We start from the raw sequence: 71,893 nt of genomic DNA on the forward strand, positions 1-71,893 counted from the left end.
CCACGGCGGACACATTTCATCAGTGTCTCCTCCTTTTGGTCTCTCTCTCTACAGCTTGCATCATTTTCTCACTATATAAAATGATTATTCACTTTAACCATCTGCTTTAGTCCATCTGTAAGAAGCATGGATGCCCAGAACATGCATCTCATTCACATGTGGGTGTGAAAATCCACATTCAATGCCGGTTATCCTCCAGAGAAAATCCACGTCTTCCTATACTGGCGCCTGTGGCTCATGGGTAGAGCTGGTTCGATCCCTGGTCTCCCCAGAATTTGCATGTCAAAGTGTCCTTGAGCGAGACGCTAAACTACACCCCCAGTTGCTCCACGGGCACTTCACAGCAGAACCACTGCTCCTTAATCGCTATGAATGGGTTAAATGCAGAGACCACGTTTCATGTATCTAATATGACGAACGTAATAAAGTTGAAGTTGGAACTATCTGCTTCATGCTCTATCTTTTCTTTTCTTTTATCACTGCATTCTTATGGTATTTCACATCTATTCTTACACATTATCACCACAATTCATCGAATACATTTGGAATTCGTGGAAACTTGGGGATTTCGACCACTGTGCTTTGGATTGAAAGTTAAGTTAATCTTGTGTCCCCATCTGCCTGGGGATTACTTTGTCAGGTGGGTTTCTCCCCTCGCTGCTGTTATAGCAAAACAGGCCAAGAGTAAGTTCTTGTGTCCCAAAAAGCACAGCGCTTTGCGTCTGCTACGCAACATCACATTAAGTAGAGCAGCACAATTGATTGTGACTCTCTGCGTTATAGCTTTTGCACAAGTTTTCATATTGACCTTTTGTCAATATTGCGTTACGGTTGTGTAAGGATGGTAGATTGTGAAATGGAGTTACTTCAGTCGTCTTAGTGTCATCATGTAGCTACTCACGCAGTGTATATTTAGAATTTGAAATAAGAAAAATGGCATCTGGTGCATTTATTGCACATCATCTTAATGGTAACATATGGTCTAGAGACCACATATTGCAACAGGTTTAAATTAAAGATGAAATGAAACATTTAGATTTCAAACGTTTTAGATCACATTTCCTAATAAAATATGCTCTAACTTCGGTTTCAGTGGGTCTCTCTCTCAAATCCCCCTCACACCAAGTACTCAAGTTTCTCAAGACCCTACATCGGGTCTATTTCTACTTTGTTCAAAACCAATTCGACAGCTGATGTTTTTTATGCTCGACCGATTTACGTTCATGGCCAAATTAGTTGACCCGATTTGAAATGTATCCTTGCAATATACTTTCAACTCACATGACAACCCTCTGATTGCCGGGTAAATGAGAATTCTGAGGGCTAAAAATTAGGTCAAGAGCCAGAAAAGACTGGGAAACCGTTCAAGTGTTCATATGGTGTCTTGAAACAAGCATCTTCTGGGAACTTATGATGTTTATGTGACACTAAAGCGCACTGTAAACACCACAGTTCTTTACACAGTACAGAGCACTTAGTGTGTACTCTAAGTACCCCTCTGTGTTTCATAATGGATAACTTCAGTTTTTTGTCATGAACTAAATGTGCGTGTTTTGGATTCCACATGTCCTTTCCTGAAAACCAGAGCCACCGACTGTTTTACTTGACTGCTCCAGAAGTTGGAATCCCGACCATGAATCTGTGAACTCCCTGAGTAAACTGGTGGAGCATGAGGCTACAAATCCATGGCAAGCTTTCGCAAGCAGCACAGCCTCAGCCCCAACTGTTACTTCTGTGCATCTTCGGTCCATATGCCTCATCTCCATCTGCCAGAGTCACAGTTAGTAATCAGTCCATAGGGTATTGGATCAAAATATCATATCCGGTCAGAGTGTTGCTGACTGACTGACAGGAAGCTGCTGTTTTCTGCCTGATACATTTTCTTTTAAGGAGCAGATTCAGCAACTCTCACAATGTGAGCAAACAAAATAAAGGGTTTTCTCCGGAACGCGGTGAGGGAAATAAGTGTACACACCAAATACGCTCTGTCGTTTTATTGAAGCTAATGTCTGAGATAGTACACTCCATTAAAAGCCAGTTGGGTAATACAGAATCCTTCACAGCTTGACCTCATTCCCAACGCAGAGCCGTCACAAAAGCAACATGAGTCAGAAAAGTCAATCGGTGTTCATTTGTCTCCATTAGAGCTGAACAATGATATAAATGGAGTTTCCATGGAGCAGAGACATAAGTCAACCCATAATAGAGTGGTTTCTGTTCTCTACATTTATATTGAATTGTAGTGGTGAAATTAACCCTTAGTTGATTGGACCCCTGAACCCTACATGTGTGGCGAACACGGCTACATCTCACACATTGCACCTCTTAATAACTGTCTATATAATTTAAAATAAAGGAGGGAAGTTAAATGTAAGGCCTATTGTCGCCCCATGAGGTTGATCCTGGGCAGATATAGTGTTCAGAGGATTTCGAGAGCTTTTTTTTTGCCACATTACGAGAAGGGTGGTGATACTGAAACAGAATCGTGACGTTGCTGTTGGGCTCACAATGAGCAGGCACTCGCTATAAATCAAGTTCTGGAAATCCATTTTTAAGCCAATATTGTTGAATGTATAAAAATACTTTGAGCACAGACAACTTTTGGGAGACTGAGCTTGACACTTGAAAATACTCAGCTGTGAGGCAACTGTTGGTATTTGATTTGGCTTTCCTGGAATATTCAGCACTGTAGCTTTCTAATGAGCTCAGCGGCGTGTTGAAGCTAACAACGTGTCACCACGGCTATTGCTCATGCTCGCTGTTGCAAACACTCAGCGTGTTTGGCCAATTATAAAAAGTGTTTTCTTTGTAAAAATGAAAAGCATTCTGGGTTTTTGTCTTCTACTGCATGCCTCTCTAAGAACAAACGACAAATAACACACGCACACACACACACACACACACACACACACACGCACACACACACACACACACACACACACGCACGCGCACACACGCACGTGCACACAATGCAATCATGATTTGAACAAAAATCGCTGCAAATTTGTTTAGTATGTTGATTGCTAGTGATGCAAGGTGTAAAAAGCGTAATTATTGTTCTAATGATGAAAATGTGGTGGTGCTGCACCTTTGTTCCTGTCAGTATCACCCTCCATCATGAAATACCAGCCTCCATCTGCACCTCTCACTTGACATTTAGACCAACAGCAAACTGGAGGATGTATACGTGTTTCTGCTTCTGTTGTTGAAGGAACTGATCTGATAAAATAAAAATAAAAAAGCTCAGTCTTCAGCAGGGCATTGGAAACTCCCAGAGTGCAGCTCTTTGCAAGACACGCTGTCAGTCCTGGCACAACAATAGGCTACGTTTACTGGTGCGCGGGCGCAACAACATGTGGACGGGAGTGCCCGACCTGACTATGAATGCACTGGGACGGTATGTAGACATTATTGGATGAAAGAGTAATGATGCTCTGTTGAAATTCAACGGATAAATTAAAAGTAGAAGTAATCAATGTCTTAGAGAAAGCAACTCCTGTGAGCTTTGAAGCTTTTTTTTTTCTCCTGTAATTGCGAGTTGTCTCATTCCCTTTCTGGGTAATAGGCACTGTGGAAATGAATACAGGTCCTATTGAGGTGAGACTGGAGCAGAAAGTCACTCAGGCAGAGATAATCCTTCAGCAGCGTGAATGAAGAAATACACTCTCACTCTCAGTTTGGGCACACACAGATAATCACAGCTGAGTACATCCCCAGACATCTTACAGTGAGGAGTGATCACCGTTTTCATTTCCTGTCCGTTTCCGGGTTCTTAAACAGCCAACAATAAAGTGGTGTTATGGCAATATTTAATGTAGAAAATGTATCAACCAGTATTCACCTGTGTGGACATGCTGCTTTTTGGCACGTCCTCGGATGCCTTTGCCTGTTCTCCCATGAAGAGGAAGCGCCGTGTCTTTTTCATTTGAGGAGGTTAATCAGGAAACATGTCGTTCTCACACATTGGAAGCAGTGTGGCAGTAATTGAGTGACAGTCAAATAATCCTCTCTCATTGTGGCAAGATGCTACATGATCATGAATTGTGACTCAACCACCCCTGCATTCAGTGTATTCTGAGAGCTGGACACTTCCCGTAGCTTGAGCAGTGATACTCATCATGCACGAGTAGACAGAGAAAAGAGTGAGTGAAAGACATGGAAAGAGACATGAAAGCAAACACCACAACAAAAAGAGTCCCTGGCTACGATCTTCTGACTGAAAAAATGGTGATATTATAAAAAAAATTAATACTAATTGACAAGAGGGCAGACACATGCTTCAGCAAACCATTTTAACTGGACCTCAATCTGAAACATTATGCGTTTCATCTCATCAACGTCTTGTCCACAACCTGAAAAGGCAACTTTATCCCCAGTGAACCAATTTCCTCGAGCACCATTGCACATATTTTCTTGTCTTAATAAAATACACTTGACCCTTTTATTGTATTATATTTGTATTGTTTCATTTTATTGTGTTATTCTTTGTATTCTTCGCAGTCCAATTCCTTGTATGTGTAACGTACTTGGCCAATAAACAATTCTGATTCAACGCGCGACGTGTTAGTCACATCTTCAGGTATCCTTTCACACCCCCGGCTGTTTTAACAGGAGGTTCTGACTCACTTGGCAAGGCACTTCCTTCATCTCCAGCTGCTCACTCAGAACTCCAGTGGATACTTTCCCTTAAAAGAGCAATATCAGCAAGATCATTTAAACCGGCAAGCAAGATTAACAGCAGAGGTCTCCAATAATATCGTAATCGTTCGATAGTTGAAATATACCAACGATATTTACAACATCGGTGATTTCCCACTGACATATATCCGACTTCAATGACTTCATGAACCCCCTGCAGGACGATCAGTTGACGGGTGTCAAGCGGGGCCCGGTTTCAAATTGGCTGCCGACAGAATACAAAGTGACATGGTCTCTGTAGGGAAGGTGTGATTTGTCAGAGTTGCTGTCAACATCTCATGGGTGCATCAGCTCATGGATGGGATGCACACATGATAGATTGATTCAGTGAAGAAGAGAATAATCATCCGTGTTATCGCTTTTCTTATCATTTCCCCACGTTCAGCATCACTTAGTGGGAAGCCAGACCGGTTCTGATTCGCTATTTACAGCCTTGTGCGGTCTGTTGTTCCTTCTGAGCCTCATTTCTAAAGAAGCAGTTCTGAAGTCTGTACACAACGAGACAATGCTTTTCTTTAGTTGAAGCAATGCAATATTCATTTAATTAATATAATAATTATTATTGTATTAATTGCTTTAGTAAGTAGTTATGTGATTGGTGCATAATATACAGAGAGGGGTATTGAGCAACACTACAAAAGGTTCACCTCTCAATCCTTCCAATCGGACAATGGAAAACAAAAGCTGGACAGTTTTTTGTTCTTTTCTTTATGAACACAAAACAGAACATGCGATTCTTTCAGCAACACAAGAGCAGCAAGCGAAACATTTCTCTTTCATTGAATACAATTGTAAAAGCCACGCTGCTAAAAGTGCTCTGTTCTGATCTGCTTTCAAATTTAACTTGAAATAATCCTGTGATTAAACTATAATAAAGCGAAAATAAAGATCACCTTGACATTTAACGTGAGCTTTCAGACAAATTTAATTTGAATAAAACCTACAAGTAGATCCTATCTGGGGTCAATGACAGAACCGTGTTATTAAAATGCTTTGTGGCATTATAAAGAATTCTGCTGAAGTGCAAAGCATTATTTTCCTTAAGAGTGTGCATCAGAGAGAAAGCTTCAAATAAACAAAGCAAACAAATTACCTGCCAGACCCTGCGTCTGCTTCTCTCACCAGGCATTATCTGTGCCTCCAATATTTAATAGCATATGATCTAAATGAAGATGGATAGTGAAAATAATTTTGGTGCAATGTTTACAGGCCAAGGTACAAGATAAGCAGAGATCTCTTTTGAGCGTCACCCTGCTGGGAAGATTCCTTTTGATCCTGTCTGTCAACATGAGGGACACGCATGTCAGATATGTGAAGAACAAACCTAATTCAGATTTTTGTCAAGCATTAATTCGATCGATCATAATTGAACTTTAAAGGAAGAATTTGGGAAATATACTTGGATGGAGCGACAAAACTCCTGGAAGACGCCCGGCTAAGAGACGCTCCGCCACATAACTCAATGTAAAACTACAAGTTGTTGTTTTTAACTTTACTTTTTCTACTGACTAAACACATACGTTTTCTTTTGGGAGATTTTTAGAAGTGCTGGGGAGCGGATTACTACTTTTGGACAGAAGTCAGGTCAGGAGGCCGTAGATTAACAAAGCATCTCTCTCTCTCTCGCTCTCTCTCTCTCTCTCTCTCTCTCTCTCTCTCTCTCTCTCTCTCTCTCTCTCTCTCTATCTCTATCTCTTTCTCTCTCTCTCTCTCTCTCTCTCTCTCTCTCTCTCTCTCTCTCTCTCTCTCTCTCTCTCTCTCTCCCACATTGCAGCCTTGGTATGCATACTGTCTGCATATTTTTCTTGTGTCGATTAAATTTGACCTGAGGTAAAGTTTCACTGAAGAGAGTGAGTGCAGTCGCTGAAAGCGATGATCAGGTAAGAACACAAAAGCCAGTAAGTCCTTTGCATTGTCAGTGTATTGAATAATAAAAGAAGATGAATTCTTCCTCATTCAATGACAAGCTCCAATGACCAACTTCATGTATCTCCTACAGAGAGAGACTGTGCCGAAAAGCCAACTGAAGTTTGGCTAAGACCTCAAGGACATGGTGCTGGTGGGAATACAAACCACTCGAGCCAACGGCCATATTTAGAAACAAAGAATGCCAGGTGGCGCTAAATGGCCTTAAGGCTTGACAAAAAATATTTTTTCCCTGCAGAAAATAAACCCTCCCATCTCTCAAGAACTATCGCCTCCAATCAATGTCGTGTCGTGTGTTACTGTGCCCGTTATAAAAGATCAATGTTGGAAGACGGCCTCGTTTCTCCATTCAGCGACTGCGCGAGTGTATCATTGCCGTTCATCACATCAGGCGGGTATTATCTGTATTTACTTCTGTTTTTTAGCTCGCACGTGAGAGTAACTGCTTTTCAAAGAGAGACTCATCGCCTCTGAACTGAACTAGATGCGTATTTTTGGTTGTGATCTTTTGTGGGTATGTGTTTGCAAGTGTGTGGTCTTTTTTTTTTTGTGGCATCAGCAGCCTCTATTATCCTATTTGTGAGCCCACCAGTCAGATGCGGCACTTTCCATCGCTGCCTTCGCGCTGTTTGACTGGACTGAGGGAGCACTGAGCGGAAGCCAGAGCCACTGCAATCTGTGCTAATGTGTCGACTGGCATGGACCTTTAGGGTCTGACCGGTAAGTGCCTTTGGAGGCTTGACACACATGTCCATTTTTGTGGCTGAAGTTTGTGCTGACACACATGTACTGACTAATTATATTCAAAAACTCCCTGAAACACAAGGATGCATGAAACAGCTTTTGGACCATCAAAGGACACTTATTAAACGTGCCAGTGAAAGCAAGACATAGGAAAGCAGACACTTGCATGGGTTCTGCAGCTCCATAAGGCAGAGTGACACAGGCTTCATTAAAGCCTCCCACACAGTTAGTAGTTAGTGAAAACAAAAAATGAAAAACTGCTATTCACATGATATTTGAAGTAGTCGGGCTGCACTTAAGGAACTGAATGCACAGTATCTGTTCAGACGAACACTGGACAGTGCGCCAACATGTGTGATGAATGCAAAGTGATTCTTGGCATTGTCACTGAACAAAATGCTCAAAATAGCTTTTCTTACCTTGCCCTGACACTGTGATGTTGGCTCAGTTTGGAGCTTTTTACAGCACAGTATTACATAAAAAGAGTCTCAAGCCATAATAGCAACATCTATTGGATGTATTGACATGACATTTGGACAAAGCAGTCAAGGTCCTGACTTGCGATAACGCACTAGTTTCATCTAGTGCCATCATCAGGTCAGAATTTTCATTTACCCAATACGGATTATGCCTAAAGAACTCCTTAACTGACTGCATTACATTCAGCTTCAGCTGTACTTTGTGTTTAGTTGTTTTAGTGACCACAGCCGAAACTAAGTTGGTAAACATGGCAATAATTATACCAGCTTCACTATAGCATCAAGGGTGCCGCAATATTGTGGTATTGATGGTAACCCGGATATTCAATATCACGATGATAATTTAGCACAGTCCACTGCTCCTGACATCATTTGATTACCACAGTTTGGATTTTACTTTCACTCCACCTCTCTACACTTGTGTTTGGAGTGCTATGCATTAGCCAAAAAGGAGACAAAACGTCTGATAGATTGAATCAATATAACTATTGCAATTATATTGATATCACTTGTGGTTGTGTCACGATCATCTGGTGTTGTGTCAGCCCTTGTTGGCATGTTACTACACAGACTGCCAGTGGCTGCAGACTCTTGGTCTTTTCACAATGTTTGAAGGAAGGCACAAGACATATTGAGGGTGATTAAAGATTACTTTACTGTTCTTTATTTTATGTCTCACCTATAAGAACATTCATGCTGTCACGGCTATGACTGATAACTAAGTAAACTATACGAATAGAATAAACAAAAGATGCTGTTTCACCCAAATAAATGACATCTTCTTTTTCTTCATCCAGCTGCGATACTGTAGAAAATCTGGCATGCCTGCACAGTATAGTGTGATCGAAAGGCAATTGCCCTACATGCACTATAAAGTGTTTAATGTTCGATTTGTGTTGAGACTGAGCCAGAGGGCTGGGCATTCAGCTTGTTGGTAATTTCTTGAAGCTGTAGTTTGTGGTGTTGCTGTCTGGTGTTCCTAAAAATAAAGGTGCTGTTAGAATGAGAATATTCTTGTTTCAATATTTCATATCAGAGCTTCAGGTCTTGAAACAAATAGTAAGCGTTACAATAAAACGTGTGAATTAGTTTTGAACATCAAAACAACATTATTATTTATTGGTGTGTGGATCTGCCTTCACTTCTTCCCTGCCAATTACATGAAAGAAACATGATACTTTCATTAAAAATGTAAACAAAAAACATTTCTAACTTTTCTGTGCTTTTCTGTGTACAGTCATGAGTGTGTGTGTGCATGCATATCTTAATATTCACTCACGCTCTGTGATCGAAAAGACACATTTTAAGTCCAATACCCTAAAACATTAATGATTCCCAAGAAACCCAGGTTGTTCTGCATTAAAAGCTTCAACAAAAGAAACACAGCGCAGAGCTTTGCATCTCTTGTTGCTCAGTCTGACGAGGCATGTTTCATCACAACAGAGGGCTGTGAATCATTAGGTATGATTATGTCCTGATGGCATTAAGAAGCCGTGCCACCCTTCTGTCTCTCTCATACGTGCTCTGAGTACCCTTCCAGCGTCAGTTTGTCAGGGACGGCGTGTCAATAAGCGCTCATTACATGCATCGTCACAGGATATTAGGCTGAGGTTGACCTCAGTAACGACTCACTTGATTACTCACTAATGATACAGAGTCACGTGTCTGCCGGGTAAAAAGTGCTGTGTTGGTTTGAGCCGTGCAACACCCCTTCTCTCCTGCACACTTTCTCACTCTTTATACAAAGTCAGCTGCTTTTACTGTGGAACACTGACATAGATGGGTTTACATTGGCGTTAATTCAAGCCCGGGGGCTCGATGGGCTCCTGCACGCGCCGATATCGGGCGCTGAGCGCCACTGACAAGGCATCGGTGTTCGACGAGTGCTAAGTGAGAACAGGTTGGTCTCTCTTCATGACTAATAGCTGACAGTGGAGAACGCAGTACACTCTCACGTCCATACAAGTGTGACCCGAGGTTGTCCTTCACTACTGTTCCCACTCTCTGGGTGGAACATTTGGTTGAAATGATTTGTGTTGCTCTTGATTTGCAATTGTGTAGGTGGGGAAATAGCTGATTTTTGTGTGAAAATAATGGGCCGCAGTAAGCAGAAGAATGATATCTAAATACTTTCTTAGCAAGTGATCTTTCATCCTCAAAAGCTCCAACTTATTGCTCTTGTGGGGGAATGGCAGCTGAAGTCATTGAAGCCGCATAGTGGGAGTGTAAGAGTGCGTCTACAAACAGAAAGGAGGATTGAAACAAATAAGTTTAGAGAATGGGTGTCCCTCGGGCTTTTCTTCTTCTTTTTAAATCAGCCTGTGGATCAGATTTGACACAAGGCACACTCTCGCAGACACACTCCAATGATTCAAATACGCCCTAATCACCACCAGAGCTGTGTTGTGACACACGAGAGGCCGACATCTCTGCAGGGGTGTCATCCCAACTAAAGAATATTTTACTGATCGGATACTATGCATCTCCCCGACTCCAACTCTGCATCACACACCTACAAACCCAGAGGAAGGAAAGATAAATCAACACTCTGATGAAAGCGATATCAAACAAGAACAGAGCGTCCTCACTTTGTGCGCTCGGCGTTTCTTAGAGGTTATGTAAAATCCACATCTGTGAGAAGTCTGACATTGAGAATTAGCGGTTATAACTCACTGGGACAAGTTTCTGAGTACAACATGCGAATGTTCTCTTTGCAAGTTTGTTCTTCAGTTTTCCAACAATATATAAGTCCAGGGAGTAAGGGTCATTTTCGCATTAGTTCCAGGATCCAATAATTTAGCATTTTAATGATTATGTATATAGCATCTGATATATGAGAACATTACATGCTTTGATGGGTTTCTTCAACACATTCATTACACCCTCTCTCCTGTCATCAGACCGTCCGTTTAAACGATGAATAGATAAGAACGTGTTCTACTCACAGACAGGAAGGCTGGTCATTGAGGATTTTTGCTATCTCTGGTGACAGCGAGTATTTTGTGATTCCAGTTTAATAACCAAAAATGTTCTCAATAATCTATATTACACTAAAAACTTTTCCATTTTGAGACAATTCCTCTGTTTTAAAGCTTTGCAACAAGACAAACTCATAGTGTGGCCACAAAAACTGCACTAAATAAAACATCAGATTATCAGCGAGAACTGATGTAACCCTCCCGTTATTCTGGGCCGTGTAAATTATATTTGAGCAAAAATGAACAGCAGACAACACACCACAGTCTTTCAGAATACCTGCAGAGTTTGTGTGGCAAATCCGCTGGCCCTGTTACATAACTTGCGTGATGGCATAGACGAGTGAGCAAAATAGGATTCACAGTAGTAGGAGTAGACAAGCAATCAATCCTGTATTTTTATTTTGCTTTTGCAAGCTTAAAATAATTGGCCGCCTTGTGTCCGCTGCTCGCTTCCATATCACAATAGTTCAAGGAAGCACATGAATACTGAAATGGTCTCATGACTTAATTGCAATGTGTAATTGTTAATAATTAAGACAGCATTACACTGGTTCATTATGGAGTTCAAGGCAGCGACAAGCACACATGCATGACTAAACTGTGATCATAGTTCCTTCATTAATTTGGCTGTTTCATCTTCAAGAGTGACAAGATAAGAAAAAAAACAATCATCGCTAATTTGCAAAGAAGAGGGCGACAGTCGTTCTCTATTAACGCCTCCTAATTATGTCTCTTTCTATTACAACATGGAACCTCGGTGTGAATACGAAGCTCCAGCATGTCACAGCAAAGAGTCGCAGTAAAGATGGGAAGAGGATTTCAGACAGTTTGGAGATATAAGGTGAAGACTTTTGGTGCCTTGCAGTGAAGGGCAGAACTGGAGCTTTTAAGGTGACAGGAACAGCAGTAAGACTTGATATGAACACGATGATGGATCAAGATCTCTCCCCAAAGTGACTGGCAGAGAGTTAACTAACTGTCCAAAACGTTTCTCTTTCCATTTCATGAGCTCATGAAGCATGATATTAATGTTTACTTTTGACAACCACATGATGGAGACCTCAGAAGAGAGAGCGCAGACACAAGCTAGTTATGTTTTACGTCACATTTTGTTACAATTATTATTTTTTTGCATTTTATGATGAGTTAAAAAGACATTTATTAAACAGGTTGACTTACCATCTGATTTTTTGGAATCTTATCCAGCAGGGAGGGAATGCATGAGTACATCCTTGTGAAGAAGTTATATCCAGAAATCCTGACAGTGCATAAATCTTTGATACAGTTTTTTACTGAGCTTTTTCCTACAGACGAATGTCTGTGTGTGTCAGTTAATATACTGAAGAGGTAACTTTACAAAGGTATGTACATTTTAAGGCTTCTTTCAATGTGTCTCCATTTAATTTTCATACTGATTGTTTTTTTTAGAAACACAAAGGTCCTATAATATCTGCCCGGTGTCTAAACAAAAAGAAGCTGAATATTGTTTTAGGATTATATTACTATGACATATTATTATTAATAGTTATCTTAATGATGAAACATAGTTTAGTCCCCCTTTAATCATATCTGTGCTTCATGAACATAGTATAGCAACACATGGGAAGACTGAGCTACTATTTAATTTTGAAGTGTGTACAGATAACGTATATATTGTATACTAAGATTATATTTAACACACAATAGAGTGCCGTTGTTAGAGCTTATATCCATTAACTATTGTGTGTGTTTTGAGGGATAGAACAATATATTTGCAGCTACATAAAAGATTTTTAAAAAAAACAATTAAGTACATCTCACACATAGCTCTTCCCACAGGATCATTCGGGTTCCATTGTCTGTGATCTTATTAAAACAATGGTTGATATAATTTACTTTATGTGGGGCTGTCATCATTTTATAGCAAACAAAGGAAATTTCACTCATGATTGTGCTGTGACTTCCCAGAGTTACTCAAGCACAATCCTCCAAGGGAACATAAGGGCTCTTACCGCCCACTGCTCCACGAGGAGCCCGAGAGCAACTCTAGATTTATTTTAGGAAGGAAGACTCCATGTTTTTTTTTTGTTGGACGCTGGTGTCCTGCTGGAATGATTTGGTGAGGCTGCGTGCATTTGTTTTGAGAGACAGCTCTTGTCACGTAGTCCACTTTCGGACGTCTCTAACTATGTCTCGAATGTTGAACATTCACATTTTATAGACTATTATTAAGACTTATCTGTCAGGAACTGTAACATTGGTGCGAGAGTCACCCCTTATCATATGTGAGATTTAACTCTGTCAATACTTGATTCAATTTAGATTTTCTTTTATCATTTGGCAGCAGATTTTTTTTGTTCTTCGTGACTAAGAGCTTCACTGAAGTGTTATTGTAGGCAGCAGTCATCCCATCACTGCTTCATCACTGGAGCCAAGACAAGTGACTGCAGTGCAGAACGTGTGGGGCTTAATAAACAATTTATTTTTATTTTTCAGCCTTAAGATGTTACTTTTTTAAACAGATTTAACAGGGAGAATATTCACAAGATGAGAAAATCCCACATTTCCCATTAAGGTTCTTGTTTCACGTTTCAAAGAATGTCAAGACGATGACGTATTTCACCAAGGATAAACAGAGGTTTGCTCTCCCTTTGACACACTATGACTCGTTAATGTCTGATGGATTAGTTTTGGCCAACTCTTAGTGCACATCAGCTCACACATCACACCCAACTTCTCATATATTATACCTCCACAGCCCGCTAAAACCAATCCACAGCACATCCTCTCAGTCAGTCGAGGGAATTTGGACATCAGTCTGTGATTTCTTACATGAAACAAAGTGACTGCACATTTACATAATACCCGGCTAAATAAACAGCAGAGAGCTGCGGCGCGAGAGGGAGGTGAGTTGAGAGATTGATGGAAAATGCAACACAACACCTCCAACTCAAACACTAAAACCATCATATTTTATAACTAGTCCCTAATTACGAGCATCATCCAAAAAACCCAGTACAACCCAACTAGCATCAACCGGCTCTTTTTTACATTGAAGCATTGTTTAATGCCTTTATACTTGTTTCTAACTTTTTTATGAACCTTTCTGTTGCCTCTGCATGAAACCTGCACAGATTTCACACTTTCTCTCTCTCTCTCTGTGAAATAAGTGGATGTGTTACTGTGATACTGTGATCTAACTTGTTAAAGTGGGCAAGGTGCACATTTAAGACACTGTGTACTTTTGCTATAAATTAACACAGCCTCTTCGGGCATTTCATACCCTTATGTTCAACACAAAAATAAAAACCAACCTACATTACACTTGACCCACTCCACATTTGCATCAAACAAGGACATTCAGGGGTTTGTCAATAGATCTTGTCTGACTGAGTTGAACACTTGGTAGAGGTTTGGAGTGTGTAATTCCTCTCTCAATGGTAACACATTTAGGAGAAAGTGGCTTGAATTATACTCAGAAATGTTTCAGGATGATCCTTAGGTATATTCATAACCCTCATAAAAAGACACTGTATTGCTTAAAACCTATAACAATGTTCACACTCAAGACTTATAATTGTCATATGTAATTACAATACATGTAAAGAGGCATTAGTTTTACATAAATTAAATAATACACTTGGAAAAGGATTATTAAGTGTGTTTTCAAATAATTTGTTTTAAAAAAATACTAACATGTGTGTGACGACAGGTATTAAACTGTCCAACATAACCTCCTAATTGACATATATTGTTAGCCAATGTTTACCTCATTGGATCCCATATTGGGCTTCATGTGGTGAGATTAGAAAAGGGTCACAAGGAACCACTGACACTATGACATGTTGGTGTATCTTATGAAGTAAGACTCAACATGTCATTGACTTCCTCGAGAAAACGTTTGTCTCCTTATTAGCCTTTGTTGCTGGAGGGCTGTTATTACTCTTATCTTGTCTTCCCACCTCCTCCTCATTGACGCACCTCCCAGAGCTCCCTGTCTATGGCCAAGCAGCGCGCTCCCGTCTGCGCGCGCTCCTCGCAGTCGACACATTACACGGGTGTCGGCGTGAACGTCGCTGAGCTGTGAATGGACATTAACAGGGAATGTAATGCTGCTCGCCAACTGCCTGGTTTCTTCAGTCATTTAATCTCTGCAACGAAAGCCGGGTAAGTTAATATTTTTGCAGGTCACACATTTTTTTTTTTTTGCCCGACGGGATGCCATGCAGTTTCTGAATTCAATGGACCGAAATTGGGAAGTAGTTTCGAGACATGTGATATTTTACACATCAGGTGTAATTGATCTGATTTGAATTGATATGACATAAACGTTGTCTCTGTACATTTAAGAATATGAACAGAGCACCCACTTTGCCTCCACCTGAGCATAACTATTTCAATGCATGCAATTAAATACAGACAGGCTGCATGATCCCAGACTTTAGTCAAATGCATCAATGCATCTGTATCTTTATAGAAAACGTATTAACGTGTCCAATCTGATCTCTGATTTTCTTGACTGTGCATGATATTCAGAGAGGAGAAATTAGACAATTAGATCTGATATGGCTGTTGGTTAGACTGATTTGCATAGACTGGCAATAGCCAGGATTTTTTTTTTACCAGACCTGGCTCACATGAGGGAGTAACGATTGGGAGATTCCTCTTCAGGAGGCTTGAACTGAAAGCAAAAGCTCTCCAGCACAGTGGCTGCATGTGTGTTTGTGTATGTCCAGTATATGGTGGATCTGCTAGATATGAACTTCGACTTTGACTTTATTAAAAGAAAGCAAACACAGGACCTGCTGGAATCCACCTGGGAATCTCTTTTGCTGCAATTAAATGTTTCTTTGCAGCAGGTCACTTGGGGAGCTCTCAGGGACTGACCGTGGAAGATCAAACCCCCAACGTTATAAGAAGTTTGATTAAGAAGGATGGTGTAATCAGATAAAACGACACATGGAGAGCAGGGCGGTCTTGCAAGGGTGTGCGTGTGTTGCAGCATTTCTGCAAGATACAGCCGGACTGGGTTGGTGTGATGAAAAAACAGTGAGGGAATCACAGGAGTGAGTGACTTGCAGGCTTTTTCCTCGCCCATTGCCAGGACAGATGGAATTGCAGGTCCGTGACAGGATGCAAACTGTTTTTATATAATAGTTGACAACACCACGCTTCCCCTGCACCATTAGAACAGTTACTTCGCAACAGAATGGACACACCATCCTGAATTGCACAATGATGTTGGATGTAATTATGGACATAGCGACCAGGAGACTGGGCTGGCCCTTCATTGTCCAAACTACAAATGTATCTACAATCAAGCCAACACCCTATTATTTAATGACTTTACATATTGAAGATGATACACCATGCTCGTTTTGGCCAAGGAGACACACTTACTTAATTACAGTGAGGAAGTTATCTTGGAATGAAAATAATGGACACTAGTGGTGGGTAGCTGAGGCATACCAAGGACACATTGTGACTCCTGGTGATGTAAGTCCATGAAGGAACAAAGATTTAGCTCATCCTGAGATGACAGTATTGGTTGCTGATACACATTCATCCACTATAATTAAGACGCATGTGGAGACAAGAGTAATTATGTACCGGTAACTATCACCAATGCACCTTGTTTGCCTTCCTCTTTTTTGTATTAAAGTTTCCTTGTATTCTTTCCTTGTTTGTGCTCCTACCTGCTTCTGCAAGAACCCTATTCCCATGAGAAGATTACAAAACCTTCATATCTGATAAACTGACAGTTTAGATGTCAGTCAATTTTAATCAAACAATATTAGTGGTCATTTTAGAAAGCACATTTTGCAAGCTTACATCTTATGGTACTCCTGCAGTAGTTTTACAGCTTTAAAGGTGTGAAGTTTCCAATTCAAAACATATCTATGTTTGAGGGATTGCCTCCACACAGCTCTCAACATGGCAATCGCTAAGCCAGGGGTAGGTAGCTAACAGCATTAGCAGTGTAAAGAAATGCAACAGCACAGACAGTGTTTACCTGGTCGGGAACCGGAGGGTTGGCGTCATGCTTCTGTGACATGCCGTGGGTCAAGCACAGAGACTCACATGAACTGTTTGCTGCGATATTAATGCTTTAAATTAAGAATTTAGCACCTTTAATGCTAATGAAAATAATAATACTATGAGAAAAGACAAAGGCGTCTCAGCACTGTATTTCAATATGAAATCACAATTTGTACATGATTGAACCCAAAAGTGAGAGAGGAAAAATGGGAATTTGAGAAGTTCTTCGGGGTGATATTTGTGAACTTCATACAGCATGTTATTTTTCAATAAATTCTCAAGGAAAAAGAAAGAGACGACAAAAAAAAAACTAGGCCTATACTGAAGCTCTTGTTAACTGTGTTGTGGCATTGTACTATGAATAATTCACAAACTTTGACCAGTGAATTATGACCTCTTACAGTCAGCTGGCAAACAAAATACCGTAGCGAGCCAATTTGAAAGTGTAGAGGAGAATGGTGCTTTAAAGATATTAAACAAGTGTTTCCCCTCTATTTATTTTGTGCAGGAGTGGTGCGCTTGGGTACATTTTCTTTTGTTTATAGCCTGGTGGATCTGAGTGGGGAACAGAAAGTTAATTGATCTGAAATAACACTAAAAGGTTTATAATACATGGAGTTTACATGCATAGCTGGGAGGCTACTTGGACAACCTATTAAGCTCCAGATTTTTAGTTAGACCCACAGTTTCTGTTTGTATACAACTGTGAGATTTTTGCACTACCGATTATATCCAAGAATGCAACCAAGCTCAAGACCAAGGTCTTATTCTCTTTGACTGGATGAGGGTTTGATTACTGGCGTTCACTCTTAAATTCAAATTTGTCCTTTACCGTGACAGAGCTGTCTTTACCTCATCACGTAATTTCATTAGGACAAAAGCAGTTTGTGTGGCTGAAATGCACTGATGGTCCTGTCACCTCAATTGAATTGATGAGACAAGGACTTTTTTTTTTTTTATCTTCCTTGCCTTGTGGAGCTTTTAAGTAAGCTCTTGGTGTCTGTGTGTCCCTGGCTAACAAAGCCCAGACAGATATCTGATATATGGCTTTTCACTGTCATGTCACAGAGGCGAGCGCCTCAATCAAACTCTGTCTGGGCACATCTTACCTTTTCATGTCAGACGATGAAAATAGAGGTCTCTTTTTCCCCAATGCTCGCACTGCTGATTGTGAAAGGAACTGCGTAAATGCTTCTCAGCTACCTTTAAAGGCCCAAGCCTTCAGGAATCAATGTTTAATTACTTGTCACCAATCCATGACAAACGAGAATTCAAATTAAAGGTTCTCATGCAAGTTAGTTGCCAGCAGTATGCTAATCCTAGTCAGCTCTCTTTGTGGATGATTGAAGATATTTGTCTTCAAAACCGAGACGCGCGAACATAGCGACACTAGGGATTCTTGTTTGTGTATCTGTGTGTTGGTGAGGCAGCACGCACAGCAACAGAATGAGGGACAGATGGAGACAGCACCTTTATGCCTGCTGTTTGCAGAAATTAATCCTGGGATTATACAGTAACTGACTTTGTAAAGGTGAACAACCACCTAACTTCGACCGACCTGGAGGGGCTACATCTAATAGAGTGGCTCCTGTCTGAGAGATGGTCTCTCCTCGTGGCCAGTAAAAAGGAATTTACTCCTAATGGAACAATACTAAAAGCCTAAAAGACCAAGTTGCGATGCCTAAAGGCTGAAATGTCCATTCGAGTTCACAAAACAATAATGTTGGATGGAATGACTAACATACTATTTGTCCACCAGCCATAGCAGTGGTGGGGCTAGATATACTAATTACTATATACTAAAGTTGTCTTGAGGGTGGAAAAGAGGGAAGACCATTTGGTTATTGCCATCCATCCATCCCTTCTATACTTGCTTATACAGTTTAGGACCACTGCATGTTGATCGACTTGCTAGCGCTTGCAGAAATGGCTGATGTTGTCTTTCTTGTTGGGAGCTCTCTCCAGTGCATCATTGGGATTTTTCTCTTAAAAGACAAGGACATCCATCCTTGAAATATGAATTAAAAGATCTTGTGACATTTAAGGTATAATAAGTATGGATTTGTCAGTTGCGGTTTGTAAACCAAACATTCAAAGCTGGCTCCTCCTCTCCGTCTCAGTGAAAGGGTTACGGTGCTACCCCAGATATCTACTTTTGTCGTGGAACAAATTTATGTCCGTGTGTTGGTGAGCCTTGTATGCTTGCTTTGTTTTTGCTTGTGATCTGGTTCGGCCTCTGCAGATCCAGATTATCAGGATTGTCTGTGTATCATATCCACAGACTATAAGATCAAGTCTTAATCCATTGATTTGCATGTCAAACATGTCAAAGATGCTGGAAAGAACAAACAGTGAAGTGTATGCCTTCCACATTTCTATCCAGGAATTGCTTTCCCATCTGTCATGTTTGGATATATTTATAAAAATAAATGTATCACCACAGCAACCAAACACAAAGCAGAAAGTGGCTTGTGGATGCACTTTTCTGTGGAATTTGAATAATAGACAGTGACCAACCAACATCACCATCCTTAAAGCTGCTATGGCAAAAAACGACATTTCTCAAAGTAGACTGTAAATCATTTATTCTGCCATCACATGATTTTACGTTAAAAAAAATAGTTTTAAAATAGGATCCACACAAAGAACTCATCTCACAGTATTTGGCATTATCACAAACTTGACATCTGTGAAAGCTGGTGGTTGAAACCCCCCCCCCCCCCCCCTTCTTTTGTATTCATTATTAAACACAACTCTGCATGTGCTCATTTCCCCCTCTCAGATCATAGCTGATGCTTGATGAAAAGGTAGCTTTTTCCTTCTTGGTGTGACTTTGATTACTTTTATGTTTGTGCTGATCTTTGAGCAAGCGGCGTCATTTCCAAGACCACAAAACATTGGACGCTTATAGCCTGAATGTGTGGGATAAGCCACAGATAAGCTAATATGTTTTGGTATTGCTTGATGAATTTGGGATCCAGACAGCACATATGGGCCAACAGGCTTGAATGCAAATTTCCCAGTGGCTCTCTGCAGTTTGGGTTATGAATGACTTCCAATTATTGACTTCCTCTGCTTGTAGTCCTATTCCAGCTTTCCGCTGGGGACTGGCACACACGTTATCAATTCACCAGTTCCTCATCGATCATGGAGGGAAAAAGCATTGAATTGATTCTGAGAGCTTTATAAATGAGAAGTACTTGATCTTATGTGAGGAAAGCAATGTGCCCAATTTTAGTGCCTAAACTGTGTACAAGTGTTTTAAAAAAAAAAAGGCAGCACTTGTCCATTACTCATCCCATGATGACTTGCAGTGACCTTAACAACTGATCCCAGATACTTTTAAAACTTTGTGTGTGGGAGGGTTGTAAATGCATGCAGGATAATGCGTGTAACACTGTTTGTGTGTGTGTATCTTGTGTACATGTAATTGTGTTAACTGTGCATTCTCTGTTTACCAAATCATTCTATTTCTACTAAATGATTTGCTGCATAACTATGAAAAAAAAGCACAAGTAGGGTGAATTAATTGAATTAGTTTTGAATGAATCGAACCTCAAATGACACACGTGTGCAGTACATCCTCAGAAGTCAACTCATTGGCTTCGGATCAAATCCTTTAATGCTCTGTGAGGTATGACTGTATAAATCTACTCGAAACCAGAATGTCACACAAAGACATTCCAAGGTGCTGCAGCCACTTCTTAATCAAGAAAGGAAAACTACTAACAGTTTGGTTTAAGTTAGTGGATAAACTAGACTTGATAGCATTAGATTTGGGAAGCATTTCTAGTGAATACATTTTAGCGAGCTTGCTGCCTCACATGACATCCTTAAAGGACTATAGGATATTTTATTTCTTACCACAAAGGGTTCAGTCGAACACAGTTGGGTTTGCAATAATCTTTTAATAACTGACTTAATGTTTGTCTTACCAGACTGATCTAATATCACTGCCACTAGTATCTTAGATTCAAATGTAATTTGTTAAAATTATGACTGTTGAGTGTGTATAGTATACTTTTGTTGTAAACTTTCCAAGTTCTGACAGTTTACCGAGGTTTCAAATATTGAAGCGCACAAGCAACTGTCATCAACACATAATGTTATTCACACAAACAACAGAGTGAGGTGAATAAATGAGAAAAGCTTTGCATGAGTCCTACATCTCCACATTATCGTTACCAAAACATTAGCTGATAAAATCCAGTGAAAACATCTTGCATGCTTCTGCTATCATGTTGTTTACTGGTAAACGCCTACAAAACCTATTACTCAGGCTGTTACCTGACACAATATCTCTTCTACTTTTAGCAATACAATATTTAAAGTTTTAAGTGCATGAAGACAAATCTGTTACTTGTCTTTTGTTTTTGTGAAAACTGCAGTCAATTGTCAATACACACTGCTAGTTTTCAACAATTATGGACACATATGTACATCATGAATCTGTGTGTGTGTGTGTGTTTGTGTGTGTGTGTGTGTGTGTGTGTGTGTGTGTAATGTAGCGTAGTGAATGTGCCCCCATGCCACACCATAGCTTTTTATTCATGTTCGGAGCATTTTTAAAGTATATTATCAGCCGCAAGTGGTGAGCTGCGTGAAGGCTAATAGACGTGCTAAAAAACGTTCGTTTTGAAAGCCCTTCATCTCAACACTTGATAACATAATTCAATTGGTAATTTGTAATATATTCAACCCCTGCAGCTATGTTACTCTCAAGCAAATCTAAATTATGAAGCTGCATGCTGCTGCACTCGAAGCCTTTTCTCTCACTTTGCAAGTTTTAATCACACGTCAGTTTCCAACAATTGAACGCACACAGCTCAAGTCAGCAGCATATTGGAAGAAAATTCAGTCATGTCGTTTACCTTTTCCGAGGGTTTTAGAATGTATTTTGGTGAACATGTTACTAATACGTGCTTTGAAGTGAAAATACCTGCACACCAAGTTCTCCTTATCCACCTTGAACGACCACACAGACTGTGCCAAGCAGCTGCTTGTTTTTCTTTTATCATCCAATTCCTATCCTGCATTAGTACATTTCCCAACATCACTTTAATTGAAACGTTTATTACCAGAACGAGAGTGTGCCAGAACAGTATAACCTTGATCTGCACCAAAGAACCGTAAGGAGACTTACTAAATATACGAGTCTGTTTCAGCAAACTCTGATGCAGTGCGGTCCGTGAACAGCAGCCATATTAATACAACAAAGTCATGCTGTTGATGCAATGCAGTTTATGCATTCAAGGACAACCTTGCTTCTAAGGCGTCAGATTTTGCAGCTAAACAGCAATCTTTTCAATCAAAGAAACAAAGTCCCACTCTCCTCTTTGTAGTCACTTGATGGTGTTTGATGTTGTTATGATGCAGAATAAGATGGCAGTACTGAGATAAAAGAGGACGTCCCATTAAAAGACAATTCAATTGCATTTCCACATGAATTATGTTTCTTTCGTACATTAACCTCCCATCAGTTTAGCCATTTGCTTGATTGCCTCCACCCAGTCATTTTACTCTAAGGCCCTCATTACGGGGAAACTTTTGTGGAAATATGTGAATATTGGCCGAGGATATTAGTCCCTGCTGGGAAGAGGAACTTTGCATGAGGTGTATTTCTTATCTTAGTATTTAGGTTTGTTATTTTTACATAATTCAAAGCACATTTTTAAATGGAGCAACATGATTGCTCCATTTAATGCATGTAATTATGTGACAGATCTTGTGTGAAGAATCCTCACACATGATTGAGTTAACATACATATTCATGTGATTGACAGTTGCTGTATAAACTCAGATCATTTTTATACTTTTGTTTATGAGCAATAATACAAGGTTCATACTAATATTTGGATTAATAAACTAACTTAAAGCTTCTTTAATGAGTATATTAACATGAAGTTGTTACCGTTAATTTACTATTGCAACTTGTATGAAAAGGTCAGGTGGTAGTCCCTTTACTGCTGTTAGATTTTGTGCTTTCTTACACTTGAAAGATTTTACAACACACATTCAAACTTAACATAATTGTACCTGTTAGTCAATTTAAAACCACGAAGTAAGTTTGAACACGAAGTAAGTTTGAACTGAGTTCGGTTCTCTTCTTGGTAATCAGTTTTTTTGGTTCTATTTATTCTGTTTTAATTGTAATATTAAATTCATGGGGGAAAAAATGTGACGATTCCTTGAGCTTCAAACTAAGGTTGAATTAATTAATTAATCAAATGACTGAGTCTTTGTTTCCCTCATTCTCTCTCTCTCTCTCTCTCACATGTCTGTCCAGTGATTTCTGTGATGCAGATGTGCGCAGTGTGGAATAAAATACCTTGACAGATGTTATTTTACCTCAAGATCTGATAAATTGAAACTTAACACTGTGTGACTTTCTACTATTCTACTATGCGTAAGCTACATGAATGACAGTTAAATTATTATAATACTATTTAGCAGACTACAGACTTCCTTTCTCGAGAAACCATGACCTTTATAATACAGATGTGACAGCGACATAAATCAATAGTGATACAGACAGGAGCATTTTTGACAAAACACAATTGCTTCCGTTTTTACATTCCAGGAAATGTGACAGAAAAGTGAAGGCTGACTGGTAAAGCACCAGATTTTCAAATCGGAGATGACACCTGTGTCCCACCTGTGGTTCCAGTCAGTCATATTTGGGAAATACATTGGTTTTGTTGCAATGCCAACATATCAGCCCAAACAACTTTATAGCTTACTGTACATGTGCTGCTGTTTATCATGCATTGATTGTTCTCAGTGTGAAGAAGCCATGCAATTAATTAAGAGAGGCAAACAATTCGGCTGCACATATTTTCTTAAGGAGTTTTCTAATTCTGCTTCTTCTCCAGAGGAATTTTAAATAATAAATCCTTGAACATGAGAAGTGACCCTAACAGCTCTAATGTTTGGGGATCAAGCCATTAGTAACATAACTATAACTACAATAAATACTCAATATCATGTGGATCTTTGACCCTGATTTGGTGAGAGATAACAATTTCTTGGCAGCTACTAAACAGATTGCTTTGAAGTAAATATCATAGATGCTATACTATTTACAGGCTGTTGATAGTTACACAACTAATTATATTGTTATTTTCAGGAAAAAATAGTATATAATGTCCACCATTTTATTTACCATATTTAATTCAGATGCGTGTCCTTTTGTGAAATGTCTGTGCCGTAAAATCTGTAAAGACTCACGTCATAGGAGAGGAGAGAGGATGTATGTTTTTGAGAGAAATCATAATTAGTTTTAATTATGTGATGAATGTGAACCTATCTGTATCACACTAGCCTCTTCTGGGTTCACTCCAAGCTGCATACTTTCTGGTAATATTTATATTTCTGCTTCAACACAGGATGCTGTAAGAAACCTGTCCTGGGTTGGCTACAATTAAAAAGATGCCAAATCATACTGTTCCATGCTGTATGCATAAGCAGAGTAAAGTCATTATAAATATACCAATACATCTTTTAATTCCAACTATTGATATATCAAAGTATGTGTTCATTCAAATATATCATTGTTGAATTGGAGTTTATCCTCAATTCATTATAGAAACTTATATTTTTAAGTATATTTTCCTTTCAACATTGAATTGGAAAACTCACAACAACTAGCAGTTAGAGCAGGTGCTAAGTCCTTACAAAATTGAAATGAAATAGCCTGAAATAGGTTTGAAATAGACCCCGCAGGTCTCCATTATAGGTGGGTTGCAGCCGAAGTCTCTCTACGAGGAGGCACTGATGACACGCAGCAGCCCGGCGCCTTGAATGAGGTCACACAGAGTTGATTCATGGCGGGACTGACCACTACAAACACACACAACACTGCACTAGCAATGTAGAAGCTCAGCGACATAGAGAGTCAGTAATACTTGACCATTATACAGTATATATTGCTGTTTCCGACAAAGTCAAACATGCGAAAGAAATACTTTCGGGGCTTTAATCAAGGTAAATGGTTTCATGGCAGTGGGCTTTGCAATTAAAGAGCGCAGATCAAACATACCAGCAGCTGTGCTGACTTCAAAGAGACTCAATTGGCTGAAAGGGAATGGCCTTTAAAAAACAGTTGATGACAGACACCAGTAACAATTAGCCATTGATTTTAAACTCAGTACACAGACGGGTTTTTGCACGCATTGCTAGTCGAACTAAACCTGTTTTGTTGATGTGGCTTCATAGACGTGCGCTGGTTGTAGATGTTCTCTAATTCACTGCTCACTCGAAAAAGGCCTTAGCGGATTATTTATCCTATAATTGCAGAAAATATCTAATCAGAATGTTTTCTTTCACATTATCTAATTGCTGTGGGCATAGCACATGCTGAGGTCTGTGTGCCTGCCTCACAATGATAAGCTGTTATTGGGGAAGTTACTTTGTAAAGGTATTAGTATGAAGATTGAAAGAGATTCCTGTCTTCATACTTTTCAGTGTGATTCACTGCTCATTGTGGTACTCAGTAGCGTAGTGATTGAAGCACAAGACAAGGCTCAATTCTGCCATCGTGTTTTGCGTCGACGTGGAAGTGCTTTGACAGCGTGTTTCAACTTCAAAGGAGAAATTCATGTGACATACACTGAAAATATTAATTAACAACACATCTCCACTTCACAGCAGTCAAGCTCCTCCGTGCATGTAATTTGTATTGTCTCTCCCTCTATACATGAAAACCCATAATGTGACAGCAGCAAAGCACTGCGACAAGACTGCACAGTACACAAGCTGTATTATACGTCACCAGTCTCCCAGATAGCCATAATGCAGGCCTGTCGATCATTCATGTTGTAGTGGTTTGTTTTAATGGCTGCTTTGTGCACTATGTGGCTTTAAATGAGAACTTTCACGCTAATGTCAATGTTTATCAGCATCAGCTCACAAGTACACCATAGTGAAGTTCAAGTGCGTTACATTCCAGGGAGCTTCCATCTTAAAAGGTCATTCATGTCTGAGACTGAGTGGTGGTGCAGAACAGATGTACAAACCCACAGACGTTAGACAACAAGAACCAATAGATCCTTTCCCTCCCTTCCCTACGAATGTGACCTGTGACCTCACGTCTAGTTTGGCCAATCATGGTCCAATATGTAACCTCCAGTGCACATACACTGATGATGCTTATTATTTTAGAAATCTTTACAGTTAAATGCCATACATTTTACACACGGCACAACACAAAATGCAATGGATCCGTTTAAACCAGGATTTGATTTGATGCGATGATGTGCGTTAAAACTATATCATTGACGATATCACTGAACGCGACGGTAAATAGATGGATATAAAAACATTCCCATGTGCACCGTACATGTCATTAATAGCAATTCACACAACACAGGCAATAACACAGGCAACACAATCCTCTTTATGGGACCTTTGTTATCATCTCCATCAGTATATACTGTGCACAACATTACAAGACATGTAGTTGAGTATGATGAAAACAAAAATAAAATATGCACCACCTCTGTCCCCTCAGGATCTGGTGAGCACCTTAACCAGTTCCATTAAATTCAACGACTTCTATCTCCATGAGCTATCAGCTTGTGGAGTGAAACACCAGCTGTGACATGCATGGGGGGATCCACTCAGGCTTAAAACGAGAACACAGTTCAATGAGTGAGAACAGTGACTGCATGCTGCAAAGTGGACATGGCAGCAGTTTGGCCCATTCAGGGTAATTGGAATGAAGGACATCGACCCTTTTGTGCACGATTAGGGAAAACGCCGTTTATTGTCTTTCAGTCACTTGTCGTTATAATCCCAAATAGTGGTCACTGTTGTTGTTTTTTTCATCTTTACCTTCACTGATGTATGACATTTCTTTCCACTTTCATTTGAAAATAAAAAAAATGTATTTAATCTTGCGAAAGGGATCTCCCAATAGTAATACTTCTTGCCAACTTCATCATCTAGCAGATAAAGCAGATGAAAAAAGATGAAGAGACAGACCAGCAAATGAATGAGAGCTGTTGTGCCGTCTTGTGGTGCTGCAGTTAGTCATCTATTTGCATCTCTCCAGAGCTGTCAGTCAGCTTTTCACAACTCTCCTCCTTCACAACAACACTTGGCAGCTCGATGTCCTGCCTGGGCCAAACTGTGTGTTTCAGAGATTGTCCTCCTCGTGACGAATGCAGCTTCCCTGTTCAATGTCAGAGGGTTGACATTCGTTTTGGGGACTACAAACCTTTTGCAATTAGAGTGGAGATGGTTTTTGTGTGCGTGTGCAGTGAGTTTGTATCTGTGTTTGTTCACGGGATGTCTTCAGGGTGCTGAGCTGGTGTGTTTGAGCTGGGAGTGAGAGAAACTGAGAATGGATTAAACTAATCTCGATATCTTCATCTCTGAATGTGGAAGGAATATTTGCAACATGCTTCTGCTTTGTCAGCCTCCTTGTTATCTGCACAACCTGTGAATCTGTGACTTGCAGAATGCAGAAGCGTCATCAGATTATATCTGTCGCTTGGTATCACGGCTACATAATAAACAACTTTTTTTTTTTGAAGGATTCGTAAACATGCAAACAGTTATTTGATAAATCTGGCTGATATCGCAGATCACGGAGCTTAAAGTTACTGAACAGTATCAGGGTGTGCTGGTTTTTATCTCTTAATGGAGAAATTAATAGAGAAAATAATGTACTGTAGCAACTCCAGAAAACCAAACATGTGAAAGTTACTCTATAATTATAATACAATGTGGCCATCAGTCAGTGCATTAAGCTGTTTTCCCTTTTTTGCTGAATTCAAGCAAGGCCACTGGGTTTTGTTCCGAATGAAGCAGAGAGCAGCCTCACTCGGGCTCACTGGAGCTTATCTTCAGATGGCCTTGAACAGAAAGCCTGTGTTTTTAACAAAAGCAGATGATTTTCATTGTGCGCGTAATGACAGGCTGACACTGTTAATGCATGCTGTCAATCATCGCACATGCTCAGACACACGCTCTTAAGAACACGCCCACTTCACCCATACTGTATATCTAAATATATGTTTGTGCACAAACTATTTTCAGATCTACAGCTGAGAACATATCAGCGCAGGGGCAGAGTGCAGCAGTAATTATCATCTACCTGAGCAAAGTAGGCTGTTTTCTTCCAAATTCTTTCAAGGGCAAATGGGAAGGACAGTATAATTGCATCATGACAGAGAAGAGGACAATTTTCTTTTCTTTAAAGACTCAAATCACAGATATAAAGAAGCTGATATGCCACAGCCAAGCAATGTGCTTTAGAATAGCTGTGAAACTATCTGCATTTTTTATTTACTTTGCAGCCGTAATGAACTGTGACTGACTTTTCACAGCAAAGAGCTTTTTTAAAGACATTTTCTTCCTGACCCTGAACATCTTTTTGAAAACATTTGCTAACAAGCCAGAGCTTCTATAGCTATAACTATAGCTCTGGCACTGTTAAGGGTGAGCTGGAGAAGCAAACAAACTGTGTGTGCAGGAGCAATACTAATTAAACATAATTTATGGATAAAGAAATCAAACTTATAAACACGGTGCTATCTGGCTCTTTCATAATCTAAAGGTTAATTGTGTCTGTATGCTTTATAATCTCAACTGAGCCATCACAGAGTGATATGAGGTATTCTTGTTTCTGAAAATATTGGAAGTGTCTGTATGTTACGAGTTACTTTTGAACTGCAATGATTATACTTGTGTCCTCATATTGTATTGTATTGTATATATTGTTGTTTTATTTGTGCTTGTTGCTATACGGACTCATGAGTCTGAAATAAAACAAATATATAATTGAGCTTTTTATGCAATAAAACCACCACACTAAGCAAAGAGCACCAATGTGACTCAATGTGTGTGGCTGGATGGCAGTGCCCACACCTTGAATACAGTCGTGAAATAATACCCATCATATGCCTCTGCACTGCCACAGCACTTTCCTTCACATTCAATATTTAAATGATGCCACAATTTTACCTGCATCTGATGCTACTTCATACCTTTTGAAAAGGGGTGATATATTGTACAAGTATGGTGTATCTATAATGGTCCAACAATATATCTTTAGCTCTTTCAAAAACCTTTTTACCAAGAAAGAGCTTTGAAAGTTTTCATGCTGAATTATAGTAGCTGGCACTTTGCCACCTGCTCAGGTTAAGTGAACTGAAATCTCTTATCTCATTCCCTTGTCATGAACCTTTGCCACACCGCTCACCCACCCTCCCCCTGGTGGACCCACTCTGGGAATCGAACCGTCTCCGCAGAGAACTGGGAGTCGGAGTTCGGCTGCCTTTGCTCCACCGCCACACAAAGTAAAAGTACTGTACCACTTGTTGTTTCTATAGCAACAGTTCCCACTCATGTCTTCGGGATACCGTGCAATGCAGAGAAGGAGCGCTGCAACGACAGTCATACCTGAGGATAATGATTTAATCATAGTGGCTGTTGGTAAATTAACGGTCAACAAATATATACATATAATTATAATTACAGAGACAGATATGTTTGGATTGAAACAGGCAACACGGCATATTTCTGTCTGATGTTGTATGCCTTTATTTGTCAGTACGATAATTCCAAGAAAAGTTGAATCTTTTTGAATTTGAAAGGCCCCCGAAACAACTTTAATTGTTATAGTTATGTATCTGACTACTCTGTTGTCTTTAATTATCTTTTTGTATCTGTTGTCTTTAATGTCTTCTTTATATTTATCTTGTTTATTGCATATAATATATGTACGATGAGAGATATGTGAAACCGGGCAAAAATTCCATGGGTGTGTACACACACATGGCCAATAAAGCTAAAGCTGATTCTGATGAAACTCAGGATGATCATATTAATAAGAAAGCTCTGCAGTAGTAGTCACATTGGTGAATACTCAACAGAGACCCAATGATCCGGAAAAGCTGTTCTCAATTCAAACAAACATGCACAAATTAGTTTCTAAGAACCCATTCACTGCCTCTGCTGTGTAGGTGTGTACGAGTCCTTGGCTGTTTCTTTACTTTGTCGTTGTACCGTCTTCAAAAGCTCTCTTTTGTTCCCTCTCTCTAGCAGGTGTGGATGAGTGACAGAGGTGATGTGATGGCAGAGCCAGCAGGCAGGACAGAAGCGAGCAGACGGTCTGCTGCACACTGAACCAACTGGATGCAACACGTTAGAGCCGAGACAGGTAGAAGGGGATTGCCGGATTTTTATTTTTAGGGTTTTGTAAAAACTTAAAAGAAAAGGAGAAAATGTGAAAGCATTTATACATCCATTTAACATTCAAGACCGTGGACACAGTCTTCAAAGAGCATTATCTTTCAAGCACATTTTGAATAAAAAACTTTCATTTGTTTATTCACCTCAGCATGTTTTAGTGCATGACTGTATGATGTAGGAATAACAGAACAAATCTTGCAATCATTTTAATGCGCCAGAATGCTGACTGACTGATTAAATTCCATTTTGGATTCTGAATAGTGAGATGACCAACACAATGATAGGCACAGCAGTCCAAAAAAAAAAAAGAATGGACTCAAAATGAGTTGTCTGAAAAGACATTCTGAAAAGAATTTAAAATGTTCCTAATCTCCTGTTATGTCTAATGCACAACTCCCTGTCCATTGTGCTTGCAGAATGGATTTCCCCAATTGCACTGAAGGGGTATTTGCCACAAACTGCAGTGGTAATGACTCACTGGAGACCACTAAACTCCCTCCCAGTAAGATCCTGCTTTCAATGACCCTGTCTGTACTGGCTATCCTGACTACATTCTTCAACTGCCTGGTGATCACGGCTATCGCGGTCACGCGCAAGTTGCATCACCCAGCCAACTACCTCATCTGCTCATTAGCAGTGACTGACCTGCTGGTGGCTGTGCTGGTCATGCCCTTCAGTATTATGTACATCCAGAAAGAGACCTGGCTCATGGGCCAGGTGGTCTGTACCATCTGGTTGAGTGTGGACATCACCTGTTGTACATGCTCCATCCTGCACCTTGCTGCAATCGCCATCGACCGCTACAGAGCCATAACTGATGCAGTGGAGTACTCTCGCAAACGCACAGGGGCCAGGGCTGGGGCGATGGTGGCAGTGGTGTGGCTCTTGTCCATCCTCATCTCACTTCCCCCTCTAATCTGGCGACACTTTAGTGGGGATTCAGAGCAGGAAGACCAGTGCATCATGATGCATCATCACATGGCCTTCACGCTGTACTCCACCCTGGGAGCGTTCTACATCCCCCTTATGCTCATCCTCATCCTCTACTACAAAATCTACCGGGCTGCTCAGACCCTGTATATGCGCAGGGAAGCCAGTCGGGCCAGCCGTCACTCATGTATGACCAATGGGAGCATGATCCCGTCATCCTACCCTGCTGGAGAAGGTGCCGACGATGGTGAACCTCAAAGTCCGCCGCCCATAAGTCCACAAGAAAAGTCTTTCTCTGAACCTTCAACTGAGGAACCTCCACGTGAACGGGTGCGTGTATCTGCAAAGGCTTTCAAGTGCAAGCCGCGCCGGAACGAGTCACGCAGTGAGTCACGCAGTGAGTCACGTACCGAGTCACGTAGGAGTCAGTTTTACCAGGGACCACGGATCTCGGGCTCACGGGAGCGCAAAGCAGCATCAACGTTGGGGTTAATAATAGGGGCCTTTGTCATCTGTTGGTTGCCATTTTTTGTCAAGGAAGTGATTGTGAACACCTGCGGTTCTTGCAGTACTTCGATGGAGATGGCTGACTTTCTGACGTGGTTGGGGTACCTCAACTCGCTAATCAACCCCCTCATCTACACCATCTTTAATGAAGACTTCAAAAAAGCCTTCCAGAAACTCGTTAGGTGCAGTCATTACCTCTGATGATCCAATTACGCACTATCGTACCCATACACCACGTACATACATGTGCACATGTACCCAGGAGGGGACAAACGAAAGGCATTGACTGAATGCTGACTCAATGTGCCTGAGAGACAATAATGCTCAACAACCATTTTCAGATGCTCCACCGGGTACTCCAACAGCCTCAATATTACCAGCAGAGCAATGAGCTTTGCAGCCAGGTTAATTGAATACATATATTGAAGTCCAAGTCCTGCTATTAATATAACTGATATTCCCTTGATGTTAATTGGTGTGTTTGAAACGACACTGACATGTTCATTAAAAAAAAAAAATTGGCCGTTGGTGACCTTTTTGTGGCCTGGGTTCTGAACATGATTAATCAGCCCCATTAAAGGGCCTTGAAATAAATAGCTGACCATTACGGCTTTTCCATCTAACGACTTCCATTCTATCTCATCAGAGTTGCGGGCTAACGTGTAAAATACCACAGCATACCAAGTTGTGATTTCCTTTGGCCATGGCGTCGTAGTGGGTGTCTTTTATCTGAATGACTGCCACAGTGATTGTTAACAGAAATTGTTTTTGAATGTCAAATGTGTTCTGCAAAACCCTCCAACAAATATGAATTATATATTTGTAGATTGTTGAAGCTTTCTGTCAGGTAATGGCAATGATACTGGCCTAATCCATTTGACAATCCGAAAGCGCAACGCTATTGACTGCCTTTCATAAATTTCACAGTGCTGAACTTACCATGTTTTAAATGTTTAGGATTAACAGCTACGAACGACTTTGATGTTAATAAAATGTTTTATGATCTAGGATGAAATCATACCATTCATAATACATTCTGAATCATAAAAGAAGAAATACTTGGGGACCAATATAAAAATGGAGCCTGTTTCAACGTTCAGTACAAAAGGTTAACTTTTGGAGAGGGCTTAAGGTATTGGGATTACATGTTCTATAAAACACTACGACTGTAATTTATGTTTTACACAACCTTTATGCTTCTTTAATTTCTTTCTTTGGGTATTTATTCACCCCTTCTGACTCCCACACAAAAAGCCATCATTAGGTCAATGAATTTGAGAACCACCAGCGCAGAAATCCTCATTACATGAATCCCACTCAAGTACTTGGAATAGAACTACTATTTCTTTACTGCCTCCAAGAGGGTACACGATATGGAAACATTGTGGATGAGTCATGCGTGAGGGTGTACTGTATGCCAGAGAGATAAAGTGTGTCATACATGCACATACTGTACATCTGACAGTATGTATTTGTGTACTGTTTCTGTAATTCAATAATCAATAATAAACAGCCCACATATGAGTGAGTTACTGATCATTTTCTGAGTGAAGATCTGAATATGTGAGTACTATGAGTACAGTTTGTGTATGGAGAGAATGATAGCAGGAATAACATGAACGACAAGTCACTGATAAACTTTATGCACAAATGAATGTTGATAGGATATACTGCAACCCCACATTTTAGTCTGCCGACTGTTACAGTTGGATACGTTTTCTATATTCTAATATGATGGTGCCCCCTTGTGGCTGTAAGAGAAACTCACTGTCTTCAACAGCTTTAAACTATGGCTTCGACACTGAGATTCATGAATCTGGAAATATTGAATTTTTTTAATTGGCCTCATCATTCAAACAATAAGTAATACGTAAGCCATAAGTAATACAATAAAAACAAAATCTGCATCCATGTGTCACATTGGCTATGTTTCATGGGAAATATAGGTTTGCTTATTCCAAAAATAAACTTGACATATTCTAAAAGAACATAAAATCCGAAAAGAAATGCCTACATTTACTTTCGTCGGCTTACCCAGCACTTCAATCAAAGCCTCTTCTTTTACCCGTTTTATCAACTTTGTGACAAATCATGTTGTCTATTATGAAATTGAGTGAAGAAAGGGATCCCTCTTTCATCAAGGCACCACATTCAGGAAAAGCTTACAACAGTGGGCGTCACTAACAACAAGGAGCTTCCTTTTCTTGTTTATTTCAGAGTTACTTGCAACATCAGATATAAGGCACAAGTCCAAGTGTTCTCTCTTTCTGCTACGTGCAGGGAAGAGAATACCTCTTGCTAAATCAGCCCGGACTTAAAATAAGTGGTTAATGCATCCAATGGTAAAATGTTATTGCCCCAAATGCCTCTTCACCAACAATAACATTACGTTTACTGTTGGCGAGGAGGCTTTTTGGGGCAATGTTCTTTTCTGATGTTATGTTACTGGTAATATTTTAATTTACATAAATTTAAGAGACATTTGTCACAAAATGGCTCATTAGAGTCAACAATATGCAAAACTAAACTTTCATCTCCTCTAAATAGTTGGTCAACATTTTTAGCAATTTTGTAATAGTCCAAAATGCCTAAATTCGACTGGAAATACTTTCCTTAATACAATAATCAACATGACAATAGACCACTGGTCTGATCAGTGTAAGAGTACTTTCACAGACTGATGTTTTAGATGTTGACCATTTGTCAACCAATGAATACAATTTAACTCATGTTTGCACAATGGTCGAGTCTGAAACACTGTTTGTAATGCCATAACGGTCAGAATTTAATTTCCAGTTTTATATTTTCACTTAAAATGTTGATGTAAATCTGTCAATTGGCTCATTTGTCAAAACCTATGACTGTAATCAGTGTTTTACTATTAAATAAACATAGACAATGGCTGGCCGTGATTGGTCCCTATGTATTGTTACTTCCTTTAATAAATCGTATTTTTTACTGTAATTATCGGGTTGCCAGGTTGGTTGTATTTCCTTGCACAACGCCAATAAACCGTAAAATAAGAAGAAGATGTCGTTCCTCGCGGGGGATAGAGGACGCTACCTTTCAAACCTGGCAACTCTGACTATGCGCTGGATACAGTAGACAGTATGGCGGACAGCGAAAGTGATTTAGAAACAGACAGGCTTGAATTGGCCCTGGATACGTTGTGCGACAGACACTGCAGCAACGCGTCGTCTCTGAAAAGCAAAGGATACTGCTCTGAGTTTTGTGAGGTAATGCTCGTCTCTATTACGGTCAAACGGTCCCAACGCTCAGCGTCTGTTTGCTGCTAACGCTACTAGCATTGCTAGCTAACGTCAGTCCCCAGACTAGGTCGCGTTATTGTGAAGCTCAGACTGTGGCATAGCCCAGTCGCAGACACAACATGCGTGGTTAATATAAGGACGAGAGATATACAGTGTATTTCTGGCCAGGTAACTTGGTGTAGTAGGTCACCTAAGTTCCTCGAAACAGGCCTTTCTGATTGGTGTAGCTTAGCTCGTTAGCTTTGTAGCTAACGTTAACTTAATGTAGTAAAGTTAAGCTTATTAACTGCTCGAGGTCAATTTAGGTCTACTAACACGCAGTATTCAGCTGAACTACTGGTTATTATTACAACTTTGTTTTAACATGTAAGGATAACACTAGGTTATAACCTTTCAGTTAAGCTTAAAAGCCAGCTCAGGCAACTTAAAGCTAAATAATATAACTAACGTCACTGGTCTCGCACCGCCAGAGAGCCAGCGAACGTGAAATACTAAAACAATATAATTGGCTTACGCAATCACCAATGCCAAATTTGAGTATCAGCAATCATCTAACGTTATCAGCTGGACAGTTTGTTTAAAACTCACAGTACGTGCCCCTGTTAAAGTCTTGCATCAGTGTGATATCAGCCTTGTTTATAAGGTATAACTTAAGCTAGTTATCGATCCCCGTATTCTATTTAACTTACCCCACTATCAATGTGTGTGACACCTTTCCTCGAGATGTAGGAGTTAAAGCATGGTAACTGAACTGTAACACATTAAAAGATAATACACTGCAGTTTAACCTAGCGCTGTTTACGTTTTTGGTTCAGGCAGTGTTATGCAAGTGGTGCTTTGAGTCATGCATGTTGTATCACAGAAATTATTTTAACAATGTTACAATACACACTGTTTTTGAATAGGCTAACTGTACAGCCTCAGTAAAAACACATTATTTAATTATTGTCCTTTCCTGTAGAGTCACCAATTCTAGTTTTACAAATGTGCCAAACTGACTTTCAACTTGTATTCATTAATAATTATTAAGGCAGCTACTTATTCTGTGTGCTTAAGTCTTAAAAACAGGCCAACATTTGGATGGATGGTTAAATTTTTTAGTGTTCGGTTTTCATAGCCATAACTTTACATTGTAGACACAACATTTGCCTCCACTGAAAACCCCTTCCTCTCTGTAACAACACTAACATTCACATGTGCTATTCTCAAGTGCATTTAAAAAAAAAGTGCTGAATTTACTAAAATGAAACCTTTAACTGATGAGTTAAAAAAGTAACTGTGGTAATCAATTGAAATGTATTTCATATTTCTATATTTCTGTCTTCTTCCTGCACAGTTGGTTGAGGAGTACACAGGGCAATGGCAGGTTCCTCTCCCTCAGCTGAAGGTGTTGCGGACTGCACTGTGCAGTTTCACCAAAGCCACTGCTGCCTTCCCTGATGACTGCCAGCACATCCATTATGTTCTCAGCAGTATGGCCTTGTGAGTAGTTTGCTACATGTAAACTAATATTTCTGTTTCAGATGCTAAATTCGAAATTCAGAGAATAGATATGATTATGGCTAAACCGGCAGCTCGCAGCTAACCATCCTCACAAAGCGAACAGTTTTTACCTTTGGGGGAACCTTGGGGTCAGCGTTTCACTTCCACGCTGGCGAAGTGAGTAGAGTGACTCACATTTACTAACAAGCACACATGTAATCAAAGCACAGAGAAGGTACAACACATACAGAGAGGCAGGGTGACTTCATTCTCTTCTCAGGATGCCATCACTCGACTTTATTTTTGACATAGAAAATAGTTGTTGGCTGCTATGTCAATGCTCTGAATTTCGAATTTAGTCATTTTAATGAACAGGCATACTGATGTTTGAGCTCTTTTTTTGGATTAACTACTAAGTATTGGTCATTATTTGTTCTTTGACAGTAGCACAGTAGACAGTAGCACGCCAGTAGTAGTAGTAGTTTTGATGAGCTGATTTTACAGATTAAGATATTGTCCCACCTACTATAAGATGTTTTTTGGAAAACTAATGTTCCTCTCATTGTCTTGCAGGAGTTTTTTTGAACTGATGTTATTTTTCAGCAAGGAAGAATTTGTGGAAGAGCCTTTAAAAGACATTCTTGATTCCTTTCAGGTGACAAAAACCTTGATTGATTTACTATGTAATTATAAACTAACATATCTTAAAAGTTGTGATTGGTCACCTCACAAAACAGTTAGTGGTTCTTTAATAAACAAATTAAATTAATAACCAGTTTTGTGCTGCTCTTTGCAGGAGTGCCACACTCAGCTCCTGAGGCACAGGAACATCTACCTTCAGCATGTGAAGCTGATTATCAAAGCAGGAGGCCCATGGGAGAATCTAGTGCTCCAAGGAATCCTGAAAGAAGGGGACTTGCCATTGAAAGATGGTAGGACATAGCCATACTTCATTGTCAATTGTCACAAGAGTGGGGTGCACCAGACTTGCTATTGATAAGACCCTCTGAGGTCGTGTCAACAACCAACATATTCAGTTTAACAGACAGGTACAGGAAGGAGAGGTGAGTACACAGAGCCTAGTGGAGCAGCAGTGCTGATAGATGACAGGTTGTATCATAGACTTGCCTTCCTGTCTATTGCTTATCACTCTTCGACCTTCAATCCACACACAAAGGGAGTTTAGCTTCTACTGTTTTTTATGGTGTAGGCTGTCATGGCTAAAATACATGTCAATAACAGTATTTAGTCAAATATACAGTAGCTTTGAATGCAATTTCCACTTTCTCCTAAGATGTATTGTAATTGCAAAATATTTCAGCAAAACTATTTTCTGATTATATGCTGTTTCTTTCAATGTTGCTTAAGTTTTTACAATACATCAAACACTTCAGCATCATATCAGAGAATACCAAAACTGAAGGGCCAGTTAAATAATTGTAATGACCTCAACAATAGTCGTAACTAATACCTGTATATCATATCTATATTAATGTATGTAATTCCCTCCCATGCAGTTGAGGACTACTTAAGCTCAGAGTTGCCAGTATTTTTTGAGCTGCGGATTCGCTATCTGCAAGCCTGTGAACGAATGCAAGAGGCAATGGCCCTGTCTAAAAGCTGCCTGGAGAATCGCGAGGCTGGAAAGCATCTGTACTTCCACCAGGCCTACCTGACCTGTCTCTACAAAGCCTCACTGCATGAACACCTTCACAAGGAGGTAAGAGTCAAAAGATGGCAAAGTATGTGCGGCAATATAGGGCTTTTTCTGAAAATATTTTCCCCTAAAGATGGCACAGTAATAATCATATTGCATATTATCATATTTTAGTTACCATTAAAACATGACTCATTATTAAGATGCATTTATACATTTACATAAAACTGAAATGTGTCCGCTGTATAATTTTAATTGAATGTCAGCTGTAATAATGAACAGTTGAACAGATGATTATTGTATTCTCGGTATACCTCGTTAATTATAATGCATTTTGGTTTATTTACTATTTGTGTTCATGCATGTATGTGCCTCTTCATATCTTCTTCCACAGATGGCAGAGATAGATGGCCGTGATGCAGTGGAGATCATCTGCAATACAGAGAGTGTTGAAAAAGATGAGCTTCTGTTGTCGCTATGTAAAGCTTTCCTCACCCAGCAGCTACACAATGGAGACATGTACTACATCTGGTAAGAATGACCTTTAGACATGTACGTCATGATAATACTACATTGGACTTTCCCCCTCAGTGTTCATAGTTGATGTTACTTTCAGGCTTGGTAATTCACCCAGTGTTTGCACAATATGTGTGTGATAAATCGTGTAGTAAGGGGAGCTGTTGGATTTATTTTAGGACCCTCTCTGTTAACTTTGGAGTACAAAAAGTTAATCAAAACATATAACTGACGTCTCTGGCTTGTTTTCTACTGCCTCTTGCAGGGACCTGGTGTTCATCTGGAGCAGGTTGCATCTAAGGGCACATCCCTCCAGACATGGTTTCCTGGCTGAGTGCTTGCAGTTGGCTTCTTCTGCTACGAACGTCAGAGCCATCTTCCCCTTCATCAAACTAGTCACCACAGAGGTGCAAGTTTTTTTTTATCTTGACCCTAATATGGTTCTCCTATTTACTATATTACCTTGTTTTAATCACTTTTTTGTTTTTGAACAGCTGGGGGTTGAAGGAGTCCAGGTCTGTGTGGAGCTTTGTGCCAGGGCCTTGCAGCTGGGTGACATGCAGGCGGACAGTGTAACCCTGTCCCTTGTCTGCAAGACCATCGCCTTCCTGCTACCTCACGACCTGGAGATTTGTCGAGCGTGTGCCCTGCTGGTGTTCTGCCAGGAACGCACCCTGGAAGCCTACCGGACGGTCTGCCTGCTTTACATGCATCCTGACCAGGAGCAGCATCCCCAAAACAACCCTGTCCGGACCAACGTTCGCTTCCATATTCTGCAGGTCTGAGGTGGTGGAGAGGGGAATATATTTATACGATGTAATGATATATTGGATGTATTAGCATTATTGTGTATGCCTAAGATTTGTATAACTTTGTTCCCCAGATGCTCAAGGAGCGCCTGTGTTTTGACCCTGAGTTTTGGAACCTCTTGACCCTCAGGACGCACTGCTTGGAGTTGATGAGTGACAATGTCATGAAGGCTGCTGTTCTCAGTGAGATAAAGGAGGAAGAGGAGAAGAAATTCAGTGAAGAGCTGTTAATAAATACATGTGTAAATGACTCTTGCGCTCAAGCTTTCAATTCCTGCGAGTGCACGGTGGATGAAGAGACAGAAAAGTGTGTTGCCCCACCAAATAATTCTCTTCTGAAGAGGACAAAATGGAGGAAAGGCCCGCGAAGGAGAAATCAATCTAAGTCTGACGATGACTGTGGTAATGATCCAGAGTACAAATACAATATCAAATCCACATCTTATGGCAATAAGCCTGTGTATTCACTAAGACGTATTCACACTAACATTGAAAATTCAGCTACTGTAAAAGTCCCCATAAACCGCAAGAGAGAATACTTGTCTCGGTGTGTGAAGAGCCAAATATTGAATCGGAAGAAAAGACGGTTGCATGGTCTTCCGAGGCTGGAGCAGGTGCAGACAGCTACAGAGAAGACGGTCGAAGTGCAGGAGAAGGTCAAAAGTAAAGGGAAAAAACGGGGACGGAAGCCTTCACAAAAAATGGAACTCTCTTTCCCTGATAATGAGGTCTCTCTCACTGAGGAAGAGTCTGGTTATGAGGAGATAACTGACACGGAAGACAGAGAGCTGGATATGCCTCACCTGGAGAATGAACTTGAACAAAGGAGTGAACAGAAAGAGAATCAATTTGAGCAGATGGATAATCTCGAGAGGGAAAATGAACTTGAGAAACATCCTGACTCGATCTCTAGTAGCAATCTCAATGAACAAACTCAAAGGGAATCACAAGCACCGTTTTGTGAAGGCCTTCCTGACAAACCTCAGGCTGCTGTTCCTTCTGTTGAAGCTGATCCTGAGCTTGATGGTCCACTCTTGAAGTTATCGGATTGTCCAATAGAATTTCTACACAGCTACTCACTCAAGTCCAAAACCCCCGATGAGGAGACACTACAAGATCCAGAATCCTTTGCACAAGAGGAGCTGAATGGCAACACAAAACAGGAGCTCCAACCCACAATGGAAACAGAAATGTCAAACACTGAGGTCAGTTGTTTTTTTTGTAATTACCCCCCAGGATTTTTTTAATTTAGGGTCATAATTACTGGGCACAGGTTTTCCAGATCAATGTATCTTTACCTTTTCTTGTTGGATTTATTTTGCTTTGAATGTAGTTGACTGGGTGTGTAAATCCAGGAGGAATACTCTGCATGTAGAAATGGAGAGACGTAGGAGGGTTCTTGTGTCTTTTCGGTTTAGTATTTGATATTCTGCTAACTTTTATGTTGAAGACTTATTTCAGTGGTTTGTGGTCTTTTCTCCAGGTGAAAGCCACAGCAACATGGAAGGACCGAGTACTCCGCACGCAACGATATTCCCACTTGATTCACCACTGCAACTTCTGCCACAAAGTCTATAAAGGCTTGAATGTCATGAGGCATGCTCTGTCACACCTTAAGAGAAAGAAACTAAAGTGTATTCTCTGTGGGAAACGCTTCAAACAGCTCCCCTTTGCCAAAAAGCATATTCTGGACCATATTGATGAAATGTCCAAGCAGAAACCCCCTGATAAAGAGTCATGCACTGAGGACATTCCAGCTGCTAATGGAATAGAAGATCATGTGAAGCCTCCGAAGGAAATGGACAAGCCTCCGATGGAAACCCAGACTTCCATTGTCGTTGAGGAAACCCCTGAGCCGAAACCCGTAGGCAAACCCAAAATGTCGAGTCTCAAGAGGGAAGATCGAATCATCAGGAACCTCCGCACACTCATCAAAAAGACATCTGTGCTTCACAAAAGGTGCAAGAACCCTGATGCAAAAATATTCAAGCAAGTGGAATTCAAGGACGAGCAGGTGGTCATTAAAGATGGCACGGTGACTGTAAGAGATCCATCTGTCGTGGAGGAGAAGGAGAGGCCAGCAGTAGAAAATGGCTACGGTGTGGACACATACCACTTGTGCCCCTCAGAGTCCTGTGATAAAGTATTCTTGAGGATTAGCGCCACACTAACAAAGCATGCCATTAAATGCCATATCAGCGAAGAGAAGGTGCTGGAGAAGACTTTTGTGTGGACCAAACACAAGTGCACTATATGCCTCAGGTAAGACGTACAGTATGTCAGGCATCACAAGCGTCCTTATCTAGAGTTTAACGTGCTCGCCACACATTAATTTGCTCTATTATTTAAAGTAGAGAGGTGGGAAACTGGATGGCTTGTACATAATAGCATTCACTGTTTTTAAATGTCTTATAAATTTGACTGTAGGTAGTGGAAATCAACTTGTGTGATGAATAAATGAATAACCCATAGCTTTCCTTACGAGCAAGTGCATGTGGGACTGGCAATGGTAAACATGGAGGATGATGAGACGCCTGTTAGGATTAAAGCACCTCTCCAGCTTTGATTAAAGTAGTGCTAGAATTTTAAAGACTAACAAAACCATGTGTAGTATTTTTTTTATTGAGAATCTTTATCGCAAGCTACGTTTTTGAAAGGTTGTTATTGGGCTGACTGTGCTTTCCTCCAACAGGCAGTTACAGTTTCTCCAGCATTATAAGGACCACATGAAGCTCCACGATACTTCTCTACAGCACTTCTGCTACCATCTGGAGTGTAACCAGCGCTTCTCGACACCACAGGATTTAAGGGACCACGTCAACACTCACCAGCCCTTCAGACCTCAATGTTCAGTCGCAGACTGTGAGAAGCTGTTCTCGAGCTTTCAAGGTCTCTACGACCACGAATGGAGACACTACATCCCAGCGCCTCAAAAAGAGGAACTAGAGTTGGGACCCGGCAGACAGGAGCAAAATCCAGAAGCACCGTGGAAGCAGCGGGTGAAGCTTGAAGACTTATGGCTTCAGAATAAAAAGGGGCGGAGAGAAAGTCCGGTCCTTGATCACGCAGAGGCCTCTAATCTTGAGGGTTTCGGAGAAATGATCAAAACTGAAGACCAGCCTTGCAGAATAAATGTCCCAGACAGTAATCAAGACCCGTCTAAACCTCATAATCGTTCAGAGAACACAGTCGGTCATGAGCCAACAGACAACTGCAAAGCCGGCATCAATGGACATAAGGAAGAGGCGAGACACAATATGCTAGTGGGAAAGAGTTCCACTTCCCATACCGGTGCTGCGCCGGTAACTCAAAGCATGAGCTGTCAAAAAAGAACGCCCACCGAGTGGGACCCCTTGAATGTCCGAGAACTAGAGGATTTGTCCACTATGTCCGAGGGAGTCCAGAAGACACTAGGGGAGCCGCACATAACCGAGCACAAAACCTTCAAACCTGAAGATCCCGCATATGCAACGTTTGTCAAGGCTCCCTTCATCCGGCCGCCGCCCTCCACATACCTGGATGAAGCTCGGCTCTCAATGCGCAAGAGGAGGTCCAATGAGGAGGCTGCGCCGAAGAAAACTATTTACTGGAACAATAAGAAAAACAAAGAGCTTGGTTCAGACAAGCAGCAGCCGGTGGATGACGTAACCTCTGGGCAGAAGGTCAGGCATCGCTGTGACAAATGTCTTTCCTCTTTCAGCAGCTTAGAAGATTTACAGAAACACCAAGCCCTCAACACCTGCTCATCACTCTTCGGCTTCGATTCAGACGATGAAAGTGAGTATACTCGATGCGCTGATTATAAAGTGTATCAAGCCATTGTTTCCTGGATGTTTTTCAACCTACTTTACCACTGGATAATCAATTTGTTTTGTCTTTCCTGTCTTAGGTTAGTGGTGAGAGGAGCTGTACTCTACCACCTGGTTCAGGGCAGCATCCCAGATAAAGGAACACTGGAACCCTTTACTTATTCTCACTACCGTCACTAGGACAATACAGTACTGAACTCCAGTTTGTTAACAATGGAGAACTATGTGCCAAAATAGTTAATTGTAGGGGTATCGTCTCTCTCTCATTTAATTGATAGAACCTTTTTTTGTGATTTACTTTTGACCACTGATATTAGTTATTCCGGTGCCCGCTTTGTTAAATGGACCCGTACTTGTTGAGAAGGTAAAACAAACGAATACTGAATTAGTACTTATTTGCCTTTTTAAACATTGGTTTTAAAGAAGTTAAAAAGAAATGTGTCACCAAATTTTAAAAGTCACAAAAATGTCTGGCAACCAACGAACAAATTATGGTCTTAGTCGACCTCCCGAGACGGTTGTATACAAATGCTCTTATGTCCCGCCCTAAGATAAGTTGTCATCACATTATTCATATTTTACACGACAGAAGAGCACCTTTTTTTTTAATGGAAAACATTTGCTGAAGTATACGTTGGTTAAGTTAACCCGGGTATATGTAACAGAAAAAATTTATTTTGATTTTGATTTTTTCAATTTAACCTATTGACACTAATACATTTTCTTTTTCCATCGAGTGAAATCATTCTTAAATCTATTGGAATCCTCAGACTTGTTAAAGATTATGGACAAAAGCTTCCCCAAATTTCTTTCATTGGCAACAATTTATTTTACCGTTTTGATATTTATGCTAAATTTATGCTAAATGGCTCCAGCCTATGATTTGGACGTTCCGTCCAATTATGTTGTTTACATACAGTATATCAAAAACAGTCCTTGCAAACTGAAATACTGTGAAAAGGCATTTTGATTGGTGGAAAGCTGAGCTTTGCTCTCTCTGTTTAGCATGTTTGTTCAAATATTGTCGTCTTCCTAATGAGTTGTGCACAGCCCTGAGCTTTGGTTATGTTGAGAGGATGTATACAAAGTTGAAACAAAAACAGTAGCAACGTGGTGGTTGGAGTCTTCTCGCCACATCTTTGTTAAAATGTATTTCAATTAAATACTCACTAAATAAATGCAGGAGGTTTTCAAACCATGAGAGATGTTTTCAGCATGTGTGGACAGCTGGTTTGGTTTCCCTTGGTTTGTCTTTGACAACAGGAATCACTTACTCATTTAAGCTGCGACTAAATTGTCTGAAAACATAAATCTGCCTTCATACGCAACACTATCAGTATTTAAATGATTCCCTATTGCATTGTGCCATAACTAAATCAGTGTTGACTGGAGGTAAAGATGAGCATTATGTTGCCAGTTTGCTATAAGTTTTCTTTTTCACAGTGGTTATCTGTATACTTGAGCTGGATGATCCGTTTAATAACTTTTTTATGTAATGTTTTTACAGGAATGCACACTGAACACTGCTTATTTATATGTACAAATGTTAATATTGAATTTGTAAAGGTATTGATTCCCTATCTATTTTTTCTTAAAGAAAGTGATTGGATTTGTTTGAATAAACAATTATAACAGTCTGTCATTGCCAATGATATTTATATTTTTGTTGCACATTTTCTTGTTACATGCAGTAATACAGTAAAAGAGAAAGCAGACACATTTTATTTTAGCATTGCATATTTAACATTCATAAACATATTGCTTTATTATTAACCCCAAGGAAAGAGGGAAAATAGATTAGAATTGCTTGTTTAAAAAACTTTTTGCATCACATGTTCCTGATACATGAGGTAATTTAGAAAAAAGTACAGGGATCATCAATATAGGTAAACAAAACCCTTTTCTTCTGTCCACTTCATCTCAAAGTGTCAAAAGTGAAGTAAAGCAAACTGAACTTCCACTGTCTTCAGTTAGGGAGATCTTTTAAATCTATTGCACGCATTGTCCAATTGGGAGGATGACTTTCTTAATGGCTGAGCTTAGCAGCTCCAAACGAAGCAGAGAGAAGTGACTCCTGCTACAGGCCGCCATTCAAGATTAGAGAGATTTCTCGTATCTTGTGCAGCAAATGCCTTCCAGTTTAAAACACATGCTTATGTCACCTTGTGGTGACAAAGAAACCAACAGTTATAGTAATGTGCAACAGTGTCTTTTCAAAAGAGTAAGGACTGTGCAGACTGTATTGAACTTCATACACAACATGCATCATACAGTGCATTGATGACATCACACCACTCTGCATTGTTAATACTCTCATTTTCTTTTGACCTGAGATATGAAAATTGTTGACTTATGGAAACAAAGGCAGAATTTAAAAAAAAGGATTCCTCTGAGTCACTCCTTCTGAACAGTAACTAAATTAAGTGTATTTGTGGCCATCACACTGGAAGATTTATGTTAAAAAGGAAGTTTAACTAACTTTTAAGGCCAGGTAATATGGAAAACTGATTTAGTTGAATCTCTACAGAAAAATAAATGAAAGGTCCTGCACAGTTTAAGCCTGTGTAACTCAACACACCCCCAAAAAAAACTGCAAACTAATCAACACACAAACTGCTACATTTAACTTATGACTACTTAAAAAAAGAAACGTTAGACAATTATTTTCAGTTTCCGTAGACACTGACCAGTGAACATTTGACAAATATGTCTCAACAGCATTAACATTTCATGATAAACATGCAAAGTGTCAGGGATGATCAATATAAATATTTCCTGTATCTTTTAAAAAACATCAGTAGCTCTTTTCCAATTTAATAATGGAAGACCTGGATCGAAAAGAGGGGTGAACAACCGTGCATATTCACACGAAGGAGGGAACAAACAAAATGCCAGTTAAAATTCAAAAAGAGCTAAAGTCTGAGCACGGCATCGATCTATGTACTCGAATCATTAAACTTTTTTTTTTTTTAAATTCAGGGAAAGGATCCTATAAAAAAGGATGACAAACACAAAGATGGGGGCCTCGAGGAGACGTCCCCCTCTCAGCCACTGCACCACATTACAGTTCCAGTCCAACCTGTGGCTATCGATTTGGAGGATGGGTGACAGTAGCACCACCAGACAGCATTGTGTTTGTTCAAGGTAAAATAGCTTGATACCTGGCTCAGAAGCTCAGAGGAGGAAATGAATCACACATTTAACAGCCACAAGCAAAGTTGTGTTCAAATTCTAGTATTTACCGTCATGGGCTTTGCATGATACACTAATGTGCCATTTCCATTAAGCGCTAAAACAGCAACAGCTATTTCTTTCTTTCCCTCGAGAAATCTAAACCTGCTTGTTGGTGCAGCGTGGACCAGCGCCGTGGAGAATCCCCCGCTAGACATGAATGAGTAGGTTTGTAAGTGCAAAGGGTTTCGATATGGCTTGTCAAGGCAGCGTGTTCGTACCTTCTGCTCCGTTTAAATGCTCCACAGAAATCAGCCCAACGGATGTTGTATCGGAACGGGAAGATCGCGGTGATCCGGGATCCCTGAGTTGTTGACAGTGGTTGAAGATTAGGACTGGAGATCATGGAAGCCATGGTGACGATCGTTGATAGAATTATTAAAAAAGAACGCCATTCGTTACCTCTGTGTTAAATAATTTGGGAAATGTTCAGAATTTTACACAAGATATTGATAATGAAACTCAATAACACGCTTAATGTATATCTCATCCCATTAGTTCTGCTGCTGTATAACGAGGGGATGAGTGGTCGTCCTGAAACCGCAAAGTAGCCGGTTCGATCCGTGGTCTCCCCATAGTTTGCATGGCCAAGTGTCCTTGAGCAAGACACTGATCCCCCAATTGCTTCCCGGGTGCTTTTCAGCACCCCACTGCTCCTAAATTGCTAAGAATGGGTTAAATGCAGAGACCAAATTTTATGTCTGCATGTAATGTTAAGTCATTGTGATATGACAAAAAAAACGTTTCTTCTTTTTTTCTAGTTTCTTCTGGTGCAGTACAAAGCTGCAGCGTGCAATTTCATTTCAGCAGGATCTCTGCTGTTACTTCAAACCGGTAAAAGTTAAATGTACAACTCGTATACAACTTCCAAAACATAGGGTGTAGGTGCCAACAGGAAGACCTTAAAGCTCGAATAAGCCTGGAAGAGAAGTATGATTCAATGGTACAGTGCAAATATGCCACTAACCACTTGGATTTACAGTTTCTTTTTGCATAAAAACCATTTGCATGGTTGCGGACCAGTGGATTGCATTTGTCAAGCACATCATCATCAACCTGGTTTTTAAGTAGATGCAGTAGAAAGCGGACAGATGCAAAGAGACGTAGCATGGAGCTGTGTGTGTGTGTGTGTGTGTGTGTGTGTGTGTGTGTGCGTGTGTGCGTGGGTGCGTGCTCAGTGGGAACTGTTGCTGCTCCAGTCGTAAGGGAGGAAGCTGACTTTGGTCTTCCCAGCAGAAAGGACTCCCTGCAGGCTGGTCTTCTTGGGAGAGTCCCCCATGTGCTCCAGCACCCAGTTCAGCAGCTACGAGAGAGCAACGGCGGAGGAGAAGACACGGTGAGGTTCACGGTTGGGTTGACGTCATTAGAAGGAGATATTAGTATTTTCATACCACCATCTTTATACTTTATACTTTATAGAACAAAATCTAAATTAAGAACTACATTATGATAAAGTATTATCGGTAAACCTGTATATTAAGTAATACAATCTGCACCACCTTCACCAGCTGCAACATTAAAGTGATTTAAACAGTACTGCTGCTAATCGTAATCAGTTAATATAATATAAATACTTTTTCAATGGACCAGTCTGCATAATGAGTTCACACAGCTATATTTTTTTATATGAATGAAAGTAGGACTTTTACTTGTAACAGAGTATTTTGGTAAAAGATCTGAATACTTCTTTCACCACTGCTATTATGTCTGTACAGAAGACCAGAATGTTGGCGATTGGGAGTCAAAACTACCTTTTCATCGGTTCCTCCAAAGTCAGCTTTGTACCACTTGAATATCTGACTGAGTCGCACTTCTTTTTTCCCAGAATCCACCAAACAGGCGTCGTCGTTCTCCAAGAAGGCCTCAGCTGCTGTGCGGAGCTGGCTGTCGATGTCCTGATAGGGTTGAGTGGATCAGAAGGGATTTTGAACCATTCGATCTTATAATATTTACCAGATATGTTGTTGATTGTACCCAATATATAAATGTGCTTACCTCCGGCGTGTACGTTTTAATTGGTGGGCAGCCCTTTGCGCCACAATTCAAAGCAAAGTGAATGAGGGGCTCAGCGTCTGGAAGGGCCACCTAGAGCACAACAAGGGAATTGAAATTCAACATCAGAATAAAAGTGTCACTGGTCAATCAGCAGTGAAATGTTCAGCTGGGATTTAACAGCATGTGTGAATACTTGTAGTCGTGGGTCTGTTTTGGAGAAGGGCCTTAGAAGCTGTGCGACACCTTTTCTGTTCCCCCTCAGAACTCCATTCTCAATGTCCTGTAATGTGAACACTTCTCCTCCAATCAGGTAGCTCACATAGTTGAAGAACTAGAAACCGGACCGTAAAAAAAATAGTTTCAATGCAATGTCATCCTGCTTAAGTACATGTGATACAACACAAAGTTAAACAACAAATATTCATGCAACTCTATAAAGATGCTTTATGCTCATATTTCAATCTGGATGTCAGATAATGGATGTGGAACAGGGTCAGGACAGGTGGTTAGTGCAACTTACTCTGTATCTTTGCCACATGTTGGTGGGGGCTCCCAGGCGGAGGTACCCGTGGATGACCAAGGCGTTGTAGATGTTGATGAAGAAGGCCAGTTTCTCCTCGCGACTCAGTGACAGCAGCTCCACCCTCTGTAGCTGAATGGCTAGCTCACAGTAGCGCTCAAAGGCGGGGTTCACAGACATGGCCTTGTAGTCCACAGACTGCGAGGACAAGTACAATGCAGACCCATATTGTTATTTAGTTTAGTACTACCAATGTAGAGATGATCATGTCGTAAAAAAACAATACCAAGCGAACATACATATTGAGCGCACGCTGCACCAGAAGCCATGACTTAATGAGGATGTTCGTTACCTTGCCATCAGCAGAAAGATGCTCGGAGAACAATTTTAGGATCAACTCCCGAACAAGCAAAGAGAGTTCAGCAGCTGAGAGAGAGAGAGAGAGAGAGAGAGAGAGAGAGAGAGAGAGAGAGAGAGAGAGAGAGAGAGAGAGAGAGAGAGAGAGAGAGAAAGAGAGAAAGAGAGAAAGAGAGAGAGAGAGAGAGAGAGAGAGAGAGATGGTTAAAGTTCAACAAGAGCTTCTTCTAGGAAGTTTCACTGAGCCAATATCTGAATGATAGGAGTAACTGTGTTAGCTTAGCCCCAGAATGTTGGCAAATATTGGGTTGATTTAAAAAAAGACAAATGCAACGAAGGTCATAGTTAGATTTTAAAATTTTAACAATGAGCCGGGTCACAACATCTATAACATAAGTGCATGTTTAAAGTAGCTGTGAAATAAACCAATGGAAAAAAAACACTAACTGCATGAAGATCAGTCTAACTTGATGTACAACAAGTGAAGAAAGAGCGCATTGCTGATTAATCCAAGAGAAACAGAACAGCCAAGCATAACAACATTAACACGTAGAAAAGCAGAGATTATACTTCCGTCTGTGTTGTACAACACAGTTCAGCTTGTTAGTTCACCTCCAGAGGTGTGCAACATTCAGGTAGGAATACAATACAGAGCTGCCACCACCACAGAACAAGAAACATTTAAGAAATTAATGAATCTGTCAAAAGGTGACACCAAACCTAAAAGAAAAGAAAACATAGTTCTGAAATATGGCTTTTGTGATACATTCATATTGAGGCTATTTGTTCCTTAGTTCCTATGAGAATAAATTCAGGAATTTTCAAGTTTCTGATTTAAATCAGAGAATCAAAGAACTGAATTCACCAAAACATTTATGATAAAGCACAGAAAAATCTTGTTTTAAATAGAGATGCATTCACAGTGAAGCATGGCCTTTTATGCTCAATTGCACCACACAGGAGGTTTAGGGTGCTGATGAAATGATATAAATTTGAATCAGAAGCCATATCACAAAGCCCTACTTCAGTTCTTCCCACCACTAAGCTCACTTACATGATACACAGACCAAAGCAAACCCAAAAGGGTCCTCATATACCAAGCCAGCAGCATAGAAAGGACAAAAGGTTAGAGAGCACTGGGGGACACCAGCATGGACCAGGAATGTAATGTGAGCATGTCCCAAAGCCTGATCCAGTCCCGACCTACCCTGGATGGGACTGCAGGCTGCCGTCTGTCCTGCGTTGAGGGCTGAGTGAGGGTCATCCTCCAGCAGCCTGTACAGTGTGTCTTTCCCTTCTCCAAAACTGCCATCCTGCTGCCCACAGCCACGGACACAGACCATGTACTTCTTCTGCAACAATGCTTGGCCAGTACTACAGGCCTCGGCCCTGGCTAGCACACACATGGCCACGGTCAAGAGTTGACAGATCTGGATTTGAACTGTACTTTGTAAGAATCAGGGCACTTTGAGACAGTTCAGAGAGTTTCCAGATCTAATAACTTCCACACAAAAAAATTGACACAACACTGAAAGCCTGTTTTACTGCAGGTCTACAGCCTTACTTACCCATGCCCTTCTCTCTCTGCAGCCAGTCAACCAGTTGGTCACATGAGAAGCTCTTTTTGAACAATGTCAGTCCCCTCCTATGAGTGCCAATCACATTGCCATGTTTGAGGTCCTCTACCAGGTCTGCCAACTCATCTTTCTCACACATAAACTCTGTGAGGGCAGGAATATGCCAAGCCACACATATACAAACACACAAAAATACAAATGTTCATACCCACATGTATGAAAGAATATGTGCAGTCCAGCATGTGTGCAAAAACACATTAGATTAACGAAAAAGGAAGCACCTGAATTAAGACAGCTCGTATTCAGCATGGCTAGTTTGAAGTAACACATTGTTTAATTCATGAGCACAGATTTCCAGAAAATAAACTTAATTTAGTTTCCATTTTAACTACAAATTCTGTTCAACATGGCAAAATATTTAGTGTGTGCTAAAAGCGTAATAATCGCATAATTGCTGTTATCCAAACATAACCGTGCCGAAATCAGCACTAGTTTTAAACTATATATATAGTTTATCAAAGCCAATGCCTCACATGTTCCCCTGCAGTATGGTTAATCTCACCAGTTGACAACCCATTTATCTGATACTTTTCTTGTTTCAAACAAATTGCTAAAAATTATTAAAATGAGAAAATCCACCCAGAAAACCCTGCAAATATTTGTTTTTAAAAACACCATGAATGAGTGCATTAATAAAGGCTGAGGCATTAAAGACTGAATTTTTTTTTTCTGCACCAAATTTCCTTATCGATTATAGAATTCTCTGTTTCCATATTTGAAAGCTGATGTGGAGAAAGAAAAAAAAAACTCTTCTTTGTGTCAGATTAATAAAGCTCTCACCTCCATCAGTGTCCCCAGCCACATCCTCCGCTTGACTCTCCTCTGGTAGTGGTGGAGCGTCTGCTGGAAGAGGCTCTTTCTTGACCAGAGTCACCAACCTTTGAAGCTCCTCAGGAGCCTGAGGGAGTGAAGCCGATCAATCACATATTTAAACTTGATGCCAATTGTCATAGACAAAAACATTACACCAAGTTTGCTAGTTTTCAAAAAGAGGAAAGGTAGGTGTTTTCCACTCCTTCTCACCATTTTCTGGAGGTCATCATTGCCCCCAACATGAATATTGTTGAAGAAGATCTGAGGGACTGAGGTGCGTCCTGTCAGCGCCTTTACCCTGGCTCTTAGCTCCGGATGCCTTCCCACATCCACGTCACATACCGGTACCCCCAAACGCCCAAGGGTGGCTTTAGCCTGCAGACAGTGTGGGCAGCCCTGAATAGAGTAGACGGTTACCCGGCCCAGAGTACTGCTCTTAAACTCCTCCATCTGCAGCAATAAAGGGAAGACAAGAGGGAAAAAGTTGTATGCTTTTGCTGTTCGGAAAAAAATTGGCTGAGTTTTTTCGACTTCTGAATCTTGTTATGTTGATCTTAGAGAGAGAAATGTTAAGCGCAGGTCTTTGTGTCCATGCGTGTAGTCTAGATCCTGTACACTGTATGTGTTGTATATTCATTCGTGTATGCATACATGCAAGTGTACGTGCACATGTGCAAGATTAAACTAGCAATATCAAAGACTTGAGGAACTATATTGGAAAATGACTGGTGCAAATTCCTCTCAGCTCATTTCACATCTCCTTGTGTTGAAAGCAGGCCAATGTGGTGTGGATTTCAACTATGTGAAATTGTTGCAACGGATTTTTTTTCTGAAGTTAGCCAATGACAGTTTCTTATTCATTGTGACACAGTTTAAGGCCAACAGTCAGTCAGTAGTAATCTAGACTTATCATGCACTTATCATGTGGAAATAGTTCAAGGTTCAAGGTTGCCCTGGTTTGTCAACACACTTTGTCGTAGCTCGTTATATAGGGAAAATTACAATCCAAGCATATTTGTGACTACGATACTGTTTTTCTGTTGCAATAGCATTCTCCTGGAAAGTCAAATGACCCGTTGTGTTTCAAAAGAAAGTTGTTAGTTCAATTGTCTGGGGCGTGACGTCAATCATTACCAACAAAATAGGCTGACGTTGTATTAAATTCCCAAAGTTTATAGAGTTCGACGAGGGCATACTGTTTATAATTGTTGCAACAACTGAACAGCAGTAGACACACGCCAAGAATCAAATTCGTTACTTACACAGCTTGTTCAGAGGCATATGAGAAGCACTACTTAACGACTACTGGACTTAACGAGCTACTGCGGACACATTAATAGCAGATAAAAACATGACTGTTACCTCTCAGCAAGCGACTCCCCGTTGCTTAATTTGGCAGTAATGTTACAATTTCAAATCGCACAGCTGCTCCGCTTAGTCCTGTTAATTAAAACTTTGTTAATGAATAAGTCAAGTGTGACGCCGGCTAAAAGGTCGCTTATCTTGCAGGTGTATTACCCAGCTGCACTGGCGGAACATCCTCATTGCGCAAGCTAGCCATGGATGTGGAACGAGAACGATGCTAGTCTATGTTAGCTGCTTCAGTTAAGCTAGCGATCTTGTTTCGTGATGCCTTCATGTGCTCCTCGTAAATGCACCAACGCATATATCATAACGTCCATGATGTATAATCTATCCATCATTATTATTATTACCAGTACTACTATTATTATTATTATTATTATTTTTAATAATAATAATAATTACACATGCAATGTAAGTTATAAGTAAAAGGGGGTTATTTGTGTGTATTTAGTTCAGTAAAAGCAGCCATTCCTACAGCCATAAATGCAGCATCATATCTTGCCGGATATAGCAGAACCTTTTGCTTCGATTACATGTTTCTACACGGACACATTGTTAGTAGGACGTGAATGGAGGAAGTTTTGATATGCGATGTCGAAAATGTCAGGGCTGTCAGAAACAGAGCGCGCTGGATTTGCAAAGATCCTGAAGTTAATGTCGGAAGACCACGTACTATCGCTTTGTGACACAGTTACGAATAAGATGATAGTTGTGGAAACGTATACAGGTATTGTATACTTTCGATCTGTACAAGTTAGCAAGAAACACGTTAGATAGCATACTCCAACATCAACGTTTGTTTATTACACTGCATTAATACATTTCTCATAATATATCCTCTGTCTAAATAATATAGTATCTTCATCTATTTATATAGAGGCCATAGAAACCATCATCGCTTTTACGAACAATGCGGAGGAACTCCTGAAAAGGAAGAAGGTTGTTCGTGACCTCATATTCAAGTACCTGGCCAAAGAGGGTGTGGTGATGCCCCCCAACAGCGAGAAACACCAGCTGGTGAAAAGGACACTAGAGCTTTGGTCGTCTGGGAAGGTATGGACAGCAGGTCAGCTCAGCCATCCGTTATGTGTTGACATGGTTGCATATTTGGAGGTATCCTTTAGGTAAGGCGTGGTACTTTGTTCAGCTGTCAATCAGCTGCTAACAGCAAGCATGTGTTATTGGTGGAATGAGCTCCCCATTGACATTAGGACAGCAGAAAGTGTCTACATCTTCCGCCGCAAACTAAAAACACATCTTTTTCGACTACACCTTGAATAAAGACAATGACAGCAGCAGTTTGGCAGCACTTGGATGGCTCTTATTGATGGTACTTTGTAGTTTGACTTTATTTGAGAAATTGTTCTGTCTTGATTCTTGTTGTTCCTACTTCGTACTTACGGTTGAATGCACTTATTGTAAGTCGCTTTGGATAAAAGCGTCAGCTAAATGACATGTAATGTAATAATGGAACACAAAGTAATCAAGACGTAATTTGGGAATGTATTTCAGTATACCAATAACGTCTCATTTCTTTCCCAGACGGATGAGACGAGACCGACCACGGAGGTGAAAGCAGAGGTGGCCTTTGACCCGCTGGTGCTTGGCCAGCAGTTCTGCCAGTGGTTCTTCCAACTCTTAAACAGTCACAACCCCTCGCTGGGCCAGCCGTGTCAGGACTGGGGACCGCAACACTTCTGGCCAGATGTGAAGCTGCACCTCCTCTCCAGGTAAGAATGCCATTAACAGTAAAGGAATGGCGATTAAGCTGCTCGTGATGTGTGGTTGTTGGCTTCCCTGTGTTTGCATCAGTGATGTATCTGAAGCAGGACATGGCTGCACCAATTGTAAATTGTTCTGCAAAGGAAAAAACATAAAGAATAAGTCAAAAGATGGGATAAGAGCATAACAGTTATACGCATGTTGGCTTGAACTTCACCTTTTGTTTTAAAATAGTTCGGATTAACTTGAAAATGACCCAAAGCTAAACCGTAACAGAGCCGTGTCTCTCTTTCTCAGAGCTGGCAGCGAACAGATGGACGATTTCCTGGGGGCTGAAATGGTTAGCCTCCGTCTGCTAGCCTTGACCAAGGAAGAGCACCTCCTCCTCAGTCCAAATCTGCAGCCTCAAGGCATCAGGGCGCTGGCCTCCCCCCATGGCCTGGTACTGGTGGCTGTAGCTGGGACCATACATAGAGACAAAGCCTGTCTGGGCATTTTTGAACAAATATTTGGCCTCATCCGCTCCCCACTGGAGAACAACAGCTGGAAGATCAAGTTTGTCAACCTGAAGATTAAAGGGCAGGATGCTCTGGGTGGGACGGAGATGGTAGCGCCTGCTTTGAGTTACAACTCAACTGAATTGCAGCTTCTATGCAATTGATAACACTTGTTCTTTTATATTATTTACCCAGCTAATGTTTGACTGAGTATGCGCTGTCGTCACTCATCTAACTTGGCCAAACACGTTTATCTAGGGAGTTGTTTTCACAGATCAGGACCTGACAAATTGTACTGGACAAACCACTCTCCTACCTTTTTTAGTTTTAGCGTGTCAAGGTGTACAGGTCGGTTTACATCTAAAAGTTATTTGCACTTCCTTAATGCAACAAAGAAATGACAACGTTAGAGAAAAGGTTCCCTTATTCTTATCTACTTTCCAGCAAATGGAAGTCTAACTGCTTCTTGTTGTGGAAAGATTTTGCGTCATATACACTTTCCTTGATGCAAAGTTGTGCTTTTGCACTCTGCGCCTTATATAAGATAAAATGTAAATACAGATTTGGATGTGGTTTTGTAAATATGTATAATATGAAATATAAAGATTTATGTTAACGTGTGTCCACTTGTGATCCGTTATGGCAAGGTCACTACGAGCAAACCAAGTAAATGTTGTGTGTTTTTGTATGACACTGTGCTTCCAAGGAATGAGTACAGGTCAGCTCATGATGTTTACAGATGTGACTCATTAGTATTGAGTCATACAAGCTCACAAACTAAGCGCTAAGCAAAATAATGCAAGGGTCTATTGAGGGTATATCTCAAAGTCAAATATCTGAGCAGTGAACAGATGGAGGAGCTCCTGGCTGCTGAACTGGTTGGGCTCATGGTGTTGTATCCTGATGGCTGCAGGGGCTGCAAATAATATTGAAGTGGGGGCGACTAGCTCAGTGCCCGCCTTTTCAATCAGAGGATCGATGGTTCGATCCCCGGCTGTGCTAGTCCATGTTGATGTGTCCTTGAGCAAGACACTTAACCCCAAATTGCTCCCCATTGCTGTGTCTACGGGTGTAAAGAAAGAATGTCCCTTTGGATAAAAGCGTCAGCTAAATTATATGTAAAAAATGAAGTATGTCTCATGTGATATACTTTTTATACATCAGCATTTGAAATTTGTGTTCTTTCTCTCATTGACACTTTATACAAGGATGTAGCTTTAGTTCTCATACATTTTAATACTGGGGCTTAAAGAACAGTGTGTGGCATTTCAACCTATTAGCAAATATGTAACTTGATATTCACATTATGTTTTCATTAGCGTGTAATCGGCTGAAACTAATAATCATTTTGTTTTGGTCCACAGCCGTGTTGCTACAGTTGCAATTGCCATTTTTGTTATCTTTTCATGTAAATGGACAATTTTGTGACGCTTCCTTGATGATGGCCGTTTCTGAATTACTTTTGTTGTGGCACTGCCGTTAGTGTTGGCAAAATGTTGTGACATAAATGTGAGTTATTTTGTGATTCCCAGCAGTAGTGTAGAATAGCTGCCTCAATATAGAGTCGCATTCTCATAACAGTTCACATTCTGAGAGCACAGCTGTGGGGGAGGATGACAGCCCAGTTGTTAAGTGCGTATTTGTTTCCTGTGTGTTCTATTTATCCCGGGGCATAGAGTAATTTTGCACATAATTTGCGTGATGGATGTGAGTCTCATTTGGCCTCAACAAAAACATAACAAGAATTGCATTGAATTGCTTCACTTGATCATAAGGAGGCCAGATGCAGTGAGCTCTCATGGCTCAGAGCTGATGCTGTATTGAATGGCTGAGAAAATTGGTGTAATCACATCATTCACCAAGTATTCTCAAGATGAACAGATCCCTGTTTCTTCCTGACGTTCCCTGCGTTCCTCAAAGATTTGACGCTTCATGTTCATCCTGGTGTTTTACTAGACAGAGACACGCTTTTCTTTAATGTTCACAGTGACAATGTATGAATAGAATGTATTTTTGTCCCACTTATGTTTAATATTTGTGACTTTCACCACTCACATTCATACACCAGCAGAGGGCAAGCTTGTCTACATTGTGTGCATATATCACAGCTTTTTGTGCAAGTATTCAATATCTCTAACTTTTGACCGCTAAGGTTTGATTGCATGTGTCATTACCGACTGAAAGCTTCCCACAGCACACGTGAAGGATTACTCATTTATAGTCAAACATTTAGAAATAAAAACAAACAATTTCACTAACTATGCTCAGGAAATGAACCTCCATTTTTTTTTCTCTACTGGCCTAAATGCCATATGACATGCAGCTGTATTTGTCCAGCCTTAAAATTCGTCATTTAGCTGTCTGAAGTGGAAACAGCAGGATCGGTCCTCCTCACTGCCTGCCTGAGAGCAACCAAGATTCAACATCATCTGCCCCACTTGACAAATATGAGAGAGATCTGGCTAATGAGGAGGCTGGAGAGGATTCAGCCTCTTCATCGTTAACAGGATACCTCCATGTGCTATAAAACAGATAAGCAACACCTCATAGGAGGCTTTGACAGATTTAAACTCCACCCACTTTAGCAAAAAAAATAGTCTTATCCCCATAGCAGCTTTTCCTTTCTCATTCACTGGTATATTTTAGCCACATTTCACTTGCTATATAGGTTATGCCCCATTAGTTGTACAAAACTAAATGACTAATCTACAATACATTTCACAAGCTTCAAATGGACTCCTTATTCATAAATTGGACCTGATTTTCCATTGATACTCTGTCATAATAGTCAGGGCCCATTTAGGGTTTGGTGGGGCACAGAATATGCCAGTTTGACTCTGTGGCTTTGGTGGGAAATGTTGCATGTGGGAAATTATTCTTGGCAGCTGTTTTCAAAGGCCCCTGGAATAGTTAATATCTGTGACTGTATGGTTTGGAGCCACGTGGCCCTTTGTGCTTTACTGTGCCATAGTTGTGGTGAGGGGAAACCACTGCAGCCATTGATCTCAGCCTGTTCACCTCTCAGAAAGAATAATAACAAGCTGCTCGCCTTCTGTCTTTATGGCACTTGGCTTCGCTGCGTTTTAATAAGTGGTTTAGCCACGGGTGCAGCCCCTACGCACGGGCTAAAAAATACCGCTGCAGTGGCGTCTGGTGATGGTTTTGACTCCGAGAACTTTTTATTTTTCCTCTTTTTTCCTTTTCTGTCCTCTAATAGGGAAGTGTGTTTGTCATAAAGATCATGCTAAAACTTAGATCCACGGCTCTTTGAAATGGATTATGGGTGCTGAACTATAGAGTCTGCTGCCTTAATTGTCAATTCATTTTCTTTTCCACTTTATACATTTTTTTTTTTGTGATTGATTGGATGTTTGGTCTGATCTTAGAAAGAGCCGCATTAGTTATCAAAGATTACTTTATTAAACACTTCATGCTTCAGCCATTTTTCTCTCTCTGACAATCTGATGGCTTCAAAGATCCATTAATGCTCAAGTGTGTTTTTTTTTCTTCTTTTTTATGTCTCCAGCAGTGATTCTTAAAGTGGGGCCCAGGGGCACCCAGGCTTTTCTCAGGGAGTTCAAGGAGTCCTTGAAGTGGTTTTATGCTAAATGAGTAATAAGTCTCATCTTTACAGTGTTTATTAATTTTATAGGAATGATTACAAATAGACTTCAAGAATGGCTATCTATACATATTTTAAGCTTAAACTATATAAATGAGCCCATATGGGTTTGTTTGATTTGAAATGACACATATTCATATGCAACATTAATATTTCTTCTCTTTTGCTCAGTGTTGGGGCATTATGACTTGACCTCATGACAACTTGAGGCCAGAAGAGGGCAGACAAGCCACACCAGAGAGAAGAAAGACTTTGATCCCTGGCCAAGAGGAGAGTGGGGGGTAAAAAAATCCATTTAACACTATTACGTGAGGAAACTCATCAATTCCTCAGAGCAATCTGAGTGAGCTGATGTTACCAGGCAATTTCTTGCTGGCCACTGCCATGAGGGAAACTGTAAATTCTTCGAGTCTGAATTGTCCTCCATTAAAGTAATGGGCTTCTAAAAGAGGGACATGGTAAACTGTTGCCTTTCATAGGCACAAGACCATGTATTTCACAAGTTATTGAAGTGTCAGTAATTTATCGATACCTGTGAAGGTTTTAGGGACAATTTTAACACAATGCTCTTCGCTGTCTGCTCTCCCTCTCTCTCTCTCTCTCTCTCTCTGTGGACAATAAAGATGAGGATTTATGAATAGGAAGGGACTCAATCAATAGGCGATGATATTTCTCTTGCTGACAAAACATACCGGAGGAAAATTCAATCAAAGTTTGACAGAGTTGTTTTGTCATTTTGTTACACTTGCCCTCCAACCCAGCAGTGTTTCATAAACCAGAACACACTAAAACTGCACCGAAACAATCACATAACTCGAGCAGGAGGGGATGAGGTCACAAACCAAAATTCTCCCACTGAACACATATTGTTTGCTGCGCAGGGGCTCCGATTTCACTTTTTGTTTGAGTTATGGAGGCCTATTGGACGTTCTATTAAGATTTGAATTGCTCTCCTGCTGTAGTTATACACAAGTTAATTACCTTACATTTGAATGTTCTAAGCAACAGTATTGTTGTGTGCTCGTATCTACACTCTGAATACCCAGAGAGAATGACATTACGCGCAACAACACATCACAAGAATTTGTTGCGTCACTTCCTGGAAAGGTCTACTTCGACTCCAGATGCAAGCAAAGTAGTGCAATTTACATTTTAAGGACATTACACAAAGAGGGAAAGAGACAACACCGTGGCTTCTGTAGAATCAGGTTTGGCCTCATGTTTGTTTGACCTTCCGTGACCTTTAAGCCTTTGTTGGGAGTGCGCCCGAGCCTTTACTTTCTATGTGCATCACAGAGCATCACTCTTCATTACATTCCCCAATGTTTGAGCTGACATCATTGTTCCGTTTCAACACAAATTGGTTTGGACCGTCGAGGCAGCCGTCACAGTTCATATCAGCCCCTCTCTTGGCCTGGCGGTGTATCCTTACACATGCATCATTATCTCACGTAAACAGTGGAAATGCGAGACCGCCGGGGGAACGAACGCCATTCAAGGCAACAAAGCGAGGGACTGAGTGAAAAGATCCTGGGCGGTGACACTCTCGTTTAGCGTCAATTAAAGACAACAACAAGCAGAGACGTTTCTGAAGGCGGCCGGGTCCAGTGTGTTTATTTACACTGAAGCAAATATGCATGTTTGAGGGAAAGCATGCTGCCAAGGATGTTTCAATCAAAAAAACATGGAGAGAACACCGGGGTAACAAACATGTCCCTCACATTGAGATGTACTTGAGTTGAGCTTGCACACAATGTCCCCCACCCCACCTCATCTCTCTCTTTATCTCTTTATGCTCCTCTGTCTCTCTCCCTCTCTCCTACATAGTGGCTCCACTGTTTAGCGTTGCACTGAGTCCCTTTCGTATGCAGCGAAGGGGCCCCGACGAGGGCCTTCCCTTGGCTCTTGAGCTAAACAGAGAAGATGGTGTTATCAGACTGCTGCCAGGAGGTTGTCAGCTTGTATTGGGCCGGGCTGACCGAGTGGCCGGTTGGCGGATGCGTGTCGATGCCAGGCTCCCAGCGCCTTCCCTCCGTGGACATCTGCTGTGTGTGGAAAAGCTGTGCAGATTGTCTGTGGTTGCATCTTAATCCTCCATCTCTTCGACTGCAACCATGCCCGGCCGAGCAAACCAGCATCTCTGCTCGCCTTGCTTGTATTAATTGCCCTTGCCTGGCTCGCTGTTTGCTTCTGATTACACTCATTAATTTCAATTCCCCGGGAAGCCACCACCACCGTAGCTGCCGTTACACACACACACACACACACACACACACACACACACACACACACACACACACACACACACACACACACACACACACACACAAGCACGCACACACTTACTCCCACATATAAGCATGGACAGGCATAAATGCATATTTGTATGGGCACAACCTTGCATTTTATGTATGGTGTGAAATATTTGACATTGAATTTCTTCATCTCAGCATGTTCTCCTTAATTGGTACACCCATGTGATAACGCAATTATGGTTCAAAATAAAATAATTACATTTGGGTGGGCGGGAAAGTTTGATTGAGCAATGTGCTAAATGTCACACTCGTTATCTGTCATCTTCAATCTTTTTTAATGTGGTATTTCCTTAATTCAATTAATGCTATATTATTAATCAGGGTTTATATCATTCCCGTACAATGGGATTTTCTGGTTAAAACGTGAACTTTGTCTGAGTCTGTGCAAGAGAATCAAGATATGAACATATGTTGAAATGTCATTAGATTCCTGTGATCAGAGGCCGGCACACCCTCTGTCACCTGTTTGTCTGCCATTAGTAGCTGTGTTTGCCGTCCGTCAGCTGATCTCTGTGTGAGACGGGACAGGAAGAAAGTTGTTCTGACATGCTGGTCATAAGTCATAATCCTCATCGCAGCAGGTGGACCACATCTGGTAAACTCCCAACATCTGGGCCGGCAGGGTGGCCCAGTAATTATGGCAGTACTATGGACTTTGCTCAAAATTGCCAGGAAAAATCAATGTCACACCCCGTATTATTTTTGACTCGTAACATTATCAAGCTCAAACGCAAACACTTTCCTCACAGCAAATGTAGCAGCATAAGTGCAGCAGCTTAGTGGCAATACTGGTAAAAGAAAACCTGTCCCTAATGAACAACAGGAAGCTGACGCTGTCGACAAAGATGTCAAGCAATTTCAATATTCATCACAGGAACACAAGCACTTGATCCAGGATCACACATTACCGTCACATGCAGTTTCAAAAATGTGTGGCTGCTTGTAGGTGTGCGTTTCTGTACACACTGATGCCCACAGAGTGCATCATCCACAGTATTATCTCCTTTTTTTGCCCCTTAAAGTTGAGCGTGACGTACTGAGTGAAGCTGCTACTCCTCCTCAGCAGCCGCTAAGCCGACCTAAGGGGCAGTAAAACCCTCCCATAATACAAAGCTGTGTGGCCTCTTGCCTTCTGTCACCCTATCACCTCAAAACCTGGGATTTTCTGGGAAAGTGGGGCTTCTGGACTGACTCATCAGACAGCTGTACCTTAAAGGGCCTCGTGGGGGCATCGCCTCGAGGGTCACTACCCTGGGCTGTGATTTGACGGCCAGGCACAAATAAAAACCCCTGAAGCTTGACAACTTCCTCGCTGAGCCCACGTAACCCAATTAGTGAACCAGTCCTCAGTCAGAGAAAATGAAAACATTCCGGACTCAAATTCCCAAGACGTCCGTAGTCGTTTATTTAATCCATTTCTTATTTCAACCTCTTCCTGAGATTTTCCATGACTGATTTTAATGGTCCACCAAGGAGTGACTCAACAGTTCAAATACCAGTGGGCTGCAAATATATACTATACTCCTGGCTGCGCTGAATCCCATGACAAGTACCCCACAACCTTATGTTAACCCACTGCTATCTTCTTTAAAGGATATCCAGATAATGAGATTGCCTCAGCTCTGTGGGTGCTGAAAGCCTATACGTTACCCGGAGTGCAGTGTAGGCTGTAGGGCTACAGAGGCTGGAGGGCGAAGGCAAAGACGAAGGGAGGAATCACTGCTCGAGCAGAAGGTCGTATTGATTGATAAAGAACCCTGTGGATTGGGCTGAGGATTGCTCACCCCCCATAGTGTGTTTGTTGTGGGATACCAGACTGCCGCCCCGAAGGCCCTGAACAACACAGCCAGGCAGAGAAAGACAGCAAAATCAATGACTGTCTCACACAGGGCTCTAGTACGTTCTTCCAAATCATCTAAAGTGGCTCCCTTGGTACCGACTTCCACCCACCTCCACTGAAAATAATAACATGATTTGTTAAAAACACCACAGTTCAGAGAGGGACCGCGAGCACCTTCTGCACTGAACCAATCAATGACCGAAGAGATATTAATTTCTCTCAAAAATAAGGACTTTCTGGTATTAGAAAGCCACTCAGACACACAAAACACCACAGATCGCAGCCAGTGAAAGATGAAGAAGATGGGAATGCATGTGAGGAAGGCTACATTTGTCTATTGAGACCGGTCCCCAAGTGTCTTCTCTTTCCCTTGTGGGCTACTGACACAGCCAGATAGGCCTCTTCACTGCTGACAGCCAATGTCCTCATCCATCCTCATCCAAGAGGCCCGCAGGCGTCATCAACCCCGTCTAGATTTCCCTCGACGAAACCCCGATGCAGAAATCTCTTACCCCGAGCCCGGCAAAGCCATGGAGTAGGGAGTGTCCCTGTGGCGTCTCTGTCAATATGTCATCATCGTCATAGCTGCCAGTTGGCAGCGTAGTTCTCCGTTGCAGATGTGTCAGCAAAACCGTCTCCATTTTATTATTATTTCTTTCCACTGAATATCCATTGCAGGACACACACTTCTTCTCTGTATTCACAAGTAGGGTCATAACTCAAGCCGCCCGTGATGTGCGTCCCATTCCTGTGACGGAGAGGTATTTGTGATGATGAACGGAGACATGGGGGAGCGTTTGTTTTGTGTAAGAGGGGGACTCGTAGTCGGGTGAAGCCGTATAGAGTAAGCAGACGTAAGCACTTATGGTCCAATGTGGCCGTGCTGACAACACAATTTTAGCCAGTTTGGAGAACAAACCGACCTTTTCATGGAATGATACACCTTCAGTACAAATGTAGCATATGAATTATTTAGTTTAATCCTTGTGCGCGGAGCTACATGGGAAAATGTGAAGCTTCTGCTATAGAGACAGACTTTTCTAAGTCTCCTCTTTGTAACAGAAAAGATGGTGTCCATAAAAAAAGCGGTAAAAAAGGCTATAGAGCATTGCATATACATTGAAAACCAGAAACAAGTGTGCTGAACAATTTTCTGACTGTGCTTATGATATAGTAGCTGTTCTTCTTAATGTCACCATCCATCCTCCACAGCAAGCAAAGTGCAATTTGCAATAATAGTCCACAGCAGTATCATCACACACAAAATGAACAATATTACTCATTTAGACCAGAAAGTGCACTGTAAATGTAAAGCACTTTGCTTGAATCCAGGAAATCTCTGCAATACCACGGCAATATGGAGAACAGGATCACAATTAGTGGAACATTTCTGGGCTTCATGTCATCAGGCTTGAGACAGTAACTGTTTGGACTGCCTTTAGTGAGGACATAATATGAGACAATATGGACAAATAAAGAAAGAGGCACAGCAGGTGAAGGCTGTCTGAAGTGGAATGTCTCTTCCTGCTAAATTACAGGATATTGCAACTTTGCAGCTATTGCCATGAATTAATTCTGCGTGTCAAGAAGGAGAGCATAACGAGTCTACACATGTTGCCTCGACATTCCCTAAACTCTAATGTAATGCACAGTTAATAGGGGATGAGATTACCCTGAGATTTTGTTTCAGGGACAGCAGCGGTAATGGCAGAGATGATGATCGTGACTGCATTACGTGCAATTGGATTTAAAACATATGTGATATTTTGTTTACTTCCCCTGAAATGTAAAGATATACAATCTTTCCTCTGACCTTCGGGTCCAAAAAGCTTTAAATATGACTTGAATTTTAAAACATCCTTTAAACCTATATTCTAACATTGATTTGAATGGGATTGTACTTGTTTTTAGTTTGGGCTATGACACTGGCTTATGGGTTGAGGTTGCATGTGAGGTGATGTGTTTTCTTCTTTTCTTTTCCTCCTGTTGGTTACTGGGCTGTACAGCATTCATTCAAATAACTTGAGGTGTTGGAATAGCTTGCCGCAATGGCTTAAACACACCCATAATGTCTGAAATGACATCTGCCAGTCAAACTTTGTTTCAGTAAAGGATCAGGTTAACTTCACATCCTGTAATTCAACGCTCAGGCATCACATTCTGTCAAAATATATAAAAACACTCTTTTCGAAAAGACTCCATATCTGGAGAAACCATAAAAGAATCAGACAAATACATTCGCAGCACTAGCAAATAAGGGGATATATAGTTCCGATAAATATTTTTTATATCTTACACTGTTTTTAAATTTACTGATAAATGAAAATATTTCATTTATTACTGTAGAGGACAGTAATAAATTATCTATAATGTTTTGAGTGATTTTGCAGTCTGCACTAGCAAGGTCAGACACAAATAATACATTCTGCTGGCGGGTATCGAAAAGATCTCCTGCACTGGATGTTCTGAAAAACAACACTTTTAAATAGGCTCTTTATTGGAAAAAGAGATGAACTGTTATTTGCAGTCTTTTTTTCTTTCTTTCAATTTGTCTGAAATAAAGTCCACTGTCCTTCCTGCCTCCATAAATTCTGAAACACTAACAAAGTGAAGGAGGATTCAAATCAGCTCGTTTCAGCAGCAGTCGATGGCCGGCCTCTCAAGGACGCTGATTGACATTTTATACAGCTTCTGGAGTTTAGTGATATTGATGGCATTCAATTTAACTGTATATTCTTTTAATATGGGTGCTGCCAGATGCCTTGGGCTTTCAAAGTGCTCTTTAAGAGACAGCGAGTTGCTGAGAAAGGGAAGGAGACACAAAGAAGGTCAGAATTAAGTGATATGCTTTCGCTAAAGCAATTATTTTAAGATAGTGGCTTTTTTTTCCACTTGGCTTGGTTAACACTCCGATCGGACTGAGACACATTTTATCATTTGGCTCTGAACTCCCTGGCATGAGATTTGTAATGAAACAATGGCGTTGAGGTTAAAGTGCTTACTGTCAGCTTTATTTTGACAGTGTTATGTACATATCAGAAAATAGATCGAAAACGATGACTTGAATTTACGACTGGAAACGAATGTAATTATATTCCACATCCTTTGTAATTAAAAATGTCCTCTAAACACATGGTCTACTTGTTGCTCGTTCAGGGACTTTTTGCCTTACGTTTGGTCATCAGCAGGTCAAAATAGTCATTTTTTCCTGTGAATAATAGTGTGCCTGGCCAACCTACAATAATGATTGAATACTTGAAGACGTACTTTATCAAATGATGATCATTACCGTGCCTCCAGAGCCAGGGTGCTCTCAGACGTTATGTGTTTACACTGGAGTGTGTGGGGTCTTGAGCCAAAACATGAAACAGGTTGAAAGGAGACGTTGTCCTCGTCTGACTCTCCAATCGGGTCGAGGGCACAACATCTATTCCCAGCCATGTTTTATTAATCCATCTGCATCCTCAAAAACTAGGCCAGTCACACAGAGCCCAGACTATCCACTTGTCCTTTGTACAGATGTCATTATTGTTTTTCATACTCGGGTCAAATGCACAGAGCAGTGCAAGGGGGGACACCGAGCAGCCAAGAATGGACTCCTCGTAATGTGACTGAATGTCTCTACTGTTCAAATACACATTTTATCAATTGAACTATGCACTCGCAGTTTTGGCAAAACAGTTTGCGCTGAGTTTGACAGTCTCTTGTGTCCAAACAATTGTGAAAGGCTGCTTTAATTCACAAGACTCTTCATTGCCTTCTCTCCAGCCGTCCCCTCTACAAACGCCGACGGGCATCAACTGAGTCTAGACGCTCGACCACACAAGGCGACATGGTTGCCCCGAGTCTAAGACACTGCCATGTGCGTGCGTGCTGCTGAGACTGTGTATGCCAAGCCACTTACACGAAAGGAAAAAGAGATTCATGTGGCACACATGGGCGCCACGTGGCTCTGTCAGAGAGAGAATGAGTGTGAGACCCCCCCCCCTCAAACCCCATGGGTACAAGGAATCTGTGGCAGTATCACCCTCCCTGGCTACTGCTTTAATTAAAGCCCTAATGATGGCTTTCAAATGTGAAGCAACTTATCATCACACATAATCGCTCGGTGCTAGTTAGTGCTGGCAGAATTGCAACCATCTGCTCTGCTAAGCACACATTCTGATCATTCTTTATATAGCACTAGTAGTTCACTTACAGTATTTATATTAGGAGACCCCCATTATGTGAAAGTCTGTTTAAACGTTGTATAATAATGGGGCACATCTGTGTTAGAGGCGCTCGGATCAGCAATGCAGATGAGTAGCCAAAATAATATTTTAAGATATTATCAAGATAACATACTGGAGGTGTTTGCTGATTAGGTGATGGGGACCGGATTTCAATTTCCTTCTTTTATGAGTCGTTGCCATTACTTTTTTATTTGCTTAGTTTCTTCAGCCCTCTGCTGCCAATAAATAGTTGTTATAATGAGGATTTAAAAATCCTGAAAATTAAAAGTGTAACTCTCAGTGAATGAGTGTCCAACTTTTCCTTTAATTTGACCACCACAAGCTATAACACATTTATGGTGTTCAAATTCATTTATTTTGTCTGGGTAAATGTGTGTCTGCACACTGTGAATCAATGGATGGTGGATGGCAAGCTGGACAGAACTTCAGAGGGTATCTATTTTTCCATTAGGCCTTACAAAATCGGATAAAAGAATTGCAGTAATACAAGAGGAGCATTTTCCCAAGGAAGAAAAACAAGCATGGCTTGTGAAAAGTCACTGTAAACTGGATATTTGATGATTTTTCAAAGTGAATAAGATCATAAATGGTGAGGAAATTAAAAGAGGCTTTAAATTACAGCCACATAACATGCTGTAAAAACAGCTTGATCTACAGCATGAGAAAAAAAATGCTACTATTTGAAAATCTCCATATCAAAGGGGGCTTGCATTCATTTCTAAACACCATTACCGAAGCAGGTTTTAGTGATTTATTGTTTTCTTAATGTTTGATTGGTTGACTCAAACTAAATTACTAAGCTACAACAGAGTGTTTTCACACTTTCATTAGAGCACTTTCCTATTCGTGCACACAGCAACGAGATTTACTTCCAACGAATCAATCTGAGGTCAAATAAGGAGCACTTAGGGATTATTTTCTAGCTCTGAGACACAGTCACAGTTTCGCTGACAGAAAAAGCTGCACCCTAAGAGCTGATGTAATTCTCCTCCATGTTGGGTGCCTGAAATGCTCTGATGGAAAAGAAAAAAAAAAGCTTTGGCACAGCAAAGTGATGAGAGCAGCTTGCCTCACTGATGTAAATCCTGCCTCTGTTTACTGAGGGTTCCTGATCAAAGGAAGGAGGAAGAGACGGAGGGTCGCTGGGAGAGACATAAAAAAAAAAAAGAAAAGTTGGAGAGTTGCAAAGCTGAGTCACTGCAGGTGTGTGTGTGGGTGGGGTTGTGTGAGCGTGTAGGGGTTTAATGTGGCGGTCTAATGGCCTGCATTAAACTGAGAAGATTAGAATGTTTTGGTTTTCATGGCATTCTGATTTCATATTAGAGCAGGTCACCTGTCAGCGTATTTTAAATATGCCTGTGCAATTAATAATTCTGCTCCAAACCTCCCACTTAGCTCTTTCACGGTGAGATAACCCTCTTTTTTTTGTCCTGTTTTTTATTCTCTTTATTTCATTTCTCCCTAATTTGTCTGGTCTACTTCAAGTTCACCCTGTGGCACAGCATCTCTCTCCTTTTCTTTTCTTCTCTTTGTGTATCTCCTGCCCGCAGCTCAAAGTGAACAGAGGATGACACGAAAAAAAAAAAAAGGTTTACTGTCTGCAGTGTTTGACAACCTCTCCCTGCGGGGCTCTTTAACCATTCATGCTTCATTAACTGGCTATCTGTTATCATTTTGCATCTTTCTTTTGCAGAGAATGAGAAAGGTGGAGGGCGATGTGGCAATAATCAATTTTCCTGAAACAGCTGAGCTGAATAACATTCAATAAAGCAAACTTTTGGACCTCAAAGGAGGTCAGCGAGCGCCAGTGTTGTGAAAGGCTGCCTGTCAGGCACAGATGTAGACTCTTTATCACAGCATCATGACAGGAAAGTGAAGTACTGGCATGTGTATGGGTCAAACGATGCAAGAGAAAACTTTTTCTGGCCGCCCTACATATCTTTTTCATGGAGACCACTGCATGATGTCATAACTCTTTGGTTCAGCTGCGAGAAACAAAGTTGCTGCCGTGACTTATAGTTCATGCCACTGGTTTCATTTTGTCAATTCAATATCCTAAAATCGTTGATAATGAGGTCATCGACTCATAAAACGCGATTGACTGTTCTCACCTATTCATTATGTTGTATGTTCTAATATTAGGGCTTCAACCTTTTCCCTCAAAGTATTGTATTTTTTCTTGTACATTATTTCACCTCATCCTGGAAATCTCAGATTTCCTTCCACTGGCACGTTTGCCATACTAAATGCAAAGTGACGATTTAGCATTTTTATTGATCCAAAACGTGAATACTTCCAGTGTTTTTATACATTTTCTGTGGTTATTTTCATTCATTTAAGTACTAATCGTACATGAATGATCTTTAAAGACCTGCAAATAATGTTTATGCCTTTCGTGCTCGCCGCTTCGCTCTCCTCTGACCACCACGATGCTCCGATTCAAATGTGTGCTGCTCATGAGCTGTGACACACACCCCCGACCATCGGTCTTCGAGGCCGGCTCTTCACCAATGTATCATGACAGGCAATTGACTCTGTGTGATCTCCCCTGTTCCTCCTGCTGAACCGCAGAGATATGATCAGAGCCGGGGTGCAGATGCGAGGCTGGGAAACGGTGGCAGTTCACTGGAGTTGAATTGTGCCCCGGAGAGGAGGAAGTGTAGTTTTTCTATCAGATGGAAAGATCAGAGGAGACGGATAATTCAGTAATCACATCTGCAGTGATTAGGGGGACAGGACGCGATTTGCCGATAAGAATCTGCGGGCTTCATGGAGGCTCTGTTCGGTTATTAGGAAACCGAAAAGACTCTGTTTCAAAGAGGTGTCTTTTTTTTTTGCTGTGTAATCTGTCTCTTTTTATCACACCTTGGTTAATCTTGTTTAATTTGTTTGTCATTTCTCATTTCGTCTCATTTACCAAGGGGTCGGTGAACTTGTGAGAGTCTGCAAATGAACACGTCCTTTTGCTGCTTCATCTGGTCTTGGGTTGTATCCTCTCATCCTGTCTCATTTTCTGTTCACTCGAATTTGTTTTTTGACCCCTCTTGTCCTCAAATCCTATTTCATTCATAAGCTGTCAGAGGAAAACAAAGACCAGCCCTGCATCCCAATAGAAAAAGTCCTCTTGTTGCTGTTTCATCATGTTTCATTCTCAAAACAAATTTCAAGCAAGGAAATCAAGCAGAACATTGTCCTTATTTCACCTCCTCTCTTCAGATAAAATATTTTACTTGTTTACAATACTCGACTATATTACTTAAATATTCTTTTCAGATTCTATTTGGTGTCATTTTGTCTAAATCCCATCCCGTGTCATTCTATCATCTTTCTCTTGCCATCTTTTTTTTCTTCTCTTTTTTTATGTAACTTTCAGAAAATGCTTTGGATGGATGTTTTCACAAATCAATTATTCATCTACATGTTTTCCCTCATATGGAGACTTTAAATCAGACCTTTAAAAACGTCCACTAAATAACGTTGAAACACTCATCTCATTAACATTCTTCAGAACTTGGACCAGCTTTCTCTGTATATTTTAATTTTGATATATGGTTGCGCTCGGTAATATTTCAAATTGAAATGCAAGCAATTTGAGTCCATGTCTTCCATATTGAAGTGTTACAAAGACAGGTTAACCGTTAACGTCAAGGGACCATAACAGAGAATGAGTACATATACTCAGGCACAGACAGACACACACATCTGAAGGAATAATCATCTGTTCGATGAGCACTCTATATCCTTCTATCATATCCATCATGTCTGTTGTCCGTGCCACCTGAGGGCTATTTTAACCATTTCTATCTTGTGTACTGCTCATCCTCAGCCGAGTCATTATCCTGTCATGTTGGCCTGCAAGATCTCATATCACAAAGGTCTAAATGACTGTTGTGTGTGTGTGGGTGTGGGTGTGTGGGTGTGTGTGCATGTGTATGTTTTGGATGCAAGGGTCTTGCATCACGTTAGTATAGAGTAGTCTGCTGTCCGACATGACCCTAAGTTATTTCGAAGAGTTGTTTTCTGCCACATTAATGCTCTGAATCCCGTAACGCATATTTGGGATTCAATGCAAATCATTGAATCCCCAATAATTGCTGGGGTAGCAGATTTTGACCTCTGCATGGGACCAGAACAGGGAGGTGTCCCCAAAGGGATGAGTACATTTTAAATTCATTAGTATCACAAACATCCCAAACCGAATGACACCATACAGTTAATCATTGCTCTTCTCACCTCCCAGTGATGAACTTTTCAAAACACACCACAGCTGTGTGGATGTCCCAAGTGAATAATAGAGAACCTTGGGCTTGCATAGGGGCACATAACAACTGGCTTACATTAGGGTCTTTACAGCATTGTGACCATGGACAAAAAGTTTTTACAGTAAGAGAGCAAACACAGAAATGTGCTGGTCATGCAATGAGAACATACATGTGGTTCTTAGCAGTTGTTAATACGTGTTAATAAATAAAATACAATCATAGAATAACATTTAATTAAAACTCTCCGAGCGTTCAAATTTAAGATTGAATCCATGAAAGAATTATAACATTGCTTTCATTCAACAATTTGTGCTCCAATTGTACTTTGGCTCGATGACATGAAATCCAGAAATGTGTTCACATTGAGCACAACCACAATTTTTGCTTTGCTTTTTTACAAGTTGTGCTGCCATGCAAATGCCCCCACAATAAAATAAGTCTGTCTTCCAAGAAATGATTTCTCTAA

General features: G+C 40.8%; 4 protein-coding genes across 7 annotated transcripts; 3 read left to right on the plus strand and 1 right to left on the minus strand.

Annotated features, from left to right (window-relative positions):
• The first annotated feature begins 14,858 nt into the window (after positions 1–14,858).
• On the plus strand, positions 14,859–32,985 carry htr1fa (5-hydroxytryptamine (serotonin) receptor 1Fa). 2 transcript variants are annotated; one of them, XM_068573069.1, is made up of 3 exons: positions 14,859–14,971; positions 29,891–30,008; positions 30,457–32,985. In XM_068573069.1, exon 3 carries the CDS (start codon positions 30,458–30,460, stop codon positions 31,676–31,678), a length of 1,221 nt encoding a protein of 406 aa, XP_068429170.1. In that variant the 5' UTR covers positions 14,859–14,971; positions 29,891–30,008; position 30,457; the 3' UTR covers positions 31,679–32,985. The 2 variants fall into 2 exon arrangements, with proteins under 2 accessions (XP_068429170.1, XP_068429171.1); XM_068573070.1 differs by having other exon boundaries at positions 29,894–30,008.
• Positions 32,986–34,519: 1,534 nt separating this feature from the next.
• On the plus strand, positions 34,520–44,582 carry znf654 (zinc finger protein 654). The gene is made up of 12 exons (XM_068572967.1): positions 34,520–34,713; positions 36,083–36,228; positions 36,802–36,883; positions 37,025–37,160; positions 37,746–37,948; positions 38,280–38,416; positions 38,667–38,808; positions 38,896–39,180; positions 39,285–40,415; positions 40,694–41,472; positions 41,903–42,987; positions 43,100–44,582. Exons 1-12 carry the CDS (start codon positions 34,588–34,590, stop codon positions 43,102–43,104), a joined length of 4,257 nt encoding a protein of 1,418 aa, XP_068429068.1. The 5' UTR covers positions 34,520–34,587; the 3' UTR covers positions 43,105–44,582.
• Positions 44,583–44,723: 141 nt separating this feature from the next.
• On the minus strand, positions 44,724–53,183 carry zgc:152951 (uncharacterized protein LOC569013 homolog). 3 transcript variants are annotated; one of them, XM_068573220.1, is made up of 12 exons: positions 53,091–53,183; positions 52,935–53,012; positions 51,783–52,022; positions 51,540–51,657; positions 50,691–50,843; positions 50,330–50,515; positions 49,118–49,191; positions 48,766–48,963; positions 48,439–48,576; positions 48,246–48,335; positions 48,002–48,145; positions 44,724–47,553 (listed from the first exon to the last, which is right to left on the minus strand). In XM_068573220.1, the coding sequence occupies exons 3-12, from the start codon at positions 52,020–52,022 to the stop codon at positions 47,425–47,427; spliced, it is 1,470 nt and encodes a 489-aa protein (XP_068429321.1). In that variant the 5' UTR covers positions 52,935–53,012; positions 53,091–53,183; the 3' UTR covers positions 44,724–47,424. The 3 variants fall into 3 exon arrangements, with proteins under 3 accessions (XP_068429321.1, XP_068429323.1, XP_068429322.1); XM_068573222.1 differs by lacking the exon at positions 50,330–50,515; XM_068573221.1 differs by lacking the exons at positions 52,935–53,012; positions 53,091–53,183 and adding an exon at positions 52,543–52,626.
• A 270-nt stretch (positions 53,184–53,453) lies between these two features.
• On the plus strand, positions 53,454–57,357 carry cunh3orf38 (chromosome unknown C3orf38 homolog). The gene is made up of 4 exons (XM_068572692.1): positions 53,454–53,664; positions 53,815–53,990; positions 54,480–54,667; positions 54,957–57,357. The coding sequence occupies exons 1-4, from the start codon at positions 53,529–53,531 to the stop codon at positions 55,318–55,320; spliced, it is 864 nt and encodes a 287-aa protein (XP_068428793.1). The 5' UTR covers positions 53,454–53,528; the 3' UTR covers positions 55,321–57,357.
• The last annotated feature ends 14,536 nt before the right edge of the window (positions 57,358–71,893 follow it).

The sequence above is a fragment of the Clinocottus analis genome, unplaced genomic scaffold, assembly GCF_023055335.1.
Source record: "Clinocottus analis isolate CAN_PGR_092001 unplaced genomic scaffold, fCliAna1.0.p SCAF_12, whole genome shotgun sequence".
Classification (NCBI taxonomy): Eukaryota; Metazoa; Chordata; class Actinopteri; order Perciformes; family Cottidae; genus Clinocottus; species Clinocottus analis.

Coding starts and splice junctions, on each gene's coding strand:
- htr1fa (XM_068573069.1), top strand. CDS start 30,458: ATGGATTTCCCCAATTGCACTGAAGGGGTATTTGCCACAAACTGCAGT.
- znf654 (XM_068572967.1), top strand. CDS start 34,588: ATGGCGGACAGCGAAAGTGATTTAGAAACAGACAGGCTTGAATTGGCC. Junction 34,714..36,082: donor ACTGCTCTGAGTTTTGTGAG/GTAATGCTCGTC, acceptor CTTCCTGCACAG/TTGGTTGAGGAGTACACAGG. Junction 37,949..38,279: donor ATGAACACCTTCACAAGGAG/GTAAGAGTCAAA, acceptor CTTCTTCCACAG/ATGGCAGAGATAGATGGCCG.
- zgc:152951 (XM_068573220.1), bottom strand. CDS start 52,022: ATGGAGGAGTTTAAGAGCAGTACTCTGGGCCGGGTAACCGTCTACTCT. Junction 50,516..50,690: donor GCAGAGAGAGAAGGGCATGG/GTAAGTAAGGCT, acceptor TGTGTGTGCTAG/CCAGGGCCGAGGCCTGTAGT. Junction 48,146..48,245: donor TTAAAACGTACACGCCGGAG/GTAAGCACATTT, acceptor CAACCCTATCAG/GACATCGACAGCCAGCTCCG.
- cunh3orf38 (XM_068572692.1), top strand. CDS start 53,529: ATGTCGAAAATGTCAGGGCTGTCAGAAACAGAGCGCGCTGGATTTGCA. Junction 53,665..53,814: donor AGTTGTGGAAACGTATACAG/GTATTGTATACT, acceptor CTATTTATATAG/AGGCCATAGAAACCATCATC. Junction 54,668..54,956: donor AAGCTGCACCTCCTCTCCAG/GTAAGAATGCCA, acceptor TCTCTTTCTCAG/AGCTGGCAGCGAACAGATGG.